At 52.5% G+C, this 68,054-nt stretch overlaps 6 protein-coding genes across 9 annotated transcripts in view; 3 read left to right on the plus strand and 3 right to left on the minus strand.

The window, feature by feature from the left end:
* Nucleotides 1–8,340: 8,340 nt before the first annotated feature.
* Nucleotides 8,341–17,847, plus strand: SOX10 (SRY-box transcription factor 10). Its single transcript, XM_068401521.1, has 4 exons — nt 8,341–8,383; nt 9,547–10,001; nt 16,036–16,301; nt 16,695–17,847. Exons 2-4 carry the CDS (start codon nt 9,592–9,594, stop codon nt 17,408–17,410), a joined length of 1,392 nt encoding a protein of 463 aa, XP_068257622.1. The 5' UTR covers nt 8,341–8,383; nt 9,547–9,591; the 3' UTR covers nt 17,411–17,847.
* Nucleotides 17,848–22,392: 4,545 nt separating this feature from the next.
* Nucleotides 22,393–26,478, minus strand: POLR2F (RNA polymerase II, I and III subunit F). Its single transcript, XM_068401731.1, is given in 6 exon segments — nt 22,393–22,583; nt 24,225–24,296; nt 25,863–25,975; nt 25,977–25,994; nt 26,177–26,246; nt 26,400–26,478. Coding segments are annotated over 6 exon segments (384 nt in total). The 5' UTR covers nt 26,420–26,478; the 3' UTR covers nt 22,393–22,492.
* C5H22orf23 (chromosome 5 C22orf23 homolog) lies at nt 26,418–31,164 on the plus strand. The gene is given in 8 exon segments (XM_068401751.1): nt 26,418–26,452; nt 26,495–26,754; nt 27,718–27,854; nt 27,856–27,910; nt 28,373–28,473; nt 28,475–28,508; nt 30,383–30,483; nt 30,790–31,164. Coding segments are annotated over 8 exon segments (828 nt in total). The 3' UTR covers nt 30,895–31,164.
* A 627-nt stretch (nt 31,165–31,791) lies between these two features.
* Nucleotides 31,792–45,808, minus strand: MICALL1 (MICAL like 1). Of its 2 annotated transcripts, XM_068401996.1 has the most exons (15): nt 45,763–45,808; nt 44,709–44,850; nt 43,489–43,592; nt 42,556–42,692; nt 39,682–40,262; nt 39,087–39,150; nt 37,612–37,997; nt 36,800–37,278; nt 36,208–36,342; nt 35,760–35,886; nt 35,313–35,403; nt 34,852–34,925; nt 34,372–34,486; nt 33,991–34,037; nt 31,792–33,670 (listed from the first exon to the last, which is right to left on the minus strand). In XM_068401996.1, the coding sequence occupies exons 2-15, from the start codon at nt 44,791–44,793 to the stop codon at nt 33,549–33,551; spliced, it is 2,547 nt and encodes an 848-aa protein (XP_068258097.1). In that variant the 5' UTR covers nt 44,794–44,850; nt 45,763–45,808; the 3' UTR covers nt 31,792–33,548. The 2 variants fall into 2 exon arrangements, with proteins under 2 accessions (XP_068258097.1, XP_068258098.1); XM_068401997.1 differs by lacking the exons at nt 39,087–39,150; nt 39,682–40,262.
* A 10,231-nt stretch (nt 45,809–56,039) lies between these two features.
* EIF3L (eukaryotic translation initiation factor 3 subunit L) lies at nt 56,040–66,062 on the minus strand. Of its 2 annotated transcripts, XM_068400789.1 has the most exons (13): nt 65,945–66,062; nt 65,799–65,847; nt 65,453–65,663; nt 64,788–64,867; nt 64,437–64,498; nt 62,987–63,056; nt 62,204–62,277; nt 61,022–61,193; nt 60,602–60,756; nt 59,633–59,803; nt 58,130–58,627; nt 57,049–57,129; nt 56,040–56,297 (listed from the first exon to the last, which is right to left on the minus strand). In XM_068400789.1, the coding sequence occupies exons 1-13, from the start codon at nt 65,975–65,977 to the stop codon at nt 56,259–56,261; spliced, it is 1,695 nt and encodes a 564-aa protein (XP_068256890.1). In that variant the 5' UTR covers nt 65,978–66,062; the 3' UTR covers nt 56,040–56,258. The 2 variants fall into 2 exon arrangements, with proteins under 2 accessions (XP_068256890.1, XP_068256889.1); XM_068400788.1 differs by lacking the exon at nt 57,049–57,129 and having other exon boundaries at nt 65,945–66,061.
* Nucleotides 66,063–66,406: 344 nt separating this feature from the next.
* The window catches only part of ANKRD54 (ankyrin repeat domain 54), a 7,860-nt gene continuing 6,212 nt past the window's right edge, over nt 66,407–68,054 (plus strand). Inside the window, exons 1-2 of one of the 2 annotated variants that reach the window (XM_068401305.1) lie at nt 66,407–66,626; nt 67,059–67,106. In XM_068401305.1, the coding sequence (XP_068257406.1) occupies nt 66,410–66,626; nt 67,059–67,106 (265 nt within the window). In that variant the 5' untranslated portion in view covers nt 66,407–66,409. The remainder of the gene's footprint in view (nt 66,627–67,058; nt 67,107–68,054) is intronic. The other variant, XM_068401306.1, reaches the window with a different exon arrangement.

A 68,054-nucleotide genomic window follows, 5' to 3' on the forward strand; every position in this document is an offset into this window, starting at 1 on the left:
CTGACCTGAAGAGTTGCCTTGAAGATTCCGTAGTCCATATGGTAGGGCTGGCCACAGTGCACCACCAGATGCTTAAGTCACCTTGTGTCACCAGACGTGGTCATGCGGGCCACCAGCAATGCAGCCAGGCAGAAAGGAGGTGGGTTGGTCCCAGAGGAGGACAGACCACTCCAATATCCCCTTCTCAGGTTGGTAGAGATGTGGCCAAAATCTCTCCTTGTCTCACTGAAGCTGGTTACCATTACAGGCAACACTGCAGTGTCACCATGCAGCACTTTCAAGCCTCCCTGTGCAGCCGTGAAGCAATGCTGTGAAACGCTAGCACGATATCTCGCTGGCTTGATCTTTTTCTCCTGAAATTGCAGTGACCAAAGTCAGTCTGGGCAAGACAACGCAGCGGCAAAGGCTCCAATACTGAACTTTGTGGTCCTCTGAGCTACCACCCCATGTCCCCAGCCGTGCTTGAGAGCCCCCTGGAGATCCTCTCCATGGGCAAGCTTGTTTGGGAGGACAAACACCACGGCCATCACAGGCTGGGGGTGATGAGCAAGCCCTGGAGAGAGGGTGTCTGCTGGAGTTCATGTCCATTGTGAGGGCAGTGGGGTTGTGCTGGCGCCTGGTTGCCTGGCCCACCCCTCCCGTCTCAGCGGAGGGGAGGCTGTGGTGTTGACAGATTGGGGCATCTTTCCCCCCAGGATGAAGTGATGGGTAACAAGGCACAAGCTTAGGGGCTGGTGGGAGCCCTTTGAGTACAGGTGTTGGGGTGAGCCCCGGCACAGGGCAGAGAGGACACGGAGGTTGGGGTGAAGGGGAAGATGGTCCCGCTGCCCAAATGCCAGCTGGTAACGCTGGTTACCAGCTGAACTGCTGCTGCCCTGGCTTTGGTGCCTCGGCCTCGGGGCCGTGCTCCCTTGCTCGCTCTCCCTCGCATTCCTCCGGGAGCTGATCAGGGCTTGAATGACACCCCAGATGACTCTTTGCCTATTAATTCCTGTGAACAGAAAGGGCTCCTTGTTCTCCCAGTCCTACTCTCTGGAGGAATTACAGGGGCCAAGGCAGCAGGCTGAAGCCTTCCTGACTTAACCCTTCCCCCGGCTCCCCAGGAGCCTCCCTACAGCCAGAGGACTGGTAAAGGTGAAGATCACCCCGGAGCCCCCTCAGCCACCACTAAATGAGCCCACTGGGGTCACCCAGCACTGCTACAACCACAGATCCCATTGGGAGTGTCCCCTTTTCTGGTTGTTCTGCCCAATCTTGTACAATTCCCTTCCTCTCCCTTCTGGGCATCTCTCCTCTGTCGTGCAGACTGAGAGCACCCAGCTCCCTTCATTACATTGCACTGCATATGCCAGACTCCATCTGAGAAAGGGCAAAAACAGTCCCCTTCTGCCCCAGCTCCTCACTCCTTCAGTGCTCACTTTTTGGCGTTCACTTTTTGGAAGTGCACCTGGCCTCTCTGGCAGGAGACGAGGGGGTTAACAGCCAGGGAGTCTCTGTGCCACCCATCAAAGCAGGTAGCAACAGAGGTGCCTGCCCCATTCCTCTTTGATCTTCCCAGACCTGAGTAATGCAGAAAAACCGTGCCATTTAGCCATTGCAAGTCATCCCCATGCCCATGAAACATTGGGCTGGCCAAGATGACAGGCCAGGAGATGCCCGGGGTCTTTGTGATGCTCAGAGGCGATTGTCCCCTCTCTTTTCCATAAGATTTTCCCTACGCCTCCTCTCCAAGGAGGCTGGCACCTTAATCCACTGCTTTAGAGCAAAAAGTGCCGCTGAGCAAAGTCTCCTGCTCGGCCACATCAAGACAGCACACCAGCGGCAGCAGCGGTGCGGTTTCCTGCACCTGCAGCAACCCTCACCATGCCTTGGAGAGGGAACCGGGTTTCTTCTACTCTGGAGCTGGGTGGGACTCTGCAACCACGTCCCAGCCTCAGTCCCTAAAGAGCTTCCTGAGGTCTCCCATCCCATCCTGGGTTGATGGGAGCGCAGGGCCACGCACCGATTGGCATCACCCAGCCTGTGTCACCCATGGGGAACGATAACGCCAGAGGAGAGCAACGACCATGATGTTTCTTTTGCAGGACACTGGGTCTGACAGAGAGAGACAAACAGCCTGGTCACGCAGGTAAACAACTCCAGGTGTTGCGTGCCTTTTGTTTCCCCCTGGTACCCCATGACAAGAATTACTGCACAGCCCCTGCAGCTGACTGTCCTGTAACCACATGGACATGGTGTGGTGCTGCCAAAACCCAGGCTGGGCTTCAGGCAGCTCTTTGCTTTTCATGAGGGACCCACACCACTTTCTTCCTCTTCAGGCTGCCTCACAGGCAGCCAGTTCACTGAGATTCCTGACGGTTGGCCCATGGCTGGAAGCAAAGAGGCATCTGGGAAGGTCTAGGACCAATACTGGGAGCTTCAGCCAAAAATGGTGAGGGGTGATGAAGACCAGAGCCCGGCATTGGTTCCCGTGCCCAGCTCCCTGTTGGGAGGACACCTATGTCACAAGGCGAATTGAAGGGCTCTTTGGAGATCGCAGCCTCCACAGAATCACGGAGGGTGACACAAACATGGGTTTTGGGGACCCTCTGCTTCTCCTGTTCATGGAAAGGCCTTGAAAACGACCCGCACTCTGGGAGCCTGGGAGGGCAGTCGTGACATCGGATTGGGGAGGAATTTGAAGAGAAGGGCATGAGGAAGTGGTGGAGACGGGGCTGGGCCTGGGTGCTCTGACAAAGGGTAGGGCCTGGTCCTGATCTCTCCCGTGCTGGCATCCATCATGTCCCATGATGTCTCATGAGTCAGACCAGCTGCAGACCCATAGATTTTCCAAGTGTTATGGTGGTCTCTCCCTTTGCTCCTCCCCGCTTTTCCTTGGAGCATCACACTCAGGCGATCTTCAAATAAAGAGTAACAGTTTGAAACCTTGCTATTTTTTCCAATTCTTTCATGACTTCCTCTGTGGATGGTTCAGATGGTCACCTGGCCATCCCCTCACTAGACTCCACTTCCCTCCAGGACTGAGTAACCAGCTTCCCAGCTACTTTATGGTCATAGTGATGAAATGTGATAGGGCCCTGTGGCATCTCCACACCAAAGGGGACATGCAGTCCTCACTGAGGATGTTGGATATACTATTTCTGGCCAGGGAAGTGGGACTTCCAGCATGGGTCAACTATCGCTGGCATCTGCAACCTTCCCACGACCACCTGGGTTACCTGGTCCTCTCTCTTTCTCTGTCTTCCTCCTGGGCCACCATGGGACTGAGCAAATCCATTCAGATCTCCCCACACCACAGCTTGGGGGGGGGAGACATCCCCCTTTCCAGGAGGAGGGCTACCCCCTCCTCTTCCTAACTGAGCCCTCCCCTCCAACCACAGCAGGACCAGCAAGCCTCATGCCGATGAAGATGCAAATCCCACGAGAGCCAGGGAGGATCGAGGGCTTGGCTCTGGTGTGGGAAACCGGGCTCCCCTCCCCAGCAGGGAGAGAAAGGGAGACTTCTGCATCCACCTCCCTGGAACGATGTTGGGATGGTCACCCCCTGTCCTTCCCGCAGCATCACGGAGGGGACACAACCAGTGCAAACCCACACCAGCGTGCCCAGCATGGGCAAAAAGGCAGCAGGGGCAAGAGCCCCTCCCACCCCCAAACCCCAAACCTTGCCCCCCACCACCCCTCCTGCCCCTTATTGCCTTGTGTGCCCACCTCCACGGGAACGGGATTTTGCAGAGAGGTGGTGGCACCCGCTCGTCCATCCCAGTGGCCATCCCCATCCTGGCCACCGCCGCCGCCTCAGCTCCTCCTAGCCCGGGTCTCCTCTCCCGTCTTTGGGTCTGGAGCAAGCTGGACGCTCTTAAAAAGCTTTTTATGTGCGAGCGTGTGTGTGTGTGTGTGTGTGTTAATCACATGATTGTCATTCACCTGTATCCCGAACAAAGACGGCGCACTGTTTAAGGCCCAAACAAGAAAGCCGGCGAGGGGAAGAGGGGGGTTGTTGGGAAACTGAAGGGGCTGTTGAGAGAGCAGGCGTGCGCGGGGGGAAAATCCTTATCAAACTCCCAATTCATGGGTCTCCCTTTCCTTCAGCACACTGTGGGTATTGTTCAGCGGGGGCGGGGTGTGGTGTGTGTATGTATTTTTTTGAATGTCTGTGTCGTCCCCTCCTCGCTCCCTGGCTCTGACGCTGTTTTACTGTATGGAAAGATTTCACAGGGAACCCCTCCCATTTTCCCAGGCAGTCCTGGGACAATACCAGTGCTGTGCCCCCGAGCTGGGTAGGGGACAAAAGCTGGCCCTGGCTCTCGCGCTGGGCATCCTGCTGCTCCTCTGCTGCGGACAGGCTCTCCCCTCTTACTCCTCCCTTGCGACGGGTGCAGGGGATGGGTGTCATCTAGCAAAATTCTTCCCCAGCAACCTCAGTGGTCCCACCTTGGTGGTGGAGGTGTCGCACCAACATGGTCCCCTCGTTGAAACCCTATTGAGCAGGTGCCCCTGCCTGCACTTGCAATGATGCACCTTGCTCGCTGAGCACCCAGCCTGAAGCAGGGCTCCTTTCCCATCATCCTTAGGAGTGGTGCGGACACAGGGGCACCTGGCATGGTGGGACATCTCCACTTTCCACCCAGTTTTACCTGTTGCCCTCCTGACACGCCTTCATTGTGGAGATGTGGCATCCTTCTGCCTTTGCATATGGGGGACTGAGGCCCAAAGAAAACATTTCACTGATGTGTCACAGGAAAATTGTGGCTTAGCAAGGTCTCCGGATCATGAACCATCTTCACTGGTAGATCCTCCCTCCACAAAGGACTGTCCCTTTTTATGCACCTGGAGCACCTCATCCATAGAAAGACATGCTGCAAAGAAGGGGTGGAAACTTGCTATATGAGTATTTCCCCAGGGACCAGGCATTAGGAAGACTTGTATTTAGAAAGACCACTTCTGCAATGTTGGTTAGCTGCTGTGGCCAGTGGTGGCTCTTGGAGGGTCCTTGTCTCTAAAAAGGACTTCCAGGGGACACTGGAGGAAGAGACATGCCACCTCACTGATTCCTGAAACAGAAGTGGTCTCTTCTTCTTCCCCTCTGCCCATCTTCTCACCGCGACTGAGGAGAAAGCATCATACCTCACCCTGCTGCAGTAGAGGTATATTTTCCACAGCTCGCTCTCTTGCCTCTACCTCTTTGTAGGACAAGAGAAGAAATGACACGTGGACAGAAGAGATTTGGAAGAAGTAAGACGAGCATGCACCTGCCATCAGTGCTGGGTGCGGGGGGGGTGTTGGGGCTGGAAACAGGGAAAAAGGCACTATAGGGAAAGAGATTTCAGAAAGAGGAGGCAGGACCAAAGGAGACAAAAAGCAAGAACTAGGGAAAGGCAGAACGAAGGGAAAAACCCTTCCCTGCCATTTAAATATGAGGAGACACTGAGACTGCAGATTGCAGAAATTGTGTGGCTGGTACACAGTCCTTTGAGGATGTCCTCGTCTACAGCTGAGGTGCCCATAGCTCTTCCAACAAGGCACAAACGGGACCCGTCTCCTGTCTGGCAGGTGGCAGCAGCCCCTGATGGGGATGGTGAGCAGTGGGACAAACACCAGTCCAGAGCCCTGTGGGTTACTGAAATCCCTTCTGGGTTTGATCCCTTTCTTGCCCTAGTTGGGAGTGGTGGGACACTCTTCTGCTCACCTAGACCCTGTGGGCATGCAGGAAAATGTGAGCCCCACCACTCACTGTGTTGCTGGGGTCAAGCACCATTTTGTTCTCCCCACAGAGCCTGCCAAGAGGTCACTGTGTTTGGAGTATGAGCTGAGCAGGCTGTGAAGTTCCTCTCAGTGTCCTGAGGGGCTCCTGACTGGAGATCTTCTCCATCAAAGCACTAGCAGGACTGCCAGCCTCTCACTCCCTAGCACTTGGTGCCCAGCACCTTGTATCCCCGCTCTGGAGGGCAATGAGAAATCCCTTCCTCATTTCCTCTTTCCCATGGAGTCCACAGGAACCATCCACCTTAAGGGAGGGCAAATACCCTTTTTTCTGGCCATTTTCTGTGACATCCTTTCTCCCTACCCCAGGATGGAGGCTGGCTGCAGCCAAGGGAACAAGCAAGGCAGCATTGGCAGACACCAACCCTCCCCTCCCTCCAGCTCTCCCACACCTCACATGCAGGGTCCCTGAAGCTTGAGGATGACCCTTGCTGGCTGGGGGAAGATGCCATGAGCTCCACAACATCGTTGACTCTGCATCCAGTGGGCCGTGGACATCTTTGTACAGCCCCAGTGAAGGAGTGACCTTGCCCCATTCATTTTCACTGGTTATCTGTCTGCCGGAAGGAGGGTGAGCTGCCAAACTGCCCCTCTCTGTGCTGCAAGACCCTTCTTGTGACAATCGCAACCCTGCTTGGGAGCCGGGGTCTCTCTTGGTGAGAGAATTTGTTCCATACTGTAAGACTTGAGGTTCACCAGCTGCTGCTTTGGTGGAGGAAGCATGATCTCGATGCTTCCATGAGGTTTTCTTGACATCCAAGAGAAAGGCACCCTCTCTTCCAAAGGGAAAAAGGCATCATGTGAAGAAGAGTATCTAAGCCCATCGTTTTCTGGAGCATATAATGCTTAAAAAAGAGAAGAAAAGTTGGATATGATCCCTTGAGAGGTCTTTTTAAGGGTGCAAGATCATGCCACAGAGGCCCCTTTAAGCATCTCTGCCTGTTTAACAACAGTGACATGCAGCCATTCCCCCTCTCAGCTCCATTCAGTAAAGACTTCTCACTGGACTCTAGTGAGGTTTGCCCTGCAGCCACCCTACGGTTTCAGAGCTTTATTTACTCCAGACAATGGCAGACGTGGAGGGAAATGTCCTACACCGTCAGCCAGGTCTGCAAGGGCAGCAGCCAGCCCCATGGATTTGCTCTGAGGACTTTAGATCAGGTGCTCAGCACCATCCATGGGACTGGTTCACTTGTGTTTCATGTGGTACCAGCCAGTGGTTTTGCTGGGTCTTTCTAACACAAAGTTTCTGGAGAGTCAGTATCTGCTACAGGAGTTGAAAATGTTCTTGAAATCCCTTGAAGCTGGTTCCCTGGGTCATATCCATTAATCTCTGTGTATTTTCTGACTTAGCACTGATGCATCCTCAGGTTGGCTCTCCAGTGAGGAGCCGGGACAGGAGCTAGGTTTATCTCATTGCTAACTGAGGAGGACCTGGGAGGATCACCAGATTTTTCATTGGTGACCTCTCATGGTTACAGGGTTGGTGTTGGTCTATACCAGCCCCAGTGACAAAGGAAACCGAAGAAGCCAACTACCAGAGGCATCTGGGAAGGAAAGCGAGCTAGAAAATGGAAGATGTGATGGAGAACATCCTAACCCATTGAGTGCTGACATCCTCTACATGTGCCAGTGCATGAGCAGCAAGAATGACAGTGAGTGCGTGTGAGAGAGTCCTTCTCATCAGGAGACATTCTTTTCCTCATGAAAGACCCCACATTTGCCTTCAGGAGCAATTCAGCACATTGGAGGAAGCAGAGCCTGCTTGTCTTGACAAGACCTCACAAAGATGAACATGTTGTAACAAGCCCATTCCTAGGATGCAAAAGTCCTAAGAAGGTTCAAACTGGTAGCCACTGTCCAGCAGTGTGGTGTATCCCTGGAACTGATGTCCTCCATCCTCAGGACACTTCTGATCTCCTGCATCCCTTTCCCCACCCCAAAGACTCAGGTCAGAATGAGGGTATCCTTTGGCAGTGTCTTGACCCTGGTGCCCCAGGCCAGCTTGTTGCAGCACACGGGGGTTCCTGTGAAACACTGTGACAGAGACCAGGGACTCACTGGGCACATGGGGGGCACCAGACCCCGCAGGAGCGACTGCACTGGCTGGGGAAAGGAGGGGGATCCCAGGCCTGGGGTGCACACCCATCTCCCCAAACAGACCCAGGACCCCTTCCAGCACCCAGCCACCCCAAACCCTGCAGGGCTGAATCCTCCAGCACCATCTCTGGGGCAGCCACACTGCCGAGAGCAGCCCAATGCTGGTGGCTCTCATGAAGAAGCCAGCACCGGGGGAAAGCGGGGAATGCACCGACTGCTGAGGTGGGGTGGGGGGCTGCCTGCGTCCCCTCCCCGCCATCCCCGACTGACCGTATTCTGGCTCTGAGGAGTGCTTGGCTCCACCTTCCGCCCTTCCCTCCCCCGGTGCTAAGCAGCAAAGCCAGCGAGAGACATCCAGCCGGGGTATTAGTAAAAACCAAACCTCCCTCTAGGAATGGCACTCGCCTGAGAGCCTCCCCGCACCGCGCGCCCCGACGCTGCCGGGGCTGGGAGGGAGGACAGGGGGCTACTGGGATACAAATCACAGCCCTCACAGGATCTGCCCCGCACACCAGCCAGCAACGTAAGTTCTCCTACCTGAGCTCGCTCGCACACGTTCGCTGAGGGTTTTTTCTCCTCTACTTTTACTTTTTTCGATTTCCCCAGCGAGGGTCCGTGTTGCCCTCTGAAACTGGAGGGACAGCAGCCCTTGCTCTGCGCTGGTTCTTTTTCAGCTAAGCCACAGGCATGCTTTTCTATCACTTCTTTTTTCCTTTTTTAATTTCTTTCTTTTTTTTTTTTTTATTTCTGGATGGGGAGAGATAGAGAGGCCTTTATTTTTAGAGCATTTCTTTCTCCAAGGGGGGGAACTGCTGCACGGTGACAGGGACTTTTAGAGGTGATGGCAGACAGGAGAGAGGAGTGTGTGGGGCAGGCAACCCAAAGCCTTGGCTTGTCTCAAAGTTAAACTCGGTGTGTGTTTGTATCTGTATATACGTGAATACGAATATGTATACGTATACGCATCCGTACACAGACAGGCAGGTGTGTGGGGATGCAACGTAGATGCATTTTAAGTCTTTGGCTTATGAGCTGAAAGAAGAGGGTGAGGGATGGGGTGTCCCCACAGAGGCACTTTCTCACAGACAGGACTGGGGTCTCCGGGTGCATATCCAGGGTCTGGGCTGGTTCCCTACCTGGCAGTGCCACCCGCTCAGCTTCCCCAGTAAGCCGGGAGATGTGTCCCTTCTGGTTTATCGATACAGTGGCCGGTGCTCCCCCTCCCATGCCTTCCACCACGCGCTGTGCTGGAATTTCACTGCACATCTTCGAAAGAAAGGGGCACTTCCCCACACAAGTTTTGTGGCTGTCCCCCCCATCCCACTCCCCGTGGGGAGCTGTGCCCAGGCAGGACGGTACATGTCTCTCTCCTTTCAGGTCCCCAACCCCCCTTATCCCTCTTGCCACAGGTCCCTCCACACGTCAGCACCAGATGATTGCAGAGATAGGGAGCAATATCCCAATTAATCAGGGGCCCCGACCCATCCCCACCCCCATCGATCACGGGTTTTGCGGTGTGCACGGCAATTGCTTTGCTTGCGCTTTTTATCGAGCAGCCCCTGTCTCGTGGTCAGCTCTTCGGAGAGCCTGGAGTCCCTTTCAGATTTGTTGTTGCTTCTTCTTTTCTTTTTCCCCTCTCTTTCCTTTCTTTCCTTTGTTTTTGTCTTCCTCCCTCCCCTTCCCCAGTGAGAAGCAGCACATCAAGAAGGAAAAAAGGGCTCACAAGCAACGATGGCCGACGACCAAGACCTTTCGGAGGTGGAGATGAGCCCGGTGGGCTCTGAAGACCACCACTGCCTCTCGCCAGGACCCTCCATGGCATCAGACAACTCCCCACACCTTGCCAGCTCCGGGAACGGGGAGATGGGGAAGGTCAAGAAGGAACAGCAAGACTCAGAGGCGGACGACGACAAGTTCCCGGTGTGCATCCGCGAGGCGGTCAGCCAGGTGCTGAGCGGCTATGACTGGACCCTGGTACCCATGCCCGTCCGGGTCAATGGAAGTAACAAGAGCAAACCCCATGTCAAGCGCCCCATGAACGCCTTCATGGTCTGGGCACAGGCTGCCCGGAGGAAATTGGCTGACCAGTACCCGCACCTTCACAATGCCGAGCTCAGTAAGACCTTGGGGAAGCTCTGGAGGTAAGAGTGGGTGGGTGGATGGAGGGGGAACGCGAGGGCTGGGGTCTGGAGGTGTCTGGGAGAGGACTGTGTGGTCTCGCAGAAGGATGAAGACTTAGTGGGATGGACCTTAGGGGACTTCCTTCCCCATGGGGAGCCCCCACTCAGAAGGCACGGGCGGTGACTGCGGCAAGAGTGGTTGTTGGATGCAGTGAAGGCTTCCTCTGCAGAGCTCACCTCCATCCTGGTGGCAGCCCTTTCCATGTGTTTCCCACTAACCTCCCCTGTTGCTCCCGACCGGGACACTCTTGTCCTGGTCCTCTCCTGCCCGACTGCCAGGGGATATCTTGTTTTCTTGTCTCGCCCTCTCTGTTGGGCCAAATTGTGCACCAGCAGGAACCCCGGCTGAGACCCATCCCAACTTAATCACTGATGTCTGCCTCAAGCCTGTTTGAACTCAGGTCCCAATGCCAACAGGAGTTATTTCTGTGCAGTGCTGCAAAGCAAGTGGGAAACCAAGTTACGGCTGAGGAGGAAGGTCAGGGGAAGGGAGCCAGGATGTCCAGAGCCCACAACCCATCCTTCCCAGGATGGTCCCAGTTTGGCAGGCCATGCAGCTGCAGAGAGATGGACAAGGAGAGGACCCTGCTGAAAAGGGGGGAGCTGAGGCTTAGCAGAAGGGAAGAGACCTGCAACAGTCCCACCTTAGCAGGCTCTCTTGCAACATACTGGCTCAAACCATCCCCCAACTCCCTCTGCACCCAGAGAGTCGCCATCCCTTTTCGCCAGCACACACACACACATCCTCTGGCCCCACCAGTTTTTTGCTCCCATTTTCATTTGGCTTCGTGCAGATCCCCGGGTCCTTTACATACCCTCCCCAGCCCGCTCCTCCTTCCTCTGGCGGACCGACAGGCTGCCCAGATTGATCACAGCCAGCCCGTGGGGCATGCGGAGAGCCGTCGTGCTCAAGCCAAGTGTGTCAGGCTGGCCATGACACTTCTTTCCCACCTGACGGTCTCTGCCGATAACCCCATCAACCTGTTACAAACACTTTCTGCCACAAGTCCCCAGCACCGTCCCCTGCCTTGCCTTGCACCAACCAACGCAAACCAAGGCTCAGGCAAACAGGCCCTTTCATGCTTTTCTCCTGCCCTGACGGTGTTTTGTGGAGGAGCCCTCAACCTTGTGTGGGCCAAGAGATGTTTTTCCAAGCAGAACCAAAACCCACCCCATCCAGCAGCTGATGCCGAGGTCTCCTCTGGTCTTCAAACCTCCTTGCTTGCAAGGAACTGAGCCCTTGGGCATTAGCTTCTCCTCTGTCTACATCAGCCCCTTTACCCCGTCCCATCAGTTTCTAGTGTAACCCAACCCCAGCGAAGGGTTTCTCTTCAGGAAGCCAAAGGCAGGGCGTGATTGCAGATGTCTCATCTGATGCTCTGTCTCACTTTGTTCCCTGCTGCCTTCCCTTCCCTTTACCATGGCACTTGCTCCCACCTGGAGCTCTGCTGCCAGCCTCTGGACCAGGAATCTGTGCTGAAAGAGGTGGGGTGTGTGTGGGGGAACTCACCTTTTTTGTTGCCAAAGTATTATTTCAAGGTATCGTTCCTTTATTGCAAAATATTGCCAGATTTTAGAGCAACAGCCTCCCTCCAGACACTGCATTTCCCCTGAAAATACAGCAGAGCAGTGAAACCCCCCATAGGCATCACATTCAGAGCACACTGAGACACAGTCCCCAGCCCGTGACCACATTCATACACCTGACTGCCTCCCTGTTCCCAGGGTACGGCTCCCACCGCTGACCACATGGGACTCGGAGCAGGGGGACGCTGCTGCCAGATGATGGTCAAGGTCCCTGGCTGCTTCTTAGGGCACCGTGCGGCCAGGGAGCGTGGGTCAGGCAAAGAAGCTTGTGGGATCAGGCCTGGGGCTGTTGGATGCTGCTGGGTTTGCCACACGGCTGCTTTGCTTGAACACATCTCCTCTCTGAGTGTCCCTAGTGCAGGCTGCAGCTCTCCGAGCCGTGTCAGACCCTACGGGGACTGTACAGCAGAGTAAGCTGGGTTATCGGTGCAGTCGGTGTCCGGCCTAGGTCAGACCACATGCGTGTGTCTTTCGCTGAGGCTTGGGTGAAATATCAGCCCACAAAACTCCAGGGGAGGTGGCCCAAAGGTTATCAGGATAGTAGACCCCGAGCCTCGCCTTCCAGCCACGGTAAGGTTGGGTCTCCTCCATTGAGGTTCCCGCTGCCCTCACCTGCACTGTCCCCAAGGTATAGCTCCTATGTGTTGGTACAACTGTGAGCTCTGGACGGCTTAGTCTCAAACATTTGACGAGGGGTCCTGCTAAAGGGCTCTGGCTGTTCGCGTAACCCCACCCTTACAAGGTGGCCACCGAAACCCTACAGCCTACAATCGCTACTTGCTTTGCAAATGTGGGCAACGTATTTCCATGTGGGCTGCTCTGAGCTTATACAGGTAAAGGGCATGTAAGGCAGCGGCAAGCACCGGTGAGCACGGAGACTGCCTGCAGACCACCATTAAACCAAGCACGTCACCCAGCAATCGGCGCTGGGTGGGGATGGCAGAGGGCTGGGAAATCTTGAGAGGCAGATTGTGCAATAACCTCAGTGCTGTCTCACATGCTCCTCTGCAATACAGGCTGTAATGACCTGGGTTTTTTTTTGAGCTGGTGTTTGCTCCAGCTCTGGGCCACCACCATGTCTTCCACAAGCCCCAGCCCTCATTGGGAAGTGCTGCAGGACATGCCCTGATGGCTGTTGGTAGCCGCCTGGCCTCAAGTGCGGTGCCAGGGGGCTTACGGCCCCATCCACCTCCATCTATACCCCATTTGGGGTGCATGAGGGGGTGCAGTCGATGAACCAGTGTAATAAAAAAGAAGAAGGGAGGGGTTTTGTGCTCAGCGGTGATGAAATCTCACCTTGTCTGCTTTCCTCCCCTTGGGGTGGGGACAGGGAGCAGCTCTCAAATGGAGGCTGGCTGCTGAAAATGTCGGCATGACTCTCAGCCAAAATGCCAGCCAGCACCACCTCCAGGGCCGAAAATAAGTGGGGTACAGGAAGAAGGGAAGGGAGACTTGGTGTGGAGGGGTGAGGGGATCCGGTGAGGGGTAAGGGGATCTGATGGAGGGATCTTTGCATGAGGAGTGGCAGCACCCAGGTAATAGGGTCATGCCCACAAATCTGTGGCTGTGGACGGGTAGAAGAGCCCGCACGGCTGCCTTCTGCTCCCAGCAAGCCCTCACCTTGCAACAGCCCCACCGGGCGATGCCTGACCCTATCACCACACTGACCCATTGGCAGCTGAGTCCCAGCACAGGGTCAGGCCTCCGGCCGCCGAGCCAGCCGCCTGGCACACAGCGCGGTGCAATGCCCGGCGGCAGGAGGGGAGGCTGCAGGAGGCGGGCGGAAAGATTTTAGCCCTTCTTTCTCCTCCCGGCGCGGGGCGCTGGATGCTTGTCCCTCTCCCCTTAGCTTGGGGGTGAGCATTCGGTGCCGGGGCGGGTGGCGAGGTTTCGATTAAGCCCCGTGAAGGGCTTTGCTCTGTGATCCATAACTTCTCTGCCCGTGCGAGATTCCTTTGCATTATGGCCTGGGGAGCGTGGGGGGCAGAAGCGGGAGGGCAGGAAGCAAGTGAAATGTAAATCCCCCCAAATCTCCTGGCCTTTGCCTGCCCGCACCAGTTTCACTTTGCTAAAGCCGATTTGAGCTCTGATCCCCACAGGAGAGAAGAAGGGAGAGGGGAGCAGGTAGCCTTGGAAAGGAGAAGGCAAAGACACAGGGAGTGGACTTGCTGCAGTCCTGCTGGTGGCACTGCCCATGGGCTGCTCTCAAGGGGCAAGGAGGTGAGGCACTCGGGCATAGCTCACAGGGCAGGGATCCGACACCTGCATAGCCTCAAGTGGCTCTGGTTCACGCCATCCACGAGATGCGTCTGGGAGGCTGAGCTTTGGTCTCCACAGGAGGCTCTGCTCAGAGCTCACCGTGTGGTACGCCCTGCAGAGCAAAGCTGGCTGCGCAAGCCTACAGCCCTCTCGCTCTGAGAGGTGCCCACATAGAAAGAGACTTCATTCCCAACCACAGCATCTTATTAGCTTTAGCACCATCTGGGCTGGGAGTGCAGGGATGCCGGAGCCTGGCCTCCTCATAGTGAAGTGTCCCAGGTTGCAAGGCTGCAGGTTTTGCCTCTATTCTCCATCTCCCATGGAGATGGGGCATTCTGCAAGGACAAAGGTTTTGCCAAGGCAAGGTTGCCTCCCAGTCCATGATGCCTACGAGGGTTGGCCACAATGTCCCTTTGGACCCCATGAAGGGCTGTCTGGACTAGCGCAGGCTGAGGGATTAGAGCCCTCCGGGACGTGAGAGCGTGGTGTATGGTGGCGGGAGGGAGACGGGAAAGCTGGTGTGGCTCAATTGCTTTAATCTCTGGGATTAAGGCAGTGTAGGAATGCGGTGTGTGGCTGCGACCTGCTCAGGCTGCCTGGAGTGAACCCAGATCAGCACCATAATGGGCTCCAGTCCGTGCCACACACCTTCTGGTTGCTGGCTGGGGGCATGCACAAGGAGCAGGGAGAGAGGCGGTGCTTAGAAATCTACCCATTACTTGCTGGCGACCCCTTTGATCCCCTGCCAGATTTATCTGTGTGCTCCTCAAGCCACGCCTCCTCTTCATCTTCAGTTTTTCAGGCCAGTTCAGGCCTTTGTATCTTCCTCAGTGCCTACAGTTCAACAGAACTGGTCACATTTTAGTGCTAAGGGCTTCAGGGGTACCAAGGTGCGGGCACAGCCGCATCCCCAGGTAGTTCTTTTGTTGGGGGGAAAAAGGTGTGGACATCTCATAAATGGAATATTTTTTGCCCTTTGGGAGCCCTGCCACTTCTCATGGCTGTTGGAGTTGCAAGTCACGAGAAGACTGGTCCCTTCTGAGAGCACTGGCTTCCTGTTAGAAGCAGGATGACCTTGAGTCACAAGAATATTTGAGGGGGAAAATCATAAAATGGAACTGAAGTGCTTCCAACCGAGACGCTGCTAAAGGCTTGAGCAATGAGGTTGATCTCATCTTCAAGTGTTCTGAGCTATCCTGACGGCACATTTCACCATTTCCTTGGAGAGCCTATCTTAACTAGAGCAGCCCCTGATCTGGCAGGAAGATGATAGAGAAGGAGCTGACATTTCTGCAGTGCCTTTCATCCAGAGATCACAGCTCATCTATTTCTACAAGGCTAGCAATATAGCAGCTAAATTTTTTACAACTGCTCGGCTAAGTTGAAGAAGGGCTGGTCCTCTGTGCTTCAGCCTTTTGCATTATCCATGTCTAAGGTGAGCAGGAGCGCCAGGAATAGCAGAATACACTGTTTCCCTCCACTTTGAAATTTTCTTTAATTCCCTTCTAGGATATTGCAAGATGCTTAAAGGCCCAGCAAGCTCCACACAGGAACATGGGTACTGTGGAGCCAACATCAACTGCTGCCATTTGTGCTCAGTAGAGCCTCAAACTCAAAGTCAGAGCCTATGGAAGGGTGGGAGATTAAACTGGAATAAACACAGTCTGGGAAGAGCAAGAGACATGCAGGAGGCAGCACTAGAGGCAGCAAGGGTAGGCCACAGTGCCTTAGTCTGAGGGATGATCCCAGCTGCCCTTAATTGCCAAACTCTTTGAAAGCAGCTTGCCCGCATTATTTTATGTGGCTATGAAAGGCTGTGCTTTGCCTTTTGGGGATGAACCTAAAATGTAAGAGAGGGTGTTGAACTTACTGAGGTGAGAAGCATCATGCAGCTGGGGAAGGGGGACCCAGTACTGGCACCGACTGGTGTCAGGGCTTAATAATTAATGAGGAGGAGGAGAACATTGCTGTCTCTACTGAAACACTTCAAAGCTCTCCCTGTTGTTCTGTGAAAGACCCTCAATGAGGCAACACCCTGATGCCGGTATCTACATGCCATGTCCCACAATGCTGCGTATAGGGTTTTTTTTCTGACGTACCTGCCCCTCTCCTTCCCCTCTTCTCTCCTCTATTGCCTTGGCCTCTGCAGGTTGTTGAACGAAAGCGACAAGAGGCCCTTTATCGAAGAGGCGGAGCGGCTGAGGATGCAGCACAAGAAGGACCATCCCGATTACAAGTACCAGCCCCGCCGGCGGAAAAACGGCAAGGCCACGCAGGGCGAGGGTGAAGGCCAGGTGGAGGGCGAGGCTGGCGGGGCTGCTGCCATCCAGGCCCACTACAAGAACGCCCACCTGGATCACAGACATCCCGGCGAAGGGTCGCCCATGTCCGATGGTCATCCAGAACACCCCTCAGGTGAGTGCCAGGTCTCCGTGAACCTACTGACAGGTTACAGCCAACTCAGAGGCTCCAAAGAGACAAGTCATCATGGTGAAAGCTTTAGCGGTGTGGCTCACACCTTGCTCGTGACCCCAACAAAACTCTGCTGGAGTCAGCAGTATAGGGACGTGCCTGAGTTTCATGGGCACTTGCATTCTTCTGGTCAGGCAAGGTATCGTTGCACCCTCCCTCCTTTTCCACAAGGTTTGATTTTGGCTGGCTATTTCTCTCTCCCTCCACTGAAGTCTCCCAGCCAGACAGTTGCTGGCATACTGGGAGGAGCGGAGCTGGGCTGTGTATAAAGCCCAGGTGTAAAGCAGTAACTCACCTCTTCTCTCTCATTCCTCCTCAAAACGTTTTACATTGCAGGTCAGAGCCATGGGCCCCCCACACCTCCTACCACCCCTAAGACCGAGCTGCAGGCAGGCAAAGCTGACTCCAAACGAGAAGGGCGCTCCATGGGGGAAGGGGGAAAGCCACACATTGACTTTGGCAATGTGGACATCGGGGAGATCAGCCATGAAGTGATGTCCAACATGGAGACCTTTGATGTCAATGAATTTGACCAATACCTACCTCCCAACGGACACGCTGGCCACCCAGGCCATGTTGGGGGCTACGCGGCAGCAGCGGCTGCTGGCTATGGCCTTGGGAGCGCCCTGGCTGCAGCCAGCGGACACTCTGCCCGGATCTCCAAGCAGCATGGAGTCTCCTTGTCCACTGCCACCTCATCGGGGGTGGACTCCAAGGCCCAGGTGAAAACGGAGGGGTCCACCCCTGGAGGTCATTACACCGACCAGCCCTCCACCTCCCAGATAGCTTACACATCTCTGAGTCTGCCCCACTACGGTTCAGCCTTCCCCTCCATCTCCAGGCCACAGTTTGACTACCCAGACCACCAGCCATCAGGACCCTACTACAGCCATTCCAGCCAAGCCTCTGGCCTCTACTCTGCCTTCTCCTATATGGGACCTTCCCAACGTCCTCTTTACACTGCCATCTCTGACCCTGCGCCTTCCGTGCCACAGTCCCATAGCCCCACGCATTGGGAACAGCCCGTGTATACGACTCTCTCCAGACCGTAGGGAATGGGGAACGGTGACCGAAGCAGCAATGGAAAGGCTTCGAAGAATCAGCACAGGCAGAAGAGCCTCCGAACTCCGAGGTCACTCAGTGTCATCCAGCCACCAGAACCCACTGAGTATACAGAAGTGCCTTTCTTGACCCCGGCTATCGCTGGCTCACCCGCCTAGAGGAAGGTTTTTTGTCCTTTCGCCCTTTACCAATTTCACGCAGGCCACGTGACTGGCTTGTGACACCTTATTGGCCTTCTAGATGAGGATGATTCTAGACATGGAGTGACTGGTCCATGGTGGGTTTCGTTGTGCGCACCCTGGACTGTATGATGAGAGAGACTGTCCTTTCCTTCTCCTCCCCAAACTGCTCCAGGGAGTTAGCAAGTGTTTCCAACAGGCCACAATGGCCAACACTTTGTCACCTGCTGTGGGTGAAGGGTGGTTGCTCAGCCTGGGTGAACTTGTTATGGGAGGAGTAGTAGGGAGGATGGCATGGCCAGCTTCCTTGCGATCAGTGTCGTGCAGCAGTCCTGCCTAAGATTCACACATGCATTGAATCTTGAACCCTGTTGGAAGACCAACCTATGCTTGCTTCCCTGCTGATTTCCACAGCTTCATCCTAGCTTTTCTCCCTGCCTCTTTTCTCCATCCTGTCTCTGTTTAATCCCACACTCTTTCCTGCATGGAGATTTTAAGGCTTGCCTGAACAACGCGTAGGACTTGGGAACTGCATTGTTGGATACTGTGTTACTCGTATCACAGCCTTTGTGCACACGCGTGTTCATGTATGGAGGTGCAGGAGAGGTGGGGAAGGACCAGTGAATCATTAAGGTGCTGCGGGTGAATCCTCCTTTCTTACAATTACTCTTATATCGTTCATTTATGTCTGGCATTTCTGGCACCTCAGTCCTTTCTAATCTCTTCGGTATCCCAAGCAATCTCTGAGCAAACTTGGTCCTTGATCTTCCATGTCTGACTGTGCCTGCCTGAAATGAAGAGGCACCAAGAAACCTACTAGGCACTTCCCAACACCCCGAGCTGATTCTAATACTCTCTTTGAACCTCCACCCCAGACTCAGACTGATGGGGTGTGCATCCCTGCTCGTTTGTTCCTCTTGTCTTCCAGTCAGTCAACACCTCCCTTCTACCTACGCTGAAGATGGAAAGATACTCCTGTGTCTTTAAGCAAGGTAGATATGCACCCAGTCTTGGGTGAGTGTAAAGAAAAATAAGCCTATTTAGATGCAAAAGAATTCATTTCCCTTTGGGTTTCAAACTGGAAACAACCAGCTCTCACAGTCAGATCAACCTCCTTTTTTCAGCCCAACACCTGAGGACAGTCCGCTTATTTCTCCTTTGTCACCTCCAGGACTGGGGTGGTTTGTCATGCCAGGGAGTGAACTGACACAAAAGTTGCTGCAGGGAAAAGATGAATCCTGGCAATTGATCGCAGAGACATGTTGTGGGACCTTCCAATGGATATTTCAGTCTAGAAGGATAAATACTTTGACCAGATGTGGACTGTGATTGGTGCCGCTGTTTCACTCTGCTGATATGACTGTCAGATGCCCTTCCTGCCTCCCTTAGCTATGGATGACTTCTCCTTGTGGTGTCTGAAAATATCATGTAGAATGTTTGCTTCCTGTACACATGTAACCTCTTCCAGCCTTGCCCCCTTATTTATGCAAGTAGCACCTTCCTCCCCCACCTCCCTATCCCCAGTCTCTATGCTGCCCTAGCACCATTAACTCTGCATTAAACATATGGAATAATAAACTTAAAAGTTTCATTTTCATGTGTCTTGGTTTTTTGACTTATTTCCTGCAAGTCTCTGTATGATGGGTCACACCACCACCACACAGATCCTGTGCACAACCTTCCTCTGCCTGTCATCAGAAGGACACAGGCAGAAATCTGGCTTACCAGACTACTTCACGGAGATGAGATTCATCTTTTGTTCACACCCCAGCTCCAGTCATTTTCTTCAGTGAGACATGTAGTAACTCTCATTTCTGGTCTTCAGCTAAGATTCAGCATGTACAGTTAAGAAAGCACTGTTTTGCATGTGCTTCACCCAAGAATTTCTTAGCGTGATTGTCAATGCTCTCCAGAATAGGACTGGGGGGTTTCTCGTTTTAGTTCCCCATGACCAAGGTGGCAGATTACGTACCTTCAAAAAAACCCTTCCCCACATACACAAACTTGTGTGTTTTGGAAGCAACCATTAGTTTCTCTGCAGAAACACAACTCCCCAGCCTCTTGCCTTCCACAAGCAAGAACCTAAATACAGACACTCACACACAGACACTATATTCAAGAACAGATGTATATATCATCCAAGAATAGATGTATATACCATCTTACTTGTTGAAGAAGACATCCTGGGTGTAGTCAGGTCCCGGGAGGCTATCTGAAGATGTTTGGAAAGAAGATGTATAGCAGCTATCGGTCTGCTTAAGAACATCTCTCAAGGCCAATGGTAGCAAGGTAGGATCCCAATTAACACAGACTCCACAATTACAAATTGATTCCAAAGGTTTCAGTGCCGACGCATGTGATTGATCCAGTGAGTTTGTGTTCACTAAGCACCTTACGGGTGAGTAGAGCAAGCAGGATGTCTAGGGACTGTGGAACACGTTCAAAGCTCTTTAAAACTCATAGCACTATTGGGATGAAGTCCTGTACAGGGCCAAGAGCATCATCAGCAGAATGGCTTAATGGATCCAACAATGGTGATGCCAGCTAAAGAGCTCCATGCAAAACAGGACTGTGGCTATTCACTGGAGGGGAGGAGAAATCTCTACCCCAAAATTACAGGCTGTGGGAAGAGTCCAGCAGGGAACTACTGCACTGCTGAGCAGGTCAGGAGCACCTGTGGGGAAGAAGGGAAGCCATGGTGAAGTTAGGGGTAGGAGAGCTGATCATGGGTGGTAGAGAGAAGGGACATGGCATGGACGAAAAGAAGAGTGGGAAAAGAAAGTTCTTAACCACACACAAGTACCCTTCTCCAGCTCTTCAAACAACAAATTAAGAAAGCAAGCGGACTCTGCCCCAGCCATTCCCTAGGGGAAGGGGATGCCTCCTCTCATCTAGGAGGGTCCTCACAACTAAGACAGGACTGAGAATGCTGCTGGTAACAGAGGGGTTAACCACTTCTCCTGCAGCCTGGCAGGAGCTAGCCCAGCATCCTTCCCTATCCCTTTAATCGTATCTGACACAGATGCAAGGCTGGGGAGGGGAGGCGGGTAAGGAACAAAGAAGCCATTTTAAAAAAAAAAAAAAAAAAAAGACAAGAAAACGACCCCCGCTCCATGGCGGACGCCAAAACGATTGCACAAAGGCACCATTTCAGGGCTGAAATTTCACCGCACCAACGTGATTAAAGGATTCCATGGAGGGTGGGGGGAGAAGGCTGAAGGCCACAGTGCTGCATATTAACCTTTCTTGGTAAGGATGGTCTGGACCCAGGAAGTTCTTGTGTTCCTCACAGCCAACCCCCTCCCCACACCTGCAAGCATCTCCACATTCCCTTTGACCTGTCACTTTGCCCGGGGACCCATTTAGCTCTTGCACTCTCATCTCCAAAATCAGCCCCTCCTGCGCACACCCACAGAGGAAGGATGGCTGGGTGCTTTTACAGGGAGCAGTAAGAGAATGACATTCAACGCTGGTTACATGCGCTGAGTTCCCAGGCAGGTGGATATAAACTCCCTTTGGGACATGGATGCTCATCTGCAGGCACCGACCACACATACAGCATGGAGAACGCATGCTTTACAAGCACAGGCCTCAACACGAACTAGCTAGGAAGATTCTTCCTGAAGCAGCGTAACAAGAAAAATGGATATAAAGCAGAAACCACGTTTACCTGCCCTCTTCTTCTCTTAAAAAAAAATAAAACAAAATTCCAAGGGCACTTTTTAAGAAGATAATTGAGAAAGACTCAATGTGTTTTACCCAAGAGCTCAGATCTTCCTCACGCAAAATAAGAACGTTGAGGCACGCAGAAGATCAAGAAATGAAAACCATGTGGTGGCTGGCTGGAAGCCGTTACAGATTGCAATGCATCTACCCAACTCTTCGTGATTTGAGCAAGGGGCTACAATTTTTCTCCTCCCTGCACATCAGAGGTAAGAGTGCAGGTGCCTTAAGGAGACAAATCACCAATCTTTCGTCACACTACAGATTAAAGGAACTCCAGGGTTTAATTACTGTTGTGCCTCTATAAAATCCACCTAAGTATGCTCAACTGACACACATGTACAGAGGTGGCTGGAGAGCACCCACAGCCGCAGGACCACCAGTTCCACCACATGTCAGAGACCAGCTGTACAAGGAGAAAGCGTGGCAACAACCTAAGACTGCTGAGCCTAGTGGGACTGCGAGTGGTGACCGGCGCTTTCCGGCTGGTGCAGTGCCACTGAAAGGGGATCCCCACCTCTGATAAGCAGCAAGAGCAGGGAAACAATAGGTGATTTGATGAGAGCTGCTCTACGATACTCCTGAGAAGCCCCACAGCCAGACCCGGACAGAAAGGAATTGGGGGGTTTCCACAGCAACCTGCTCAGGGCACAAAGGCCCAAAACTGTTTCAGGGCAGCAATGGAGGTGTCTCAGCACTCCCGTTTTAAGAAGGGACATGGGTGGAGGGCTGGAGTTCTTTCTGAAGCCAAAATACCTGCAAGAGTATTTTGTACAGCAGGGTTTAATTGGCTATCAGTCCTATAACTGGGGAGGAGTGGTGCTGGAGGAGGAAGTAGTTACTGCAATCTTTAGCCTAGCTAAAAGGGATGGGCTTTGCGGGTGAAAAAAAGCTGCAAGAAAAGCATAGCACTTAGGCTCCCTGATCTTATTAAGGCAGCCCATGACACAGAAAGAATAATGACGCAAGCTGGTAGAGAGAAGTAAGAAGTCTTCTCTTGGGCATGTAGGACTGAGATGAAAGAGAAGGTGGGAGGAGAGGGAAAAAAAACAACCAACCAAAACAACATATAACTTAAAATGGGGAGATTTATAATTTATTTACACAAATATAAACAAAAATAGAAACATCTCTGGAGAAGAAAAGAACCAAACAATGGCTGGAGGCTGATCAGTCTGTGATAATTAACTCATCCACACCCCAGTCTTCATAGCTCCCATCTGGCAGGTAACGACGGATGATTATGGGGATCTTGCGTGCTCTGAAGGGAGGAGAGAGAAGTGAAAAATGCCAGAGCCTTCACTATACCACTTTAGCAGGCAATGGGAACTGAGGTGCTTAGTGGCTTCAGTAAGTTCATCAGGTTTAACCAAGATCTGTGCAGCACCAGTGATTTGGTATTATACAGTAGAGGGTAGTCCCAACAACCTTCTCTCTTTTGTAGGTGCAAAGCACTGAGCACCCTTACACTCAAAACAACCAAAGACCTACAGAAGATCAGCCCTCTGCTGCTACTGCAGGAATTGAGCCCTGTGATCTGAACCCACTATGAGACAACACCAAGCATCTGACACAGATATAGGGGGAAAAAATATCAAGGGACTTGAAAAGCAAATCTACTTTTTGTGGAAGATTTTTTCCCCCACAAGACACTACAAAAGTGGTAGACTTCTGAGAACCTTTATGAAAAATTGGTATTTAGAGTGTTTTGCACCCGGAGAGCATCAGTTACATTTTAAGTATACATGAAATAGGGACTATTCATGGGGTGGAGCACAGCATCTGCTAACAGTGGTTCCAATTAGAAAGCAAGAAAATGCTGAATACAATTTAACTTAATGGAAGTAGATTTAAGTCAGCAGAATGTAATCAGACAGTCTGGAATCTAACCAGAGCATCATCAGGTTTCAACCATAATTGGGCTTGAAAAGTAATACAACTTCTTTAATGATCACATTCGGGGCCATTGTTTTTCCAGTAGCAAAGTAGCTCCCTCCTGCCACGAATTACAACTGAATTTTGGCACAGAACAGGATGCTGCTATACTTTGTTACACCTTGACTTACTTTCTAGAGCTCACATTCAGACAGTGACCAGAAGCAACTCAGACTGCACTTGGAGATCTGACAGGAACATGATCTAAGGAGCTTTTGGAAATGATAAAGGGAGCTGTAATAGATATAAAATCTGCCAGAGCAACTGCAACGCACTGAGAAACTGGGGGAGCAGAAGGACAGTTCAGTTCAAGAACAAGGACTTAATCAGTAACAGAGTCCAGCTGCTCTGCTTGAAGGATACCTGCAGGTGATCTAGGTCACCCACCATGCAGGCAAACTGTGGGCCAGCATGGAGCTCTGCTGAGGAAAGGTGGGCCTGTAAGTCCTCATCCAGAAGCTGCCTCTGCTACAGTCAAAAAGGATTTATTTGTCTGTCTGTAAGCAGGGGACATGGCTTATTGTGCTTGCGGGGAGGCAAGTGTGCAGGAAAAGAACATTCTTAACAGGGTCTCCACACCACCAGCCTGACGCTTATTTTATTTTCTGCCAGCACTTCATTTGAACACAGGTCTGTCCAGATAGCTGCTTTGAATCATTCCATTCAGGATTAAACTGATTCCCGAAAGATGAGGATCTTGGGTTCTCATCATAGAAATTAACACTTGGACTCCAAAGTAAAGAGGTCAGAGCACTCCTCATCATCAGTACTTTGCACAAGCAACTAGGATGGGAGAGAGCAGCTATGGAGAAGTCCCCAAGGTGAAAAAAGGGAAGGCAACTGTAATGTTCACTGTTACCAGGGAAGACAAGGTTGCCTTGGAGTAAGCTGCTAAATGCTGGGACGAAGAGGGAACTGCTGGCTTTATAGAAATCAATATGCTCACCACCAAAAGTCCGGGACTTACTTGAGCTCTTTCATGGCAATCAGCAAGGGGTCTGTCTCTCCTTCCAATTCCACCATCACAGGGGCACACATGCTGGGACAGAAAAACAATCATTTCAGAGAAAAGGAAGAGGGACAGTTAAGCATGTGTCTACCTATGTCATTTGGACAACAGCCAGTAAAGCAGAAGGGTGGGACACCACTTTGGCAAATATGATTTGCTCTCTTACGCACTTCAGAAAGAAAATTCCGCCAAGTGGTTACAGATTGAGCTTTTACTTGAATGTTCTTCTTGCCCCATCCCTCAGCCACTGCTGCCCCAGCTGGTGCTCAAGGGCTGGTCAGATCCACAACCTTCTAGTCACCCTCTGCTGTACTTAAACGTGAGAAAACAGTGGTTCAAACTGAATCCATAAAGACGGTGGAAACACTGTAAAATGAGCGTGCCTCCTACAGCTCCAGCACATCTCTTACGTTCCTGATTTGTTCACACCTTCCAGGCCTTGTTTGGGGGAAAGGGAGGGACTGGATTTACGATGCACTCTACCTTCTAGGAAGAAAAAAATTAAGCATTTTGCAGAGGGTTGTAACAGCAGAGCAAACATGGGTGACAATATCCGCCCGTTAGACAGCAGCAACAAAGAAGTTCACGTTACACGTGGGTAAGGCCACTGGGGGCTGCTGCTGGCCTCAGTTCCAGCACTCAAAGCAGAATATGTAGGTGAAGCAGAACCAGGCGCCAGAGGTATTTTGGATTTAAAGGCCTGGCACGGGCCCATCTCGTCTCCCCCATTTTTCTGGCCTTCCACCAGCCGAAAGAATGTGAACAAAATAGCTTCACAGAGTGAAGAGTGTCTGAAGAACAGCTAGGCAAAGTGATGATTAAGAAAAGATTTGATCACCACCTACAAGCTTCTAAACAATGTAGAGGAGAGGCATTATTTTGAGGATGGACATAACCAAGATGAAACCCAGAGATGTGCTTTCAGACAAACTTTGCCACAGCCTCATTATCTTGCTCATAAGGCACTTTTTCAAAAAGCGCAAAACTTTTGGTATATATTATTAAAACAAGTCTAGACAGGTAAATGCATGAAGTTGAGAGCAGCCAGCCTTAAGAGCACTTAAAATAGGATTTAAATGGTATTACCTATTATAAATGAGGTGTCACTGTTCCTAATACTTTTAAAAACTGACAGCTTGCCACAATACAACTGAATTGAAACACATTTCAGTTTGGTTACTCCATTTCCAATTCCTGCAGCCCGGTGGTATCAACTGAAGACATTCTGGAGCACCCTTTGCTCCAACACTGGCTTTTGCAAACCAGTTCTGAGCTTTCCAGCCCACACTGGCTCCCTTATGAAAGACAGAAACCAGGATCAGCTTGTCACATCCCCCCCACACTCATTTTGTCTGTGACAGAGGAAGGTTCATTGCAGCTACCGAATGCCCCCTTCTCTAGGCACAAGTATCACAGTCCCAGCCAGGGAGAGATATAGAGACTTCACATGCTCTGTGCTTCAGTGTTGACCACGACAGTGATCCACAAACTCAGCAGTGATGTAAGGGATTACATGAGATCCAGGAGTTTTTAAGGAAGGAGGAAAGCAACTTTAACAGAGAAGGTAGAAGTTGTGGCAAAGAGTGAACTACTCACGCTATCTGGAGGGCGCGAGTGCCCAGGACTCTGGCTCGCTCATATTTGGTCATGTAGGGAGTAGTGATCCTCTTCTGGTTCGCCTGCTGCCGCTCTCCGGAGGGGAGGATCTCCGACATTCTCCTGTCCCTCCTGGGGAAAGCAGACCAGCACTACAGCTTGACTGTGCCCACCGGCCAGGCCCCGGAGCGCTGGGAGAGCCCCTGATGCCCTCCTCAGCCCCAGCGACCGCCTAGGCAGACCGCGACGCAGGCCTGCGGTACCCCACAGCGCCTGCCCGGGCCAGCCGGCGCGGCGACCCGCGGAGCACCCACCTCCTCCGCGTTCTCCAGGTCCTCCAGGCCCTCATCCTCCTCCACATCGTCGAAGTCGTCCCCGTCAAAGCTGCAGGAGGGACACGAACGTCGCGGGCCGGGCCGGGCCGGGCCGGGCCGGGCCGGGCCGCCCGCCGCCACGGGCTCCCCCCACCGACCCCACGCACGAGGTGCGATACACCGCCGCCTCCCCTTCCCGCCCCGCGGCCGGCCCCACTCTCACTTGTCCTCGTTGTCGGACATGTTGCCTCCCCACCGCCTCCGTGCCCGGCGGAAGTAGGAACCACTTCCGGGTGCTCGTCTTGCCGACACCGGAAGTGTCCCGGCGGTGCCGTTGCCAGGGCGACGCCCCGCCGCGCCGCCCGCCCCGCCCTCCCCGCGCCTCCGTTCCTCCCGGTGCGCTGCTCGTCGCTATGGAGACGTCAGAGCGCCGCGGCGTGATGTCAGTGCCGTGAGCGGCAGGGCCCGGCGGATACCGGGCCGCGGCGGGAGCTCGGCGGCGGTGGCGGGGGGAGGCGGCGGCGGGCGGGCTGCCGGGCCAGCCCGGTACAGCCCGGGGACACGCGAGCTGCTGAGAGGTAACGGCGGAGCGGGGCTGGGGCCGGGCGCGGCTACTCGGCCTCCCCGCACGCCGCGCCACCGCCGGGTTCCGGCCCGTCCTGCCCCGGCGGCCGCCCCTGCAGGGGGGCGTCCCCCCTCTTCCCCCGAAGGGAAGCGTCCCACCGCGGTTGCCCCGGGCGGGAACAGGGGAACCGGGCGGGCGCGGCGCTGGTGGCACACCCCGGCTTCAGTCTTCTAAACCTGCATCTTCCCCTTCGGTTTGGGTTGTAAGGGGGGATAGGCCCCGGGGGGGGGTCCCCAGCCCGTCCCTTTGCTGCCGGACGCGGGCCGTGGAGCCCTCTCAGGCTGCCGTCTTCACCCCTACGTCATGTTTTTCAGCGATGTGGAGGAGTCGAAGCTGACACGTTTCCCGAGAGGCGATACCTGATGGACTGCGGTGAAACGTGAGTGAGGGCCCTCCCGCTCTCCCACCCGCTGCGGTGCTGGGTGAAGGGCTTTTGCTGCTCGCCTGGAGATGGGGGCATTCGCCCACAGCCTGCTTGGACGGGCAAGTGCTTTAGAACAGCGGCACGACTGCGCTGACGTGCGGGGACTGCGGGGCGAGGCATCCCAAGGGTGATCCAGGGAACCAGACACAATGGCGTGACTTCTCCTATGAAGACAGCTGAGAGAGTTGGGGCTGTTCAGCCTGGAGAAGAGAAGGCTCCGGGGAGGACCTTATAGCAGCCTTCCAGTACCTGAATGGGCCTACAGGAAAGTGGGAGGAGAGGGACTTTTTACAGGTGCAAGTAGTGACAGGAACGAGGGGAAATGTTTTAACGGAGAGAGGGTAGATTTAGATTAGATATTAGGAAGAAATTCTTTACTGTGAGGGTGGTTGAGACACTGGAATAGGCTAATCTTCTGCTGGCAGTGGCGCTGGGACCATCCATCAGGCTCCTTTCCATCTGACATACCGGTTATTTTGGTTCTTTCTCCAGGAGGAGATACCCTGCCCCTCCAGTGCCACCCCACAGCCAGTAAAGAGCCAGTGCCTGCGGCGCCTACTTTCTCCCCAGCGGTTTCTCAGCCGAGCAGGCTTTCAGCTAAACCGCATCTCCGACCTGCCAAGGTCTGCCCAGGCAGGAGATGCCTACAGCCGAGAGAAATTCAAGATCCACGGGCAGGGCGTGAGTCAGCAAACATTGCTAATAAATAAATGATGCTGCCAGTCCCCTCTCTTCCCCTTATGTCCATCCCTACCTACGTCTCATAGCGCCAGGGAATGTCTTAATTGCTCTTGTCCTCACACTTTCTGTTTTCAAAGGTGCTTTAAAAAGGGATCTCTGAAGGAACGTCTGCTCTAAGTGCTCACTGACTTCTGCCCGCTGGCTGGGGGGGTGATAGGTGATAGGGACTCACGCAGTCCTTGGGTAAGAAGGATGAGTGCTATGAAATATTCTAGATTATAAAAGTGAATCAACCTCTGATGTCAGTTGGTCGGCTCTTCACCATGGGTACTACACTGTGTGGTGCTTGCACAGTCATTCCGGGGACGTAAGGCTTCCTATGCATCACTAGCAGGGAAGCGGTGTGGCCAGGCTCCTCCCTGAGGAGACAGGCTGATAATCTTTTTTTTCCCCTTGGCATTCACAGGAGATTTGGAAAAGGAGAAGCAAAGGCTCCAAAACATCTTCGCGACAGGGAAGGATGTGGTGGAGCACAACGTGAAGCGAACGCTGGTTGAGACAAAGGAACGAGGAGATCCCTGAGCCTGACCGGTTTGAAGAGTGTATGTTTTTGCATTCCCTGGAGGAAGGCAGGTGGGAAGCCTGGAAGCCGGCTCCCTCCGAGGGCTGGGGTGGCAGGCCGTATTGCCAGTAACCCAAAGCCTGTTGCGGAAGGAGGCACAAGCCCAGTTTCCAAGTGAAAGGACTTGCTGCTGTGACGCTGTGATCCAGCCGTCCTCGCAGTGCTTATACTGCAGAGGTTTGCTGGCAGACTCAAGCCTGCACAAAGTGAACTCTGCTGGCAGGGGAAATTCCCTGGGGACTGCGCAGGGTGACCTGGGCAGGAAGCCCAGGTACTGCGGGTCCTTTTTCCAGCCAGCATAACTCAACAGAGGCTAGGACGCTTGCCAGCCTAACCGTGGTTTGGGCATCTGTTTTCTTTCAGTCCAAGATCAGAGCAGTTACGCTAGCAAAGCTTAAATTTCGAGCAGAATTTTAAGCAGTGGTGGACTTTGGTCTGCAGAGTATTCTGGGATGGCAAAACCCTGCCTAATACCTCTCTGTGCTTGAATCTTTCATGTGTATGTACACCCCAGCCAGCCCTTCGCTAGCCAGGGCAGCACAAAGATGGTGAGTGCTAGAATAACATGTACAGAAGGGGTGCTTTTGGTCCCTGCTGCGGGGAAGCCAGTGCAGCTGGCTTCATGCATGCTTTATATCCTGTAAAACTTAGAATCATAGAATCGTTTTGGTTGGAAAGGACCTTTAAGAGCATCAGTCCAACCATTAACCCAGCACTGCCAAGTCCACCACTAAACCATGTCCCTAAGCACCACATCTATACGTCTTTTAAATACCTCCAGGGATGGTGACTCCACCACTTCCCTGGGCAGCCTGTTCCAATGCTTGACAACCCTTTTGGTGAAGAAGTTTTTTCCTGGTATCCAATCTAAACCTCCCCTGGCACAACTTGAGGCTGTTTCCTCTTGTCCTATCGCTTGTTACTTTGGAGAGGAGACCAACACCCACCTCACTACAGCCTCTTTCAGGTAGTTATAGAGAGTGATAAGGTCTCCCTCAGCCTCCTTTTTTCCAGACTAAACAACCCCTGTTCTCTCAGCCGCTCCTCATAGGATTTGTGCTCTAGACCCTTCACCAGCTTCGTCGCCCTTCTTTGGTCTTGCTCCAGCACCTCAATGTCTTTCTTGGAGGGGCCCAAAACTGAACATAGTATTCAAAGTGCGGCCTCACCAGTGCCGAGTACAGGAGGATGATCACTCCCCTAGTCCTGCTGGCCACACTATTTCTGATGACACAAGCTTGTCACAAGCTGACTGTTGTCCTTGACACGTCTGAAATACCCAGAAACTTTGTACTGTGGCAAGATTTGGACCAGCTGGCTGCAGGTCTGTGCTGCAATGTGGCAGCTAACATTATGTGCCTGTGCTGGTCCTGGGAGCAGAGATGGTTGTGGTCCCTGGGTGATGCACATCAACTAATGGACCTCAACGGCTTTAAGCGGGTTCTGTCATGGTCTAGTTGACAGGGTGGTGTAAGGGCAACGGTTGGACTCGATGATCCCTGAGGTCTCTTCCAACCTGGTTGATTCTGTGATTCTGTCTCCATTCACATACTGATGAAATTTTTCACACGCAACAGAGAATTGTCTGTACAAAGAAAACTAGAAAGTGACTGTTCCTGCAAGATGGGGAGTGGTAAGAAGATGGGCAGAGGGGACATTTCCCATTGCGTAAGGGACTACTGAGGTATTTTGATGACATGCACAAGATGTGTGTTACAGCAGACATCACCCTTCCCCTAGCGGGACTGCTGTCGAAGCAGAGCTAGGAAACTGGGGGTTCAGATCTAGACAGAAACATGTTTTATTGCCTTTCAGTTGAATCCTCTTTCTACAGTGTTTTCTCTTATCCATCAGTGGTGAATGAAATTCGGGAGAGGAGGGAATTCCTGGCAGAAATGGAAGCTCTAGGACAGGGCAAGAAGTATCAAAGCATTGTCCTCACTGAAATCTCACAGGTACGCAAGGGTCCTCGTGGCATTGGCCATACAGTGCATGAAGGGAATCCCTAGTGCCAGAAACCTTAAAGCAGAGTCTCTTCTGATACCTGAGCAGGGAAGGGGGCAGAGAACTGGGTGTTCCCCTTCATAGCATGGGACAGGCATGAATTTGGGGAATGTGGCGTAGAGGTTTCCAGCCTTTCTTTCCATCTCTGCATGTAACTTAATCAGGGAAATAGAACCTTTGTTCTTGGGGTTGGTAAAAGAAAAAACAAAGGCTGCCCGCATTCTCCCCGCTCAGCCCTTCCCCTTTGTACTTTGCAGAAAATGCGTGAGATGGAGATCATTGACAAGAAGAGAAGTGAGGAAATAAGAGAGATCATGACAAAAGACTTCCCTGGTGGGAACAAATCCGATCCCAATGACTAGGCCAAGGGAAAAAACACAAGTGCAATTTGTTCCCACCCCTTCTCAAGGGCTGGTCTGTGCCTGGGGGGGCAGCACCACCTGTTGCCTGAAGCCAGAAGGCAGGAGCCATTTGTACATAGCTGGTAACAGAAGCAAGCTGTTGTAAAACCCTGCCCACGTGCTGGATCCCTTCTTGCTCAATGATATTAAAAAGATGAAAACACACAGCAGTGGCTACCAAAACATGACAAAGCAGAGCCTCCTTTTGCCCATGCAACGCCTCAGACTACAGCAATCCACCAATAAAAACGTTACTCCTTTCCATCCACCCAGAGGCGGAGGTTTCTCGTGACAGTACGATAACACGTGTTGCTACCCACATCTACGACCTGCTCCTGTCCCCACGGCTCTGGGAATGGCTGTCCTGGCAGACGGTGGGGAGGAAGATGCAGCTGGCCTTGTGCAAACACGAGCCTCTGGCATTGCTGCAGGTCAGCATGACTGTGTGCATCAGCAAACTTCTCAGCGGCAGCTGAACCGGGCAGGCGCTCAGGAACACAGCTGTGCTGAGGGAGAGGGGATTTCAGCCCAGCACATCCTGCTCTTTGCTGCAGGGTTGCTGTGGTTTTTTTGGTTCCTGAAAGCACGGTATGCAGAGTACCCATCAGCTTCCCACAGAGCCTGGAAATGGCTGCTTGCTCACCTCATGTGTAACCCCCACCTCTGTCCTCCAGCAGGCTGAAGCATGATGCTCTGCTATTGCTGCGTAAATCCCAGCACAAAGTCCACCTCCCAATTTCCTTAAGATCCCATCATCTGCTTCTTAGCAATACTCGTCAGCCACCCCCAAAGCCAGGCAGCATGTCCTGGCCCCAGGACAGCGTGGATACAGAAAAGAATTGGAAACCTAAGCCACCATCAGTTTTTAAATCCAATGTTTCTTTTATTTCTGTTCAGGTGAATGGAAGTCACAGAGTTAGTACAGTATAATTTACAAATCAGAGTTGTGACCGGGCACGGGGCCAAGGGGTGTCAGGCTGCAGCGATCCCGATGGTCTTTGGCAACAGTGACGCAACAGCAGGCTCTAAAGCAGATTTGTTTTTCCTTGGAGAAAAGTTGTGCTTTGGGATCTCCCCTACCACTGCTCCTCATCAGCCTGCTGGGGTACGGCAAAAGTGAGATGGCGTCACCAGCACAGGGCTGAGTTTGCCACCTCCCACCCACGGGGGCAGCCATGCTGGGATTGAGCAGGGGCTCAGGTCCCTCAGGTTTTGGGAAGAGGATCCCTTTCCAGAATGCTACACCAGCCACCTTGCAAGCCACTGCTCTGAGAGCGTTTTGGCTACAGCCCGTTGGGTTTTTAGAAGGGACTGCAGCAGTTTGCTCGGGGCTGGTTATGTCTAGTTTGCAAATGAGAAGGCATGACAAACAGCTGACCAACCAAACACCCGTGAAACTAATTCCTACTGATCCGACAATTCAATAAATAGCTCCTCGCCTTGGAGGAGATCGCAGGAAACAAAAATAGAAGGAAGAAGGGACGGTTGGAAGAACACCACCCCCCCCTTCCCTCCTCCAATGTACACACACGCGCACACACACACGACAAATAAAATAAGGGGTTTAAAAAGTTTTAGGGTGGGTTTGAATTAATCTAGTAAAGGAAGTGTAAAAAATAACCCGCCAACCCCTGCGCACTTTTAAAGTACACACAGATGAAGCTGGGTAAAGGTCAGTTGTGACCGTGCCTCTCTCTCCAGCCGCTCGAGGGTGGCACTGGTGTGCAGGGGCACAAGCTTAGTGCCCCTTGCCAGCACTGAGTCAGTCTGGAGCTTTTCTGCCCTTGCCTGGAAAAGGAATGTTCCTCCCTCTCCCTGAAGGCAGCAGAGTCAGCGATGTTTAGCAGCAGCGGGGGGGGTAAGATGTCCTGAGTAGGGTGTGTGAGCTACATCCTAGCAGCTGTACACCGTCCCCTTGGGTCCTCTCAGCCCTCTAACAGAGCCCACCCAGCCCTGGCGCTCGAAGGAGGGGACAGCTCAAAATAAATAGGGCACCAGTTATTTTTTTGGCTATGGCTCTAGAGCCTTGTGATGTGGGACTGTTTTCTTAACATTTTAGTTTAGGCCAGTAAACCCCAAAGAATCTCAATTCTAATGCCAGAGTTTTCTCCTAAAGTTAAAAATGGGACAGGAAGGGGAGAAGAGCAGGTGGGCAGGGAGGGACAGGCAGGCCCAGTCCCCTCCTGGCAGAGGTCAGAGGCACATGGAACTGTCACAGTTAGAGCAGGAGAAGGGATGGGGGCAGTTAGTGCAAGTTTTCCCACCAACACCAAACTCCTTGGTTTGCTTCTCAGTTAATAGGAACACGCAATGGGGTAACGTATCCAAAAAGTGAATTCATCTTCTCCCCGCCTCATTAGCAAGACTTCACGGAGGGGACGGTCAGGCTCCTCCGCAGCCTTGGGAAGGGGAGCGCTTTGGTCGGACTCCCCCACTCCAGGCAGAGGGCTGGTGTCTCCCTGGGGCAGCAGCTCCGGTGGCTGGGGAAGAGTCGGGGGAGAGGCGAGAGGAGTGGAGGAAGACTAGCGCCCCTTCCTGGCAGGCATCCCAGCCAGCTGTGGGGAGACCAGGGCAGTCGGGCAGCACATCCCTCCTACTGCTGGCGTTCCCCTGCTCTAGCTTTTCTCCTTGGGTGACTTGCTCTTGGAGTCATGCTTGTTGCCCAGCAGCTTAAGCACCTTCATGGGCTTGAATTTGCCTTTCTTCTTGCTCTCGGTCTCCGTCTCCTTGTGAAATTCTGGGGTTGCAAAGGGAGGTTGTTACTGTGGGACGCCAATGGTTGTACACGCACACACACACACACACGCACGACAACAGGGGCAAGGGTGAGAGCCATGAATCAAAGCCCTCCACTGTATGCACACTTCTTCCTGTGACAGCAGGGGTGCACAGCACAACTGTGCCCTAAACTTTAACAGCCCTACAGGAAAGGCTCCAGAGTCTACGCAGAATAGATTCAATCTCTCCTGCATACAATTTCATGAATAGCTTATGCTGCCCCTCGCTGGGGTCAGCAGTGAAACCATCACTCCAAAAACCTTCCCAATGGTTTCTTACCTTTCCTTTTAATCATGGCTTCCAACATTTTATCCTCCTCCTCTTCTCTGAAAGAAAGAGTGGGAAATAGGTCAGCAATTCAGCCCTGAAAACAGCTGCTGTATTGTTTAAGGCTAGAGAACCTCCTACTTATAAGCCACAGAGGGGCAGATCCATCACTGTCTTGTGAGCATTTGCTACCAGCAGGATAAATCCCACATGCTGCAAGTACTGCCCCGTCCTTCCCACACAAGGCATTCAAATAGACAAGAGTCGGGAAGCCTGGGAAAGGCGTCAGCAACAGGGACATCTTGGGACACTCCCATGAGCCGTTCGTGTGGCGCCGAGTCAGACAGGCTACACTTTTCCCCTCTCCCCCAGCCCATCCCACTCCTCACTCACCTCTGCCGGTCCTCATCCAGGCAGTTCACAATGGCATTCCTCTGCTCAATGATGGTCACCAGCTCCTGCATCAGCACCTTCTCCCTCCCTCGGTCCTCATCGGTCCAGTCCTTCTCTACCCAGCCAGATCCCAAGGAAGGATAGGCAATTAAAAGGCTGAAGGAGCTCTGAAATTCAGAGCTTTGGGGCAGAGATCCCCTAGCACCATCCCCTGCTGCCCTGCCATGCTGCATGGCCAGTGGGACTAGCGGTGCTGTGGAGGGAGAGCCCCGTCGGTGGCATCCCATGGGGACAAAAGGAGCATGTCCCTGCACAAGGCTGGGGCATGCAATGAGATGGGGCAGCAGCTCTGAAGCCAGCCAATTGCGCTGGCATCCCTAAAGATCTCTCTCTTCACCTCAGACCCAGAGGGGTCTAGACAGAGAGGAGAGGGCACCCAGGGGAAAAATGGAAGTAACTGCATCCAGCGCGATGCTTTACCTGGCTTATTGAGGAGGCAACGTAGTTCATACTCCACGTCTGACTGCCGCTGCTCCAGGTTCTGCTGCTTGAAGCTGCAAGGTAAGGGGGCACTGCCAGGAACCACTGCAAGGCTCCAGAGAGGCAGAACATCACCCCAAGGTATGGGGTGAACTTGGAAAGAACCACTGAGATGCTGGTCTTATCCTGTATAGCCAAAGGGCCAGAGAGCCAAGCGCCAGCATGGACCAACCCTGGCTGCTTAAGGCCTTCCTCGAGGAGATGCTGCAGGGGCTCTGATAACTTGCAGAGGGTCAGTTCTGAGTGTGTTTGGATACATTTGTCTGCTTGCCCTCCTTCCCTCCCTTCTCCAGGCAAGGAGGCCCTGTCAGGCTCTCCCCTGGAAGCACAATTTCAGGAGGGCCAAGACAGGGTTCCCTGTAAGGGCGTCAGTGCCTCCCCACACGCCTGCACACACTTACATGTAGATGAGCTCTGATTCGTGGCGTACCAGCATGTGCTTCTCATGGATGAGTTTGAACCAGTCCACCAGCAGGCTGTCCTCAGGGCTGTCTGCCAAGCAAAGGGACAACTGAGAGCCATCCCCAGCCCTGCAGGATCCCATTACCCTGCAGCAGAATGAGCTCTGCCAAGCCAGGAGAGGGGCATGGGGCTAGAGCACACCTGACCTCAGCCTGTTCCTGAGTCGCAGAGAGACTTTATCTCTTTTCCCACCTGTTTCCACTCTAGGGACATCTCCATGTCCAGGGTATGGCTGTGACAGTTCTTGGAGCCCAGCACAGCCCCCTGTGCTCTTCCAGCCCCAGCATCAGCAGGGAGGAAGTCAACGCTGCTATCTCCTTGGCTCGACACAGGGCAGCCCTAGGGTCCATCCTGTCCCACATCCACAGACAGCCCATCCCACCTACCATTCTCAGCGCTGCGAAGTTTTTCCTCCAAGGCCACCCCACGGTGCTCCAGCTGGTCCAGCTGGTGCTCGATGGCATCCATCTCCCCATAGATGTCTTCCTCGGGGATGTACTGATCTGTCTGCACCTGCCAAACCACAAGGGGAGACTTCCATTACCATCAGCCTCCAGTTTCCAGGGGTAACCCTAAGGCTGATCAACACTAACAGGGGTGGTGAGACAACAGACCACCCCATCTAAGTGTGGATCCAAAATCCCCACCCTACTCTGGAGCAAACGGAGACCATGGTGCTGCCGTCAACAGGGTCTAGCCTAGACACCATCCTCCACAGCCACCTGCTGCAATCCCTACCCACACATGCATCAGCAAGGTGCATGTATACAGCTACAGCGCTGGGGGATAGCGCGGAGCTGGCTTTTTCCCCCCTGCTCCCAAGAGCCCTTTTACCTTGCGTTTGATCAGTGGGAAACCGTGACCCGGTGCAGGAGGACGCACTGGCTTGGAGCCCTTGGGAGGTTTCTTTGTGGAGGGGGAGGCAGCAGGCGATGGCTTCCGGTTGAAGGGGTTCTCTTTGCAGGAAGACTGGAGATGGGGGACAAAAAGAGATGGGTGAGGGCCCAGGACAGGGAAGGGACTGAGCAGACAGGGCAGCCCTAGGGTTTGTCCTGCCCCACACCCCCCCTGAGGAGGAACACAGCACTGATCTCCACCAGCAGCCTAGTCGTGGGCAAAACCCAGCTGTGCTCCTCTTTGTGTCTGTTCCCCAGCTTCTCTTTAACAAGCACACTGAATTATTTTCCTTCACAGTTCTCTATTTCCTCTGACCACATGACATCCTGTCTCTTCTCGAGCACGTGGGGCAGGCAAAATAAGAGCAGAGCCACCACTTAACGAGCACCTGCCTGAGGCTTGCTTTCAGGGTGTCACACACCAAACCTACCTAAGAGGCAAGCCTGGACTCACAATCCCCACTGTGACCAAGTGATGGACGGGGAAGAAAAGCCCCCTGATCTGGAGGGGAGGAAGGTCACCATCTCACCTTCAGCTGTGGCTTGGGCGAGGAGGGCGTCTTAGGGCTCTCAGCACCCCCATCTGAAGCCAAGAGGATGGGTGTAGGGCTAGCCCCAGCAGGAGGCTTGGGGGGCAGCCGGCTAGGGCTGGTCTTTAAGCTGCCAGTGGAGACGCTCCTGCTGGTGTGTGGGGTGCTGGACTGCACCTCCCCGCTGAAGCTGGCCAGCTCACTGGAGGAGGAGAAGGAGGAGTTGGTGGAGAGGCTGGCTGGGGCAGCAGGGCTTTCGCTGGAGGAGACACTGGCCAGCGGCGTGTCAGTGCTACAGGTCTTGGTGGCCATCGGCATGTGGACAGCAGGCTCGGAGGAGCTTTTGGGCACTGAGGCCTCATCGGTGTCACCCAGCACCTTGGCTGAACTCTCAGAGTTGATGCTCTCGAGGCTGAGGGCTGGAGATGGGGTAGAGGATGATGGCTCGGAGTGTGACAGCCTGGAGATGGGGTGGTGGGCTGCAAAGCAAAGGGAGAGCTCAGGGAGGAATGGGGAGGCAGCCAGGAGAGAAGGGGAGAGTTGTATACATTGGAGGCAGCGGGGAGTGCAAAGGGAACCAGTGTCTGTCTGTCTTCAGTGAAGACAGAAGGGACCCTCCAGTGCAAAGGTTTTGCCCGCAAAGGCTGTGCTCCAGTGGGTAAAGAGGACATGGCTAGCACAAATCCCAGTACAACCATCACTGCATAAGGGCCTGGCCTGCCAGTGTGATGCAGAGGCGCCTGGGAAGGGGGAGCCTCCAAGGGGCTGCACAGGGGTTGTGGAGGAGTGACAAGGGAGCGGGGGGAGCTCACCTAGCGGGGAAGCACTGGGGGCTCGCGGAGCTGGCCGCTTCTTCGCCTTTGGGCTGCTGGTGGGAGTGATGCCGTACCAGGGGTGGAGAGGCTTGGCAGCAGTCTCGCTCTGCTCCTGCTCAGGTGTGCTCTTTTGGGTGGCAGCACTCTCCTCTTCCTCCTCATCCTCCTCCTCAAAGGGGTTGTACGGTTTGGGCTCTGTGGTATCAGACCTGCTCTCCTCACTCCTGGCTTTCCCCACCTCCTCCCCATCTTCCTCCTCTGAAGTCCTGCTCGGAGTCTCATGGCTGCTGCCTGGGGGAGGAGGGGGAGCTGGCTTCTTCTTGGGCTCTGCTTGCACTAACACCATCCATGGCGGATCCTTGGCTCTCGCAGCAGCTCCAGCACTAGAAGAGAAAGAGAGATTGAGGTGGCAGGAAGCAGAGACAAGCTGGGATGGCGCAGGAGAGGGACTTAGCCCTCAGGGGAAAGGACAGATGGAACAGGATGTCTCCCATGCAGAAGCAGCTTTCTCATCCAAGGGTGGCCCTAGTCTTACCCAGACACAAAGTGTCCCGTTCTCTGTGGGCAAACCTATGGGCCTGAGGGAAGCAGAGCCTGCCTGACTTGCCTGATGGGCCCAGTGTTCTGGTTTCTGACTATTACAGCCTCCATCTGCTAAGCAGCAGTAACGTCTGAGCTTCATGGGCATAGGTGTTCTCCCCTCCCTGGCACTGTTCCTACACCCAGCTCTGCTCCCCAGGCTGTGGATGGAGGGGGAGTCGAGATCATATACCTGCCCTCTGTGGCCACACTCCCTTCCTTGAGAGGGCTGTTCATCACCTTATCATCCCAGGGATGGACTCCTCTTTGCTAACTCCCGCACCTGGAAGTGCCGCTGCTACTCTGGGGGCACAGCCCACGGCAAGCCCGCGCCACGGCTCAATGAATCACTGCTCATCAGGAAAGTGGCTACCACTTGCCGCATGCACCCACTCTTTGGCCGTTGCGAATGCGGGGCGCTTGCGCAACCTCTGTGCTAAGAGCAGGCAAGAATGAACCAACACCAGCGGGCTCCTGGGTAAGAGCCCAGGAGGTGTAAAGGTTGCAGCCAGGCACTCATAATGTCCCTGCACTGGACCTTTCCCAGGATAAACCCTCCACAAGGCAGACAAGTCTCCCCTTCTCAGCACCCACAAGCAGGGCCATTTCAGAAGGCACTTGGCAGTCTGCATGTGCCACCAAAACGCTTTTCTGAAGCCCCCAAACTCTTTATAAACCCTAAGAGACAAAGACCCTGGGAGGTACAGACAAACACTGTCAGCCTGACTGTACCGGGCTGGCACCTGTTAGGTAAGGGAAGGGACCTGATCACAGCCTACATCCTCCTCAGAGCCAGGGCTGATAGAGGTGGGAGAGGAGACCACAGCTGAGCTGTCCCCACAGCCCCACCTCGCTATGGGGTTTGCAGGTGATCTGTGAACAGAGGGACGTACCGATCAGAGGAGCAGGGTCTCCCTCGGGGTTTTGGGACAGGGGGGCTGGGTTCAGGTACCCTACCTAGAAAAACACAGTGTCAGACTGTCACAACACCAAAAGGACAGGAAGAAAGAGGTTAAATCAACACAAGGCACCTCTTACACATCTCCCCACAGGAGGCTGGCTGTTCCCACTCTCTGAAGACCTCATGGCTTTTCTCCACAGTCGGTGCAGTCAAGTCAACCCCAAATATTCCCTTTGCCTTTTTCTCTCCACCCCTCCCCAGGAGCTGCACCTGGAGAACGGACATGCCCCTCTGTCCCCACAGCAGCAAACTGCTCTAGCACTGCCACCTTCCCTCCACACTGGCAGCACCCACTGGAGAACTCTGGAGCAATACAAGGGAGCAGGCAGGTGTGAAACCTAGCGCTGCTGTCCCTGCTATGGGGATCACTGGCAATCGAAGGCTCAGTGTCCGAGCCTGAGATTTCTTCAGAGGCAGAAGGGCATCAGGCTGCAGAGAAGGAGCAAAACTCATCCAACCACCTGCAGCCAACCACCTTGATGCTGGGGAGGTGGAGGGTAACCCCTGCCACCATTGTGCTCTCTTACCGTTCACCATGCCAGGCCCACACTCGCTGCCCTCGCCTTGGAGAGTGGACCTGGGCCGGGGGATGGGGTGAGAGGCCGGAGGGGAGAGGGCTGATGTATCGGTGGCCCTCCTTGGGGCAGGGGTGGGCCGTGTGTCTCTGAGGCATCCGTCCAGTGAGCTGGCTTTGTCCTGGGTGAGCACTGTGGGCTTGCTGGGAAGGGGAGGTCTGGGGGGAGTTTGCGAGATGGGCACCCCGATGCCTGCATGAGCAGGAGGCATTGCTGTCTCTGCTTTGCTGGGTGTGCTGTCCCTCTCTGCAGGGCCAGCTAGCCCCTCTGCAGGCATCTGGGTCTCTGCCATGCTTTCCAGAGAGTTGCCATTGTCCTTCCCCACCTCTGCTCCTGTGGGGAGGGCATCCTCACCCATGCTGCCAGCCTCAATTTCAGTTCTTAGCTCTGGCGACCGTCGGTCTGGGCTGGGCCTCCTCTCCGCCTTCCCACTCATGGCCAATTTACCACGATGCTGCGTGCAGATAAAAGTCCCTGCCTCTGACCCGGGCTTGTACGACCCTGGGAGCAGTGTGCTCGAGCACTCCTTACACCTGCCAACGAGAAGAGAGAGCCCTGTGAGATGGGGGATGCCATCCTGCCACTCAAGGAAGGCAATGCACCTGGGAGACCCTTGCAGGGCTGTGGAGTTAGTTCCCACCCCTGCTACTAAATCCTAGTGTGGTCTTGCGGAAGTCATTTGGGAAAGGAGAGGAACAAAGAAACGTCACCATGCCACTGTATGAACCCATGGGGAGTTCACAACTCAAATACTGCATGCATTTGGGTTCCTCCTTCAACTCAGAAAGGACTTAATAGATGTGGAAGGGCAACAGTTGGTATTGGGATATGGCACGGTTTCCAGACTTGGAAAAGTAGAAACACACAGTTTTCCTGGAAAAGATGCAGCTAGCGGGGGACAGGAGAGAGAGCTACAAGATGACAGGTGGCACAGGGAGTGGGATCAACCATCACAGACGTGAAATAGGGAGTATCCACTGGAATTAGGGAGCAGCTGGTTCAGAACTGGCACAGGGAAGCTACAGGCTGCCTTGCAGGGGCCAAGGGTCCAGGTGGGTTAAATCAGACACATTTGTGGGAGGAAAAAAATACAACAAAACCCCCCAAACTCTGAGTATTAAATAAAAAGACACCACTTCCAACTCAGGAAATCCCTACGCTGCAGGCTTGAAGAGTAGTCAGGAGAAGCAGCATACAAAGCCTAGCCTGGTCTCACGCTCACCCTCGCTGGTGCTGACCACGGGCCGCACCAGGGTCACAGCGTTTGACTGGAAGGATGAGGGAATGACACAGTAAGGCCGTTCTTACACTCTGCCTTGCCTGCTGAAACTGGGCTACTAGCTTCTCTGTCCTTCACTGTCTGCCACATCTCCTTGGATCATCCACTTTTTTCCCCACTGAGCCTTTGAATTCTCCCTAATGAAGCCCTCCAGGCGCAAGCGTAATACACAGCACCAAGTGTAATACACAGCACCGGCAACCAAGTCAGCCCTTTTCCACCTGGGAAGGGAGGCAGAGAGCATACATGTAAGAGAGCCAAGGGCAAGGGGCCAATCAAGAACTCCCATGAAAATCAAGCTTGTTCCTTCTTGTCTGAATACCTGGCACTCGCAGCAGCTGGCTGCCCTACACTGCAAGCAGATAATTTTGGTGACGAATTCTGGGTGTCCCATTGAGTGGGATTTCCTTTGAAATGTAGAGCAGAAGCATGAGGACAGAGGGGCTCTAGAGAGAAGAGGTATCATGAAATGAAGAGGTGGCAAGTTCGGATAAGGGGAGAAAGAAGTTTGTTTTGGTTTGGACCAAAGAGCACCCATGAATCAGCAGGGGGTGGTGGAGGATACAAGAAAACCACAAGGAGACAAAACACTCAGGATAAAGTTACAGGGATCTCACTGCTCAGTCTGAAGGGCCAAAGCAGGCACAGCACCTCTCCTATCCCTGGCCTATGAGCAATGCTGCACCTGCACCCCAAAGCTCCTGCTTTTGCCCCAGCTGCAGATGGGAAGCTTGATGGGCCCCAGCTCAGCTCCCCTTCTGTGATGCTGTTTCTATGACACATCCCCCACTGGCTTAGGCAGGAACTGTTTATACAGGTGAATGAGGCCTCCTGTATCTTCCCAGTGTCTCTCAGTATTTCTGTCCTCAGATGCCAGCTGCCCACTTGCCAGCTCTTGACCTGTGGCCCACAGGAGAGATCTCATCCCTTCATCATCAGAGCAGGGAAAGCAAAGTGAAATGACTTCACAGGTGCTGCAGGTAAGGACCTGCACCCAGGGAGTAACCACAGAGCTGCTGATGTCTAATCCCTCATTCCTCGGTTTGGTAACAGTCTGCAGCTTTCCACATGCTCCCCTGAGAGCTCAGCACCACCCCAGGCACGTGGGAGCCTGTATATCCAGTTGAGGATGTGGAGTGTAGGTGGAAGGAGGTCTGTAGGATGATGTCCTGGCTTAGACCTCATTGGAAGGCGGTGGTGGGGGTTCTGGGCAGGCAGGTGGTAAAGAGGCAGAGCATCCTGGTTTACGGAGGTGGGAGAAGAACAAGGGGCTCAGGTTCCAAGTCAGTGAAGTGGGAAAGAGCAAGAGAGCAGGGGAGGCAAGGATCAGGGAAAGCAAGCAGCACAGGGCTGGACACAAGGGGCTGGTCAGACCTCTGGGACAGGGGGCTGGCAGGTAAATGGACCCTCTTCAGTATCATTTCAGGCACTGTTGTCGATGCTCCACGTTGCCCAAGGACACAGACGCACAAAGAAGGGGTGCAGCTAGACACAGACCTCCAGTTTGCCGAGAGCAGCTGCCCCAAGCAGGCCTGGCCACAACATACCTAAAGCACTGGCGGTGGTAGAGCTTGCCCTCGGCCAGGTAGCGCTGGACCAGGTGGACATGCTGCTGGCAGGCTGCGCAGGTACTGCTGAGCGTGGTGCGCTGGGACCGCTCCAATGGGTCCAAGGGGGCATCGTCCTGAGACACAACACATGGGGAGCTCAGGGTGGGAGCTACGAGCTGCTCCCCAGCCCATCAGCTGTTCCCTGTGCAAGGCCCATCGCTGAGTGCTTGTGGCACAGCTCAAGGGCTGACCTCAGGGCTGACCACACACAGAACAGCTGCCCCTGAATCCAGGCACAGGCAGGCTGCCTCTTCCCAAATTAGAAAGGGCCACTCCAAATGGTGCCTTGCCCCTATCTAGGGATGAAGGGCTGTAGAAGGGACTAATTTAAACCCCAAGCAGCAGGGACCTGCAAGAGGAACCTCCTCTCTTCGGAAAATGTGCCATCCCAGACATCAGCTAACACCTGAAATAAAGGGCCAAGAAAGAAAAGGGCACCTTTTCTGCTCTTCTAATCCCACATTCCTGCTCTTCCCTCATCTACAGGGTTATCCTCCCATATGAAGGAGGGCGCTTTTGTCCTGGGTGGCTCAGGGAACCATTCAGCACCAATCACAGAATCATACAATGGTTTGGGTTGGAAGGGACCTTAAAGATCATCTAGTTCCAACCCCCCTGCCACAGGCAGGGAACCCACCCAGCCTCTTGCCTGCCACAGACAAATTTCAGTCTACAGATTCCTAGAAAGAAATCACTCTCTCAGCTGGGTCCCCCAAGGCACCAAAATCCCAAACACCCCTCCCACCCCAAAATAAACAGGTAGCCCCCTCAAAGATCCATCCTGCTGTGACAGGCTCTCTCCCACCTCCTCACCCACAGCACAGGGAGCACCACTGCCTCAGTCTGGCTTTGAATCAAGAAATCAGGTACCTGTGGTGCTGGGGGACTCTCGACCACAGCCACGGGCTTCTTGTGGGACAGCAGAGGAGGAGAGGAGGCAGCAGCTGGGCGCTTCATAGGTGGAGGGACTCTGGCTGGAGGCAGAAGGCAAGGAGGATCAGGCACGGAGAGGAGCGGTGACTCACACCACCCGTGTGGGGGAAGGGGAGGGGAAAAAAAAAAAATCATCTAGCCTTGTGACATAGGAAGGGACTTGCCACTCCCAACACTTCAGTGCCTATTTTAGGTGGAAGAGACAAACACGATCTAATAATGGGTCAGCTGCGAGGCTGCCAGAGAGCCTGGCCCTGCTGTGGATCCCCTTCTGTGGCCCAGGGACACCAGCCTCTCACTGTGATTCGATTTACTCATCAAATGCTGCTTGGCTTCCTTGTGACCAACTCCCTAAGCAATGCTTAAAGCCCAGAGCACCCCGGGTAGCTGCTGATGTATTGTTATGACCCACTGGGCCCCAGGACTTCCGAGCTGTCAGCAGGTCTGCAAAGCATCCCTTGCCCATCAGGGCTGGCACTCACACACCAGTCCCCAGCAGGAGTCCTCAGCTGGGAGGCCAGTGTTCCTGGAGAAGTATATGCACATGGAAGAGATCTATCTGACATTGTGGCTAGAGAGCGGAGCAGAGGAGACATGGAGCCCTCGTCTCCACCCAGAAGGGATGCCCTGGAGAGCTGTCTCAGAGCAGCACTCAGCTCAAGTTGCAGTTGCCAGGACAGATGAGCTGATTTGAGACACTCCACCCTGGCTCCCCTCCCTCTGTCCTCCAGTCGCTTTACGCTTACCGATGTGATAACAATTAGCTGCGGTATGCAGGCTGCCTATCTAGCTTTCTCCCCTCTTAGTGGGTTAAAGCAGATCATAAAGGGGTCTGATCAGCATCAGGGGCGGTGGCCCAACCCAAGCGGCAGGAATGCTGCGCAGAGGAAGGAGAAACAAGGCGTTCCTCCTTCGGCAGCCTGAGCTGTTAAATCACTCCCCACCTCTTGTCAAACCTCATCCACTCCCTGTTCCAGGCCTTCCCCACTGGCACCAGCAAGATCCAGGAGAGGCAGGTACTACCTGCTCCTCTCCCCTTCCCCACAGACACACGTGGCTCCCGTTTGACATAGGAAGGAGGAAGTACAAGGTAACACTGGGTTTCCTGTACTCAAGCGGGGGCACTCTGGAAGCCAGAGGGGTGGGAGGACACTCACCTTGGCTGGGGTTGTTGAAATGGTTGTAATACTGAGACACATAAGTCATGATGCTGAGGCAGTCGGGGACTTTCATGGAGACCATGTCATTGGGATCCAGCAGGGCTGGGATGCCCAGCTCCCGCTCTGCCAATTCAAAGGCCTGCAGGAACAGCAGAGAGAGGCATTAAGGAGAGAAAACTCATGCTCTCTGAAAAAATAACGGAGAAATCAAGTTGGAAGGACCCTGGGGAAGGTTAAGTAGTAAGCCTATGGCATCACTGATGGATAGAGGCTCCCAGACATGCCACTTGACTGGAAAGGTGGCATCAGAAGCCAGGGAAGAAGTTGCTGCAGCTGCTCTTTCCTCCAAGTCATTTCATCTGCCTGTGCCCCTGCAGCTCGCACCTGAGGGGTCTTGGCATTCGGCTGCTGCACTGGAACAGGGAGGGTAACTCTCAGGATGTCTCAGTTTTCACTGGAGAAAAAAAAAACGTGTTTTTTCAACCTGTGAAACGGGCACACCACCAGTGCCCTCACACAAGAGCCTGGCAGAGCCTTGGCTGGCACCGTGAAGGGCCTAGGGCTGGCAGATACTTCCAGCGAAACACCAGCTCTACCCTGGGCTGGGCATTTCCCCATTCCCCACTGCCTGCTTCTGCTGTTGGCTCCAGCTGTCCCAAGAAGGAGGTGAACACTGCAGACCAGCCTAGGTCCAGCACAACTTTCCTCTCTGGTTATGCCTGAGTAAAACAGTAGCTTTCCTGCTTCCAGTGCCTGCAAGTCTGGAACAGCTGAGGTCAAGAAGATGTTGCAGACCATTTCAGTCTTCACCTGACATGTTGTCTTGGCAACTATCAGGATAACCATCTTATCTTCTCTTCAGTACAGGCTAGGAGCTGATGTTTCAGATTCCCTTATGCTTCCAGAGAAGCTCCTGCCTGTTACTTACAAAACACAGATTTTTCTTACACCCTCACCACCATCAGCACAAGTCCACCCATACTACAGGACCTCCATCAAGTCATTCTCTGTGTCCCTTCTTCCTTCTGTGCACTGCATAACGGGGACTTACCAAGCGGTTATTCTCGTAGACATCATCCTTGAGAGAGAATCAAAGGTCTCTGAAATGAGAAAGCACAAAAAAAGCCACATGAGGTGCAGAGGAAAAGTGCCCCAATTGCCACCACAACGCAGGTTCTCAGGACAGCCAACCTTACAACAACTCAACATATGAGACCCTAAATAAACAAAACTTTGGCAAGCAGACTTGAGGCTGTAAAAGGACAAAGAAACCAAAGGGAAATTGCAATTAAAAAAAGAAAGCAAGTCCCAAATGGGTGTGGACCAGGAAATTAAAATGTCTTCTTGTCTCTCGTTACCTGCTTCTACTTCTTGCCCTCACCATTAAAGGCTGCAGAATAACAGGGCCATGTTCCAATTAGCACCACACGCTGCTGCACTGAAAGGTGCACGACATCATCCCAAGCTTGCCCTCCAAGGCCACCACCACAAACAGCAGAATCCCTCACCTCAACAGAAGAGAGCTGCCTGTGCTAGATCTCTCCCTCCTACAAGGGTCCTCAGAAAAAACCTCCCTGCACCACCTTAAGGGATTTGAGGTCACCGCAGGATTTGGGTGACACAAAAGGTCTTAAACTGCACTTTGGTCCTCGCTTGCCCCCCAACACCCACATTACACAGCAAACCGTCCTCGGCCACAGCCTTTACAGCGAGGCAGCTGGCTGAACGCAAAGCGCTCAGGGCACAGAGGGGAACCCCAGCAGTGCACAACCCAGGCACGTTGTTGCATTTCACTTGTTCCCCTGGATCCCTTCAGGGGATTGAATCAGCCCAGCCACAGGGATTGACTAGCTGCCTTCGTCAGAGGAGCAGAGGGTTTATAAAGCGGTCTGCAGGTTTTCTATTAGAGGGGGAGAAATGCAGGAAGGAGTTAGATATGCCTCTTGCACGCGCATAGTGGTTATAATGTGTGAAAACAGCATCATGCTAAACTGATTACAGCCCCCTTCCTGCCAAAGATCTCAGCTTTGTTACCAAAAAAACCCTCATGCAGCAGCTCAGTGTGCTTACGAGCCAGATTCACAGAGGAGGACACAGCCCAGAGAGGTTTAGGGTCAGGTGAAGCACTCCAATGGCTCAGAGATGAGGTGCCAAAGCTTGGGAGACCAACCCAAAAAGACAATTCAGATTAGAGGGGGGCAGCATGTCCCCCACCCCAAAGGCAGTGTGCAGGAATCAGGCGAGAACGGTGAATCCTCAGCTGTGTGCCCACAGAGAGGGGCTGCGGGAGCCATCCCTTCCCTCCATCCCCCTTTGGATTTTATTGCCTTTTCCTGTAACACTGACCCAACCCGCACCGCAGGGCAACCAGCTAGCTCCCTTGAAGCCCCTCGCGCGCCTTTCCCAACGCTGCAGAGGAAGTCCGTGATGAGCTCAGGAAGATTTTCCCAGCTGCCTGCGCCGCCATAAATATTACACTTCCCTCCGTTCAAAGCAAGAGGCTGCTGGTGCCGTTTCCCTCCTCCCGGATAAATGAAACCGCAGCCGCTCGCTGCTGCAGGAGCAAACGCGGCAGACACGCAGAAGACGGGATGGACGTTCAGCTCTGTGTGAAGCACCTTTCTGAAAGCTCATGCAAATACATGCACAGAACTCAGCCTGTTCAAAATGCCACAACTCTTCCCTCTCTACACGCCGGTGAGAAAAGGCTTCAGCCGCAGCCTTCGCTTTGATGTGAAAACTAGTGCCTTTTTTGTATTTATGACTAGTTTCCACGGGAAGATATTTTTTCCCCAAGTCGTTTTTATTTTTTTTTGCCTAGAGAATTCCTTTAACCTTGCTGTATTGTTTTTTTTTCCCTTTTAAAGGAAAATACCAGCCTTGGGAACACAGGAGAAAGCGATGACAGTGAAGTTGGATATAATCAACTCCCCTCTAAACGTTCACGACCTTCATTTTGAATGCCCTTACTTTCAGGATATGGGAGTGGTGCAGCTGGAAGCTCGAAGACTCCTTGGTGGCCTGGGCTGGAAGAGTATTTTTTGACAGACAAAACATCATGTCCATTCCACTCTGCCCCAGTGAACCAAAGCTGTTTTAGTAAACCAAGGCAAATCTGCCTGGGAAAGTGGGTGCCAGCAGAGAGGACGTGAAGCTCAGGAGGTAACCAAGCACCAAGGGAATACAAGATTTTTTCCACTAATGTAGGATTGCAGACTCTCAGCTTTTACTCGAGATATTGAAGTCCATCAGTACAAGGCCCCAGGGATCACAGTTTATTCAGCTCCTCTCTGCTGCATTTTCCAGCTCTCTCTCCAAACAAGCCAAGCTTCATCTCCATCACTCCCGACACGAGCGCTCCCACATGCTGCTCTGTCGCGTGTCATCCCTGCAGCTCCAGGCACGTTCCCTGTACCAACGTGCAAGGAGCATGGCCTCTCGGGCGTGGGGGAAAGTCACCCCAGACATACCCCTTTCCTCTCTATAAACTGCCTCCTCTGAAGAAAGACCAGAACTTGCCATCTCGCAGCTCCATGACACGTGGCTGCACGTCACATTATTTCCTTGCCCTGATCTCAGCAGCCTTTCATCCAGCTCAGGCTCCTCTCCTGACAACACACCAGTCCAAGAGATTGGATGTAAGAACAGGGGAGACTCTGACTATCCCAGCTGAACAACTGTGTCGACTTAGCAAACCCCAGCATCGTAGCATATCCTGGAGTAACATATCCATGCAAATAACATCCCAAGCGCTTACCTAATTAGATACATACAGAGCCACTAAGCACTGTGGGGTTTAGAGCAGCTGCCAGGGAGTACAGCAGACCCAGGGAAGGGGGAAGGGTGCGCTGTACAGCTAAAACCAGAGCACATTCCTGGATTCCTCAAATATAAATCATGAGCACTTTAACGGCAGTGCCGCAAAATAAGCCCTTCAGCTTTCCAGGTCTTGTCAGGGAAATGCAGGCAGTACACGGGAAGGAACAAATGAGATTTGTGATCCTGCCTGTAACGGAACCCACAGCTCTAGGGACACAAAACAGTGCTTCTAATGCACGGTGCTCATCCCCTGTTTTCCTCAAGCCTCCATCTCTCAGCACTCGAAAGGCATGTGCCACGCTCTCTTAATCTTCTCGCATCTGAACGTCAAGAACCTCCCCTGAGCTCCGGGGAGGCTGCACAGCTTGGGACGCTGAAAGATGCTTTTTGAACTTCACTAAGCTGTGGCAAATACTTTGTAAACGCTAATTTCGTGCTTTAGATTTCTAAAGCACTGAGCAAACAAACTCATTAATCCCCACAATCCACTGTCAAGTTGGCCTGGATGCTGCCAGCTTAACTGACAAGGGAAAAGAAGAGATTAAATATCTTGTCTCAAGATCACACGGCCAGCAGCGCAGTCAGAGGCTAAATTCAGGTTTCCTGTTTCCCCAATTGGGAGACAGAGGCAGTGAAACCATGCAAGGTGTGTACAGCAGCAGAGCTAGAGTCAGGGGCTTTCAGCTTTGTGGTTCAACACACAGGTCCCACAGGTATGCGCCTCATCCTTGGTAGCCAGTTCAAGACACCTTTAGCTGGACTCAGTAGACACTGAGCACTTCCAGTCTACTTATTTCAAAAAAAAAACCAAACCAAAACAAACTCTAGTGTTTCCAAAAGCTCTGCGGGAGCTGCTCCAAAGCTCTCCAGGGAAACACCCTACTGATGCCACCTGCCTTATCCCAAGGCAACTGTGTTCAGATCAGGGGTCAAGCAGAAAACTGTCCTCAGCCTCGCTTACCCGTAAGGCCTTTCACAACAGTCTCTTCCCCAGCATGTCACCTACCAGCACAGCAGCACAACAGGGAGGCATCTGGGCAGGGTCAGACAACTGGGACAGACCAACAGCCACCTCAGCAGCAAAAGAAAGCCCGGAGAATCAGGGTGCCAGAGAAGTGGTGCCACACACGAAGAGAAGAGAGCTCCAGGTCAGCTCTTGTATGGATGTGCTCGTTCCTCCTCTCTGCGACCGATGGGGAAGCCAGCAGGAAGCAGGGAAGCAGCTGAGTACAGAGGAACTTCAGCTTTTGGGGTGCAGCACGGCCGTCTCATGCGGGCCAGGAGAGCCCCGCACAAAGAAAGACCACGCAAGGTCAGAAATGTACTTGCAAATCCCTGCCAAGTCCCGTTACCAGGCTGACTGAAAGCACTTCAGAAGAAAATAAGGGCAACCACTTTTCCTCTGCTGTCAGGATATTTACTGCCTCCGATCCGATCTTCCACTTCCAAATTGGGACAGGCTGAAGAAGGTGGAATCAGATGAAATGATGCTAGTCTCCTGACCACCCTCTGAAAATCCTCCTGCAACATGCCATGCCCTTGTAAGGCCCTGGGCTTTGCCTGTACAATACAGCTCATGCAGAGGACCTGTGAAGCATTTAGTTAGGACATCTGCCAGGAGCAGATTTAAGCTGACAACTTAAAAGCAGTGGCTGCTGCTTAATGGGATGGTAAATATGGTTAATGGGAAAGCATCAGGTGGTTTTAGTGGTGTTTATCGTAAGCTTTTGCTGAACCTCTGCTTTCCAGTTCCCAGTTACTGTGCCACTTACCGAAAAAAATAATTAAAAAATTTCAGAAACACAGTAATTGCAAGTGTTCCTGTCCTTAATTTGCCTCTTCCCCTCCAGCAGCCTTGCAACTGAGAGTGTTTTCAGAGGCTCTAACCTAGCTGGTCAGAGCGACCAATACCACGCGGGACCTGCCGGGACACGAGACCACGCAGCTCACTCAATACCCAGAGCGATGCAAAGCCGCCATGCGTCTCGGCTCTTGGTGGTTCCCAGATGTCACACTGAGGGTTTTGTGGCAGCCACCTGAAACACTGCAGGCAGCAGTTCAGTTTCTAGTCTACCTGTTCAGCTTCTGCTTGTAAGAACACAGGCCGTTTTTGCCGTCTCATGGACACCGCAGCCCCACAGCGGAGGCACTGTCAACCCCCTGCCTGCTAGAGGTTGCTGTTGTGACAAAAGGCTGTCCCCAGGGCCAGCTGAGGAAAGACGATTTGGTCAATTCAGGCAACCTCAGAGAAAGAACCACCAGTCCCGGAGAAGAATGTGACAGGGATGCACCTCCGGGCTTTGCTGACAGGCAAGGAGCATGTGCGCGTTGGTGGCACGGCAAGGTGGGGCAATACCTACCTGCATTGCAAGGGCTACCAAGGATTAGAGCAGATGGGACGCAGATTCCCAGTAGCACTGGGGCACGAAGGATCACAGCGGCAGGTCGGGGCAGATTCCTTTCAGTGGCTCAGCCAGTTTCTCCAGCCTGACACCGTGCCCCCAAGCAATCCCAGGCTCACCAGCTGCCTCTTGAAACTCACACTCCTCCTCAGAGCCACCCTGCAGAAGGGAGGCTGACGGAGGAAACTCAACTCCAAGCCATTTGCCAGGGGAGGCGAGCAAGGCTCGATATCCCTGCTGGTATCTGCCACCTCCTGCTTTCGCTGCGGCATCCACAGAAAACAAGCTGGAAGCAAATGCAAGAAGTGACCTGGTCCAGGGCTCTGCATGTTTCCAGTGGCTGCCTGGAACGCCCCTGTGCCAGGCAGGCCTCTGGTCCTTGGGAAGCGGGAATGCGCATCGCGCGCAGAGGCAACGCACCCCACGCCCAGCTGCCAGCGCCATGCCTCCTCCCTGGCAGGCACCGCTCCCAGCTGGGTGTACAGACCTAGCCCACCTCCGTGCTCTCCTCGGCCTTAAACCACACGACTCCTGCTAACCCTGACGGGCCTGTGAGCCCAGGCCAGAATGTCTCTCACCGAAAGGGCATCCTCTGTCCCGGCACCCCTTTATTTCGGAAGGCAACGGAGCCACTGCTGTGCTCTCTGCCCTGAACCCCCCCCCCACCCACGCACAGGGAGACGCTGTCCCTCCCTGCCAGCCAGCCTGGAGCCGTTTCCTACGGCACCTCCATCTCCCCCTGCTCCCTGCGAATCCCCCGGCAGCCCCCGGGAGAGCTGCGAAGGGGCACGGACGGCCCAGCCCCTCCAGAAACGGGGCTCCCGGCGTCCCCCACACCCCAAACCCCCGGTCCCCCCTCCCCTCCTCCTCCTGCCCCCAGCGACCGCGGCCCGGAGCCGGGCCCCGCGGCGCCCCGTCCATCGCAGCGGTCGACTGGAGGCCGGTGCGTCGCGGCCTGTACCCGCCGCCGCTGCACTCACAGGAGATCGGGCCGGTGCCGGTGGAGGATGGCGCAGAAGGCCAGGCCGTCGCGAAAGGAGGCGCTGAGGTCGCGGATCTCCACGCCGCGGTACCCCTCGCACTGCCGGCGGCACCAGGCTTGCAGGGCGCCCCGCGGGCCCGACATGGGGGCGGCCGCTCCGGCTGCTGCTGCCGCCGCCGCCGCCGCCGCCGCCGCGAGCCCAGGGGCGGGGCCTTTGGGGGCGGGGCCTGCGGGTGGCAGGGCGGCCCGGTGCCCGTCGCCTCTCCCCGGGGCTGCCCGCCTGCGCGGCGCCTCGCCGCTGCCCGCGCGCTCCCCTGGCGGGGGAGGAGCCCCGCAGGCTCTAGCCCGGAGAGGAGGGGAAGGGCTGGGAGGCGGGCGGCGGGGCAGGCAGGAAACCCGGGCGAGAAGGGGACGGAGCGGTACCGTGCAGACAGACCCCAGGGCGGCAGGGTGGGGAGACGCCCCCGCCCCGGGGCTCTCCCCAGCCCAGGGAAGGCTGAAGTACCGGAGAAAATCCCCGAACGAAAGTGGCAGCCTTTTTATCGGCTCAGTCCCTGGGGGAGGGCTGTACTGGTGAGGCCACACTGTGAACACTGTGTTCAGTTTTGGGCCCCTCACCACAAGACACTGAGGTGCTGGAGAGAGTCCAGAGAAGGGCAACGAGGCTGGTGAAGGGTCTGGAGAACAAGTCTTATGAGGGAACTGGGGTTGCTTAGTCTGGAGTAAAGGAGGCTGAGGGGAGACCTTATCACTCTCTACAACGATCTGAAAGAAGGTGGAAGGGAGGCAGGACTCAATCTCTTCTCCCAGGTAACAAGTGATAGGACAAGAGGAAACAGCCTCAAGTTGTGCCAGGGGACGTTTAGGCTGGATATCAGAAAAAATTTCTTCATGGAAAGGGTCGTCAAGCATTGGAACAGGCTGCCCAGGGAAGTGGTGGAGTCACCATCCCTGGAGGTATTTAAAAGACGTGTAGATGTGGAGCTTAGGGACACGGTTTAGTGGCGGACTTGGCAGTGCTGGGTTAAGGGTTGGACTCGATGATCTTAAAAGTCTTTTCCAACCAAAACGATTCTACAATTCTATGACTGCAAGCAGGCACTGAAAACAGTTGGGACTGAACTCAAGTTTAACTTCAGCTGAAGAAAAAAAAACACCAGGCAACCTCATTTCTAGATCCTCTTCAGGCTTAGAGGTAGGCTGCTCTAGGCAGAAGCAGCTCTCGGCAGTCCTAGGGGCATAAGCTGCGGCAGTGGAGGACATGGAAACGTCAGACTGGAGTATGTGCTGGATGTAGGCGGCTCCTGGGGTAGGCATGGGGCCAGGGAGGGCTTTGAAGATAAGGACATTTGGAGTTGCAGGCAGCACTTCACAGGAAGCCCTGGAAGAAGTGGAGGAAGGGTGCAATACAATCTCAGGAACCCACGACATTGAGGAGATGGATTGTCACGAGAGCTGGCTTGCATGCTTAGCGTTACAGTCTGACAAGGCAGGGGTAGAAAGCATGCTATTAAATGTTAGTTTATTTTGCTAAACATTTTTTTCATTTCCAATTAGGCAAAGAGGGGGCAATAGCTACCTCCGTGGAAGACCCATCCATCACACAGATGTTGAGCTTATTGCTGGCAGTCCCAAATCAGTAGGAGCTCCCTCTCTCCATTCTTTTTTCCTAATGGGCTCTATATTCCTTTCTCCCATCAGATCTCATGCTTAGCACCCTCCTTCTTCCATTCCACTGTTTAATTCTATCGCTCCATGGCCCCAGAACTGTAACAAATGAAAAACAAATTCTCCCTGATGGCTTGCACAGCCTCCTCCCTCAGTGTCCTAGATAAGCTGTGGTATAAATCACTGGAAAAGCTACTATGTACAGAAAAAGGAAATGAAGTATTGTCTTGGTTTTGTACCGACCGAGCTGGCTGCTCAGGATCTCCCAGACCTGCCTGACAGCGTCTTCCTGATGTATCCTAAGGGAGAACAGGATCAGGGATGTTTTCTTAACTGTCTTTTCCAGGGTCCACAATCACACTCACTCCCTTCACAACTGCAGATCAGAGACACAGAACAGATAACCCTGTGCTGTGCTTCCCTCTGATAAAACCGTTTTGACCAGAACTGCCTGCAAACACTTCCACTAACCAAACCCTGCTGCGGCAGGCAAGGCTCGAGCTGTAACCAACACACCCCACCTCCCTGCAGAGCGCCTTTCCAGCAGCAGCAGGGCTCTGTTGATGCTGCTGAACGCTCTGCATTCCTCTAGCTTCAAGCAGTGCCAGGCACCGCAGCTCCCTGAGCCCATCTTTCCGCCCCATAAGAGAGCTCCAAGCTCTTCCTGGCTTTGTTCCACCAAGTGCCAGTCCCGCTCAGTTAACCTCCAGTGGTCCCTCAGACGAGGCGTGGGGGCAGGCAGACCCATGATGGTCTCTGTGCATCCTCTGGAAGTTGTTGCTCTGGCAGACATGAACACAAGCAGCAGCGTAGTCACATACCTGAGAACAGCCTGTAACTCCTGCAGTGTTTAAGATGATACATATATGCATTAAAAGTCTGTGATTCCAACATGCCAATCACAGATTAAGAACAGACCAAATCCCAGTAATACATTGTATTCCTTTGCTATGCTATGAACTAGAACTGATCGTGGAGATACTAGGCTGTCAGAGGTTTCCCTGTTGTACATCACATCTGTCTTAGCATATGTTCTGGGAAAGATTGAGGCTTTGGATAACAAGAAAGAAGGAGGAGAGTTGCTGTTGACAGCTATGCTCACTGTGCTGCTGTTGGTAAATATACACAAGCAGAAGTGCCAGCCCTAAAAATAAAAAGCAGCAGATTCTCTTGGTATGAACCCAGCTCCTGTGGGCTGCTGCAATGCAGTGGCATCTTAGTCCTTTAATTTCTTAATGATATGGCTCCTCAAACCCTTCAGAACTGGAGGTAGTGAGTTCTTAGCATGCATAACACTAACAGCAGCAGCCAGAAGGCCAACAGGAGCTGCCCGTTTAATCTCACTCTGTGATGCCTGTACTCTGCCCACCTGAGTTACACGACTTTGTGATGGGAAACTCAGTTTACTTTTGAGCAGTATCTAGGACACGCGAAACTTGACCCTCATTCAAACATGGCGTATAATCCAACAAAGGCTAATTATTCCTGACTTCTAAACAGAATCACATACGAAGCCAAGCTGGACTGCCAGGACCCCTCTCTCATTGGAAAGGAATGAGAGGGAGTGGTACAGAGATGCAGATGGTATATATGAAGCATGCTTTGTGTAGCTTTCCTATTACACACGCAGGTTTTTCTCTCACACCTGTTTCTACCACTCAAACACCAAACTATTTACAGACAGCAGAAGAAGGGGAGAGAGGGTGTGGAGGGCAAAGGAGATGCGATTCATTCTTTGCATTCTCTTCCCCAATATTTACAAGTCCTTGTTTCCCCTTTATGGGGCTAGTTTTCAACTGTTTTTTCTCTTTCAAGGCACTGCAAGTTTGTTTTGAAGAAGCCAAAGTGGCTGGAGAGCTGGCAAAATTAGCATTTAAAGGGCTTTAATAAATTAAATGCCCTCAGGGAGTTTTCTGGAGAAACTGAACTCCATTAAATTAAGGGCCAGGACTTGGGCATCACCTGTGCTGAAATAAAATACAACCTCCAGCAAGGACATCTCATCAGATGACGAAAGTTAATATTGGTTGAATGTTTACAAAAATCCTCCCCTTTCCTTTAAAACCATGTCAATCCACTTTGGAGCATTTCTACTTCATAGCAACTGAAAAAAAAAAAAAGAGGGGTGGGAAGGCAAAAATGCAACCTTCTAGGAAAGCAACTACAACGCAGTTTTACCCAATGTGTGGGGCAAGATCTAAAACAAATAATATTAGCTTGCATCTCTTTCCATATCCTGTGGAAACACGGTGGAACAGCTAATTTTATCCCTGTTAATCAGTTCTGCAGCCTTCCCTGTTCACTGTGTGCAGTGCCTTTACAGAGCACGGAAAGAGATCTGCTCCCGTTACCTGCAACGGCATGGACCAAAGAGAGCACAAACCAACAGCAGCTGCCCATTCACCAGATGCAATTATATTCTTCCACAAAGGAAAAATAAATGAGTACATCAGATACTGAATGGTCATCAGGAAAATTCCACTAATTTATTAGATGTCTTGTCCTTCGTAGGATAGTTTGAGCCAAATGAGTCTGCTTATTTAAGTAGAAAAAGCCTTCAGAGTCACAGGAGATTCCAGAAATGCCAGAACCCTGAGCTCCCCTTCCTCACCACAAAGAGAATAATCTCTCCCACCCACTGCTCTCCTCAGGCTGATCACTGCATCCACAGCAGTTTTAGGGTCTCTGGCCCATCTTCTTCAGGGTTCGATTCAGCTGGAATTAGAGAAAGCGAGAGTCAGAAAAAATACATAGTGATTGACATACAGTACTCTTCCCTCAGCAGTCTTTATCCAATGCCTCTGCTCCTTCCTCTCCAACTCACTGACAAAAAAAGCTCTCACACAAGTGCAGGCAGCGTGCGAAGTAGAAAGGGAACTAGTAAAACTCCTTCCTCCTCTCCAAGACAGCAGAGGAAGACGTGGGGAGAAGAGAGAGTGCAAAAAATGTAGTATCGCAACTCTGTATTGCTCAAGTCCCCACATCTCAAGATTTTGCTGCCCAAGTTCCCAGTGTGCAGCAGCCTCTGTTGGGAGAGTGGAGCAGTGACAGAATGTCACCTCCTGGCTGAGCACAATGCTGAAGTCATCTGTTCTCCAGAAATCTTCGAGGCCACTTTCTAGAGCCAGAGTTATGAGGGCAGAGATATGATTTTGGTTGTGTTACTGACAGAACACCACAACTGTCTAGGGGTAACAGAGTCAGTGCCCTTGGACAGCAAAGCCCTCATCCTTTTCCACTGTGGCTCAAATGAGCTCTTCTCACACAAAACCAGACCATTCTTCAAAGGCCAGCAGCTGCTGCTTAAATCAACTGCCTTTGCCCAGTGCCTTGCAGAGCCAGGGCTCTCCCCAGCAAGGCATCGCACAGCTGTCTCACACAAGTGTGGCTCCTCCAGGGCCTGCACAGCCCAATGCTTGCCCCGCTTTTCCTACAGAGCTACACAGCTCTCCTGCCCAGGCCTCACCTCCTCAAACTTGTGGATCTGGCGGATGAAAAAGTCCCCATAGCGTCGAGCAACCTTTGTGTCTGCAATATGGATCATGTCCTGGGGAGGGAACAGCATGAGGTCATGAAAGGGACTGCGCTAGCAGGGAGACAGCAAGCACTGCCAAATGTGAGGAGCAATAAAAGGGACTTCACTCCAGCTCTCGTTCAGCATCACACATACCTGACCTGTGCTAGTCCCACAGCAACAACTCAGTTCTCTGTGGGCTGCCTTCCCTACACCTTTGCCTGGGATGGGTCCCAAATTCACATTGTATTCAACTCCCATATTCTTGCACACTCTGCCTATTTTTGCCTCTCTTTGCAGCAGTTTGACAGTCCCAACCCCAATTCACGCTCTGCTTCCCTCTAACAATAGCTAAGAGTCATGCTATCTACCAGGAGAGCTAGGCTGAGACATAGCATGAGACCTTGCAGGAAGAGGTCTGCTCTAAGGACCAAGAACAAGGGGCAACCTGTTCTCCTTCCTAGCAAGAAACCTAATGGTTACTGCTATTAGGACTTCATTTTCAAAGACAAAAGACTCATTGCTATGCTTCCTGCTGCCCAGAGCTCCAAGGGCAGGACAGTGACAGGACCATAACCTTGTGTTTAGATTCCTCCTAAAGCAAACAGCTAAACGCTGCACCAGCGAAAAATGAATCTGTAACATGCCCAGGCAAGATCCCTGCTTTGTCAAGCAAAGGAGAGATGTGGGGGAGACCTACAAAGGTGACAATCACCGACAGCACTATCTGTCACCCAACTGTCACCTCCTGATGAGACTGACAGACAAACAGTTCCCTCTGTCCTGGGGAAGACATTTAAGACCTTTGTTTTCTGGGTACAATGACTGCCAAAGCTGCTTGTGACACCCCATCACTGTTCATCCACTAACACTCCTATTAAGCAGGGCTATGACTTCCCTGTGGGCAGCCAAGTCCTTCACATGGCAAAGAAGGAAGGGATGTTTCCAACAGACTGAAGCAAAATTAGGTGCTGCCACTTCCAGCATTTCCTGGGTGAAAGAATTTCCTAGTCAGCAAGGGGCAGATACCAACCTTGTCAATATAGAAGTCGACCTCAGAGGCAGACTGGAACTCCCCGTCCAGGGCGGATATGCCACTGGTCCATACCAGGTTCTTCATCTTGTGCTTGAAGACTAGCAGCTGGATACGAAACTCCTGCTCTGTGAGGTCTAAGAAGCCAGCCAGCTTCGCCACAGGCATGGTTGTGTAGAGCTTGAGGAAGCTACGGATGGTGGAGAGCTGGGCCTGCTGCTGAACCTCATCAGCAAAGACCTTGAGCTGCTGCAGGAAGGGCTCCTTGTGGTAGTTGGGGTGCACGTTGTCGTAATTGGGCACCACGGGGGAGAGGAACTTGGGACAAGCGTAACTGAAGAGCTCCTCATAGACTTGTGCATCACCCTTCTGCATGCGCAGCATCTTATCCCCATATTTCTCTCGCAGCTGCAGGTGGATGCTCTCATCTATGCGCATGGGGTACATGGTGAGGGCGATGGCCAGGAGTGCATGCATCTGCTCATTCTGCTTGTTAATCTGAGACAGAGAGGAGAACCTGTTAGCTTGTCAATGTGCTCAGGCTTTATGGTGCCAGAGGGAGCTGGGAGCTACATTTTTCAGAGACAGACCCTTTACCCAGAGCACTCATGGTCCTAACGCTCAAGGGGGACAGCACAAAGCAGCACAGCCTCTGGGCAAAACAGACAGATGAATGCCATATCAAGGCTCTCATCAATGAAAAAGAGGCCTGGACAAGAGGAAAGTACAGAGTGAACGTATTCAGAGCCATACAGAACCTGGACAGTCAGAAGCAGGTTTGACCGCTTTGGTGCAAAAAAGTGCAGAGGAGAAGCGAAGGCAGAGTTTAACAACCACCTCCTGGCAAAGGACAGTTATCAGGGAGGCCAGTGAAGAAAAGACTGAGATGGAAGATTTATATGAGTGTGGGCTGAAATGGACAGCTGTGTGGCTGAAACAGACATACCAAATTTTTGAAGTGTCACGGAATGAAGAATGGCAGGATTTGGCTACACACAGAGTTAGAAATGAATCATAAGGATGTAAAGGAGACAGCAGCAGCAGGGGGTAAACAGGCACCAGAGACAGCTTAGGTGGAAAGAGAAAGGAGCTTTGTTTCAGCTGTGCTGAATTAAAACAGTCTGTGAATGATTATCTGATAATGGAAATATATACAACAATGGCAGTAACCTGAAATGCAGGACTAGACTACAAACAGGACAGAGTCTGAAGAAGCATCGACAAGAATATCATTAGCAGCTGATACTCATTAATAACACTGTCTAGAGGGAGAGCGCAGATGGAGCCGGGGCAAACTGAACAACCAAAGGAACTAGTCACACAGCTAAGAGAAAACACTGCCACACATGGCAAAGGAGTTCAAAGGATCCCCAGTCACCACCACCAGCACAGTCCAGGAAAATAAGGCTGGACTGTTAGATGTAGCTTATCAGGTGACAGAGAAGGGGTAGGAAAAAAGACAGCTTTTTCTTTTGGGAAGTCTAGACCTATTCTGTCTCTTACCATCTCGTACTTGTAGGTAGTCCTCTGAAACATGCTCTTGGTCCTCTGAATGTAGAGTAGGATGTTGGCAAAGACACGGATGGCATCCTGATAACGCCGCATCATAAGGTATGCGAAGCCTACGTAGTAATAGGTGGTCACCTGGCACTCAGGCACCCGGGAATACATGCTCTGAGAAGGAAGGATCAACACGCTATGTCAGAGGGGAGACAAAGACCTTTGCTCCAAACAGCTCATTACCCAGGATCCATCCAGCTCTGCTTTCGCTCCCATCCCAAATATAGAAAGGAGAGGGTTAATTCAGGATACCTCACCTCCCACTCATCCTTGCAGCAGCTTCCTCACTGTTTATTAGATCATCCCATTTCCTATGTTTTCCAGTTTTAGCTTCCTGCAAGCAGAGGACTCCTGCACTGTGCCTAATATTGCTCTGCTCAGTTCCCTTTCCCCCTGTTTCACTCCACGTCCTGTGCCCAGACAGCACATACATACATCTGTGCCAAGCCTTGGGTCAAGCCCATGTTGCAGCTGCACTTTTATTAGCCACTGATACCACAAGCAGCACCCAATTCTAGGGCAAAAACATGCAAGGTGGGAGCAGGCACAATGAGAAGCAGAGTCAAAAATAAAAGAATGAGCCAATGACCAAGGTTGGGATGATGTGTTCAGCTAGCTACTGCTGCACTACTGCTTACAGTTCAAATAATATTCCCTACAACAACACTGCCTTGCACAACACAGCAAACCTCCTGAAAAACTAAGCATTTGCGCTGCAACAGCATCAGGCATTATTATATGGCTTGATTTAATGTCAAAGCTCCAGCTGTGTTCAACTAGAAACCCCTGACAACTAGAACAGTTACAAACAGCTCCTCAGCTGGAAGATTCATTATGGCAATCTTTCACCAGCATGTTTGAATAGAGGCATTCGAAAAACTGCAACACAGGGTTTAAAATGTGTTGTATTACCTTCTTGTTGAGCTCGATGTTCTCCAGAACCTTGATCGCTTGGTAGTAATCCCCCAGCAGAGAGTGCAGACGCAGTAGCCCAACCAGGCTGAAATAGCCCAGCATCTTGTAGAGGGAGTGGCGACCATACTCACCAGCCACGCTTTCAGGGTCACCTAGGGAAAAAAAAGGAACCATGATGCTTTCCTCAAAGGAAGCAAGCTCCCCTTTCAACACCTTTATGTTTACAACCAAAGGCAGCAAGACCTCAATTGCAATCACCAGCATTTCTCACGTAAGGCCAACAGAACCTGTTCCCAGTCAATCCATCCACTGATTAAGAGTTTGAGCCAGTTCCCAAACAAAGCTAACCAAGCTCGGTCAAATCAAAGCAAGGCAGTACAGACACCAGTCTTGCTTGGCATCACCCAGCTAGCTCACCTCCACTGGTATAGACCTCCAGCTGTCGGTTGATGTTGGATTTGTCTACCAGAGAGTGCAGCACATTAAGGACACTGTGGACGTTCCAGATCTTGGGGTTGGAACGAAGGAAATCAATTTCCTCTTCAGACTTCTTGGCTGTCTTGCAGCGGTACTGGCTAAAAGACTGGAACTACAGGAAAAAGCAGATATTTGATGATGAGAAGCTAGTTTGGAGATGTTCAGCTAAGTGCACTAAGCTTACAAGTTGATCACACAAATGCATTACAATAAGCTACAACCTGCATGAAAAAAAAAAAAAAAAAGACTTTCATCTGAGATCACCTGGCAATCAAAATGGCAAATTACACCACCTTTAAAGCACCTAGGGAAAAAATGATACAGTGCAGAGGGAAAAGGCCAGAAGACAGAACAAAGCAGAGAAGGACTCCTAGACAACTAGGACAGGCAAGTAAACACAAATTTGCTGTCTGAACAGGTAGCAAAGAGAATGACCAAGTCATAAGATGTGTCTGCATACACACACATCTTTTTATACATATGCACACATCCTTTTTCATCCTCAAGCTTGACAAGACTGCCCTTGAGGAATTCCAGGCAGCTCTATAATAAAAAGTTACAGTGAAAGGAATCTATAGAGAAAAAACAATAGCATTTGAGATCTGTATTGCTGCACTCAGAACAGTAGTGGAAAAATATTTCCCAATGTCAAGATCTTAGACCATAGATTATTTCAAATCAGGTCAGCGATCTCTCAATGCAAGCATAAAGGCCCTACTGACTAAGAAATACAAAACTAAAGAAAAACCACAAACCACAATAAAACTAGTTTGAACAAGTATCTTCGTAAGGTCTTTGTGATTATAGAAGAATTCAGTCAGGCTGCTTTGCACAAATCGGGCAGAAATGAAGGTGAGTTAAAAAAAGTCCCTAAGCAGCAACTGAAACAGAAATATCCATAGAAATCCAGGACTCCCCAAAGAGTTCCCTGTAACTTAAAAATCTGTACATTTACAACTACTTAATCTACCTGGTGACCCAAGAATAACAGTGCTCACCAAAGTTTTTTGTCCTGCAATGGCATCCTAGCTATGAAAATCACAGAGAGGGAGGAGATGGAAAACTTATGGCGCTAATAGAGGCAAGGCCACCCCAAAATGGCCCAGTCTTATAGTCATATACCTGGTATATGAATTCATCAATGATATCCCAGAGCCACTGGTTGGGCAGTTCTAGAGGTGCAGGGCCATCAGCATCTGCAGAAGAACATAAGTATAGATGAGAGGCTTAATACCTTGAGCAAGAACAGTGTCAGAACTGGAGGAATAGACAAATTAAAGAACACAAGAATTTCCCTGAAATGAGAGATGCAGCAGCAGATGAACGAAGCTTCCAATAGGGCAGTGACATGTAGCTTCAGCCACCTCAACTGCCCTCACTTATAAAGAATACAAGCATGTCTGGGGTTAATCTCTAGAGCGTGACTGCTCAGCAGCAGTGATTCTCGAAAGCTGTGCACACACTGTAGGGGTTTATCCTAACCGATCTATTCTCCGCAAGAAGACTGGCAGGGAGTCACAAACACTAAAATTTCTTCCAAGGGGAGTCAACAACAGTAAGCAGTTGTGAAATACTGCAAGTTTTCTCTAGCTTACAGCTTCATTTTGCTTTTCAATAAAGACAGGTGAAGCAGTTCTCAGCAAGAGAGAAAGCTAAGTTTTATTCTTTACAGCATTTCAGAAAGCACTGGAAACTATTTGTGCTTTTTATGGTTCTAAATGCATGGATGTAAAGTGCTCTTCGTTCAACAAACTCACACATATGGAAAGCTCATAGGCTACTTCTCCCTATATAGCCTATAAACAAACATGTTCCAGTTCTTCTGACCCTTTCTCCAGCTCTGTCCTCTCCATCCCCTCTTCCTCTCCAAAATTCAGAAACCAGAAATGAATTGCAGCAACTCACTGAGGATGTAGTTGAAGAGATTGCAGTAGTTGTAATAGGATTCAAATCTCTGCTCCAGCGTGGGCCCCCCCTGCAATGAGAAGTCCGCACAGGCTGCTTAGTTTCAAGCACGGCAGGAGTGAGCAACAGCATATGAAGGACAGTCGGTAACAGCAGTAGAGGGACTATTTCAGAAATGTTAGAGCCAATATTCACCCAGGACACCCACAAGCACCATCCAGAAAACCTGAAATTGTATCACTGTTGTCCCACAGAATGGGGCTGACTCTTCACGTACAGGTAGCTTCTCCCAGGATGACTGAGTATTCAAGCCTTCCGTGAATAGGATGCACTAACCTTCCTTGTCCTCCTCTCTGCTGTCCAGGCTTAAGAGCTTCCTATTACCTTCAACAGCTTTTCTTCCTTCTGCCCTCACGAGAGGCCTTAATAAATCAACAATTCTGCTTCTGGACAGTACTTCTAAATGCTTTGAAAGACCAGTAAATACAGCAGGGAATCACTCTCTTCCTAGAATCATCTTCCTTGTTTCACTTGGAGACACTCGAGGGCAGTCTGACAACCACTAACAGCACAGCTTGAGAAACCAGTCTCTCCTGTTAAAGCTTGACTCAGGTAAATACAACAGCCTTTTTAAAGTGCCCATTTCTCCACCCTCTGGTCCACACCAAAACTGCAGTTATTACTGATTTACCCCATGAGTCATGCCTCTGTTCAGCTTCTTTCCTTAAAGAGCCAAGAACTACTGTGACTTTCTCATTGACTTTAAATTAGCTTAAGAAATAAAAGTGGGGTTTGTTTTGTTTTATAGAGCATTATTCCTTCCATTTCCTTCTCCTGTATCCTTTATGGTGCCCACGTTTCCCTCTCCACAAGGCACTCTAACTCCATGTGTGTTTTTAATCACAAATAACGCACCTTCCTCTTGTGACACCCCCTCTCACCCACCTGCTAATCTGAAGAACAAAGAGCCACAAAGAAACACACAAAACCAACCGATCTATAGGTCTTGCAATTACAGCTCTATCAAAAAGGAAATTCAATTACCTCCCAGCACCTTCTTCCCTAACTCCTACTACACTACATTTGATGTCAGTAACAAACTTTTACATAACAGCCTCCTGAAAACTCAGACCAGGTCTTCTGATTCGTATAAGCTGCCACGGAAATGTGCACACTCATTACAACCAAGCTTGCGGAGACGGCTAATGAGCCTCAGAAAGACAGTCAAGTCTTTCTTGCTTTTCAGCAATCAGCAAATCCTTACTAAACTAGCAAAAGGTAAGAATTTTAAAATTCCCTAAAAGCAGCTTGACTTACAGGTCATAAACCCATCAAATCCTGTCTTGCAAAAATTATGGAACCACTGATACTGTGGTGGCAGTTTTGGCACGTTTTGTGGCATGGAGAAACCAGCATGCAACCAACAGGAAGGCACAGGACAAACACTCACGCTGACTTTGGCGTAGATGTGCCTATAATACAACTCCTTGTATAGGATGAGGAAAACAGCATCTGGAAAAGATGACAAAAGAGAACTGGACATTAGCAAGCCACAAGGCCTAGACAACTGGATCTCTCAGATATGCCAGTGGTGCTCCTCCTGCCACAGTAATAAAGGGAGGCACAAAAGGATACTTTGTTCAAGTTTGACTTCTTGCCAGGTATCTGCTGAAGGAGCTGCCAGAGTGAACAAAGACAACTGACTCAGGTGGCAGCAACGCTGTGCACCTGCTCACTCATGTATCGAAAGTGATTTAGTTCCTTCTCTCTCTGACAAGCAAAAATAAAGGAAAAGACTTACCATTTCCAACCTGAGGGGCAATGGCCTCAGCCTCTGGCCATGGGGTGTTCTTGAAAAACCTTTCTGTCAGCTTTGTCCAGCTGAAAGGTAAGACACACATGTGGTATTAGAAACCATTTCTCAGTATGACAGAGTTAGAGATCGCAATACAGAGGCCTTGGACTTGGTGAAAGTAGACCACCACCACCATCCCCTTTTACTAAGTCTAGTGTTGAAGCAAAGAACGAGAATTGCAAACTAAGTAACTAAAGTCTTCGATTTGTCCCTGAAGTATGGAACAGTTGTGTACGTTACTTTCACATTCCCTTTATAGCAAGGTGACACAGCTGCATGAAGGAGTGCGAGTATCTGTAGGGAACAGACACAACAATTACACCTCACAGCTTTCTGCAAACTGCCTAACCAGCACTACTCCATACCTGTTAGGCATAGGACTCGTATTTTCCTTCAGACAGGTCACAACTCACCTACATTTACGTTAGCCTAATAGTCTGGAAATACCTGTTTTTTTCCCAACTAATCAAATCAAAACTCATGCTGCATTTTAGATAAAGCGCAGGTTTGGAACAACACAGGTAGCAGTCTGCCTTTCCTTTTAAGAGCAGGGTGCACTTTCATCACAGTTTAAGCCATGATTCCCCCTTGCAGGAAAGATGGCTTTGTACCTGTTTTCATAGATGTCCTGGATCTCATACACCTTCTGGTCAATAACATCACTGGAAACACGGCTGGCCTGGAGCTCGTACACCTTCTGGTCAATGAGATCCGACACTGTCTTGTGAAAATACTGAATGAAGTTTTTGATGACTTCGGGGATCACCTGGTAGGTCTGCTGCTCATACTGGCGCTCGTAGGCCAGGTCTTGCTTCGGGTCTCCTGAGGGGTAAAGAGGAGCGGTGAGGCGGCTGCCGCACGGCCCGGCCCAGGCCTACAGACCCAGCCTGGCGCCAGCGCGGCCCGGCGCACCCGAGGGGCCACGGCGGCGGCGGCGCGGCCGAGGCCCGCACTCACCCGTGTGCATGTCATAGTCGTTGGAGTAGGCGTAGGGGTCGTAGGCGGCCTGCGGAGAGAGGGCGGCAGCGAGTTACCGCGATCAGCCCGGACGCGACGCCCCCCCGGGACCCCTCCCCCGCCGCCCCGGGACCTCCACCCCGCACCTCGTTGTCGTAGTCCTCCCCCGGGTAGGCCATGGCGGCGGCGCGGTGCGGCAGGAAAAGGGCTCCGGGCGGCAACGCGGACCCGGCGCGGAGCGGGCAGGAAGAGAGGGTTGACCAGGGGCGGGGCTCGGGCCGGCCGGCCGGAAAGGGCTGCGGCGGCAGAGAGAGACAGCGCGTTTCCACTGGTTGAAACAACTGTCTGTCTTCAGCCTGAAGAGCTGCGATGGGCCTGGTGCCCTCTATGACCCGCCCCCCACTCTGATTGGAGAGCGTGCCTGCCCATCAGCCCTTCCTAGGCACCGCCTCCGCCTCCTCCCCTCCTTCCTTTTACCCACTCTAACTCCCCATTGGCTGCACCCAGGGGACTGCCTTGCCTCCAATTGGTCGAGCGGACACGGCCCGCCCCGTTGCTATAGCGACAACCCTCCCCTCCCCTCTGCCCCCGCCGGCCTGGCCTGTGAGGGGATGGAGGGCGGCGGTGGAGCAGCAGCAGGGCCTGGGCCGGAGCCGGAGCCGGAGCCGGGGGCCGGGCTGGCGCTGGGACCGGCGGCGGGCGCCCCCCTCGGCTATCTGCACGTCCTGTGGCAGCGGGAGGAGCCCGCGGGCAAGATCCCGGCCCGCCGCCTGCGCAGGGCCGCCCGACTCCACCGCCGGCTGGGGCCTACGGGCAAGGAGAGCCACGGTGAGCGGCGGGGAGCGCCCTTCCCTGGGGCGGACCGTCCCTCGCACGGGGAGCGGCTGCGCTGCCGGCCAGGCCTCGGCGGTGTGGAGAGGCCCCGGTGTGGGGAACCGGTAAACCTTCGGCTTCTCCGTGTGCGGGGCCTCTGGAAGGAGTTGGGATCTGCTCGGTGGGCGGCTTGGGAAGGCAGCCTTGCTCCTGCCAGGGGACGGTACCCGTCAGGAGGGGGAGGGCCCGCGGCCGGCCTCAGGAGGAGACAAGGAGAGCGCTTCTTACCTGGCATCTTGATCTCCTGCTTCCCTTTCTCTGGGCCGAGCCGGCACCAGCGTGGTTTAGGCCCCGCGCCTGGGCTGGGGCGCCGGGATGGGATGTTTCTGCAGGGTAACGCTCCTTTTTCCTCTGTGCTTTCCAGTAATTGCTTTCTTTTCTCCATAGCTCTGAAAAGGCTGCGTGAAGCTGCCAATAGCAATGACTTGGACACAGGTAAGACTTCTGCCAGTCCTACTTGGGACCTCTTCCTGGAAGGGCAGTTTTGTCGAGGCCCTTTATTTTAGGAGAGGAGTATATAGTTTGCGGACACAGTGCTTTAGATGCTGCAAACCTAGAAACTGCTTTTCTGGAGCCTCGTTTCATTCTCTGAGCAGAGTGAGGCTCGTTATAATATTCACTTTTTCACTGCGTCTGGTTCGTAATGTTCGTTTTCCAGCTGCCTCAAGCTAAATCAGCACTGCACTATTCCAGCTTTTTGGTATGTGACTTTTGCCCAGTTGTAAGCAGCAAGAGAGTAGTGTTTCGGTAAGGTGGAAAAGGTATGATTATCTAAGCCATACCCTGTGTGATGAGACAGTGTGACCCAGTAGATCAGAACCAGGACCAGTGCTGGACTCTGCCTCTCACAGTGACTTCAGAGAAGGCTCGTGGCCTATCCGTGACTCCCTTTTCCTCTCTATACTGTAGATTAGGTGGGGTTTGATATGAAGTGTCCAGCAGCAATATTGGCATATATTATCTGCCCCTTATCATTGTCCCTCTTTAGATTATACTGTCCCCTCAGCTGCGCTGGCCTAACTGTTCATTGGGCCATTCTGTGAACAGAACTGGAAACTGGTTTGACTTGTAGAAACTCCCAGTGTAGCATCAGGACGGGGGTTTGTCTGGCATGCTTCACCCTTCAGCTCCACAATACACCTTGTTTCATGAACTGATGGATAAAGTTCATCTGTGAGCTGTGTGAGTACAGAAAGTCTTGGCTTCAGTCACCAGGTCAAGAGGTTCCCCTGTTTACAATCCAGCTGTGTTTTGTGTACTCAGCAACTTTAGGAAGTGTCTGGTGATGAATTTGTTCTTCATCAACAAGTAAAAATCTTTGCTGTTGCCTGTGGTGGCACTGGGTGGGAGAGGTTATGTCATTTCCTACTGGCTTTGGTGAAG

This window comes from Nyctibius grandis, chromosome 5 (genome assembly GCF_013368605.1).
Source record: "Nyctibius grandis isolate bNycGra1 chromosome 5, bNycGra1.pri, whole genome shotgun sequence".
NCBI classification, from domain to species: Eukaryota; Metazoa; Chordata; class Aves; order Nyctibiiformes; family Nyctibiidae; genus Nyctibius; species Nyctibius grandis.

Excerpts from the sequence above, each read along its gene's own strand:
- SOX10 (XM_068401521.1), top strand. The coding sequence starts at position 9,592 with ATGGCCGACGACCAAGACCTTTCGGAGGTGGAGATGAGCCCGGTGGGC. Across the intron at positions 10,002-16,035 it reads ACCTTGGGGAAGCTCTGGAG|GTTGTTGAACGAAAGCGACA; the intron begins GTAAGAGTGGGT and ends TGGCCTCTGCAG. Across the intron at positions 16,302-16,694 it reads TCATCCAGAACACCCCTCAG|GTCAGAGCCATGGGCCCCCC; the intron begins GTGAGTGCCAGG and ends TTTACATTGCAG.
- MICALL1 (XM_068401996.1), bottom strand. The coding sequence starts at position 44,793 with ATGGTCTCCATGAAAGTCCCCGACTGCCTCAGCATCATGACTTATGTG. Across the intron at positions 40,263-42,555 it reads TACCACCGCCAGTGCTTTAG|GTGTAAGGAGTGCTCGAGCA; the intron begins GTATGTTGTGGC and ends TCTCGTTGGCAG. Across the intron at positions 37,279-37,611 it reads CCCCAGTGCTTCCCCGCTAG|CCCACCACCCCATCTCCAGG; the intron begins GTGAGCTCCCCC and ends TTTGCTTTGCAG.
- EIF3L (XM_068400789.1), bottom strand. The coding sequence starts at position 65,977 with ATGGCCTACCCGGGGGAGGACTACGACAACGAG. Across the intron at positions 65,848-65,944 it reads GGGAGGACTACGACAACGAG|GCCGCCTACGACCCCTACGC; the intron begins GTGCGGGGTGGA and ends CTCTCTCCGCAG. Across the intron at positions 64,499-64,787 it reads TGCCCCTCAGGTTGGAAATG|ATGCTGTTTTCCTCATCCTA; the intron begins GTAAGTCTTTTC and ends CATCTTTTCCAG.